The sequence below is a fragment of the Cavia porcellus genome, unplaced genomic scaffold, assembly GCF_034190915.1.
Source record: "Cavia porcellus strain 051 isolate PalLab524CR breed Dunkin Hartley unplaced genomic scaffold, mCavPor4.1 scaffold_20, whole genome shotgun sequence".
In the NCBI taxonomy this organism is placed as follows: Eukaryota; Metazoa; Chordata; class Mammalia; order Rodentia; family Caviidae; genus Cavia; species Cavia porcellus.
Window position 1 is genome coordinate 12665484 of NW_026947503.1, and position 72089 is coordinate 12737572.

The 72089-nt window shown below is 35.1% G+C and overlaps 1 protein-coding gene across 3 annotated transcripts; it reads left to right on the plus strand.

The window, feature by feature from the left end:
* Nucleotides 1–5441: 5441 nt before the first annotated feature.
* Tmx3 (thioredoxin related transmembrane protein 3) lies at nt 5442–47595 on the plus strand. Of its 3 annotated transcripts, XM_003466510.5 has the most exons (16): nt 5442–5706; nt 6548–6602; nt 8176–8215; nt 9521–9644; nt 16759–16804; nt 17998–18078; nt 21773–21872; nt 23158–23235; nt 28055–28121; nt 33357–33455; nt 36516–36573; nt 36756–36809; nt 38063–38119; nt 39903–40032; nt 41931–41999; nt 44185–47595. In XM_003466510.5, exons 1-16 carry the CDS (start codon nt 5457–5459, stop codon nt 44446–44448), a joined length of 1572 nt encoding a protein of 523 aa, XP_003466558.3. In that variant the 5' UTR covers nt 5442–5456; the 3' UTR covers nt 44449–47595. The 3 variants fall into 3 exon arrangements, with proteins under 3 accessions (XP_003466558.3, XP_063087563.1, XP_063087564.1); XM_063231493.1 differs by lacking the exon at nt 5442–5706 and having other exon boundaries at nt 6542–6602; nt 8176–8223; XM_063231494.1 differs by lacking the exons at nt 5442–5706; nt 16759–16804 and having other exon boundaries at nt 6542–6602; nt 8176–8223.
* The last annotated feature ends 24494 nt before the right edge of the window (nt 47596–72089 follow it).

The following is a 72089-nucleotide window of genomic DNA, read 5'->3' on the forward strand; positions in this document are numbered from 1 at the left end:
GCTTGTATTTCTTGGGAAAAAGCTGGTCATGATGCATCATCTTTTTGGATCTGGTTTGGTATTTTATTGAGAACATTTTCTACTTTTGTTCATGAGTAAAACTGTTCTGTATAATTTCCTTATACATGTCTACTTTGGTTTTAGTACCAAATTTATACTAGCCTCACTGAATTGAACTGATGAATATCTCTAATTTTTTTTCCTTTTCATGAAGTTTTTAAAAATAGTATGATGGTTAATTATATGCCTCTCCTTGGTTAAAGCATTACCAGATTACCAGAGTTAAAGGTTTACCAGATACTTTATAAATTATTTTTGGGTATATCTGTGTAGATTTTTCTGGAAAAATATAGCATTTGATTTAGGAATTGAGTAAAGCAGATGGCTTTGTCCAATGTGGGTGGAAATCTTCCACATTCATCTTGAATAGAACAAAAAGTGGCAGGAGAGTGAACTCTCTGCTTGAGCTCAGAATTCATTTTCTCTCACCATTCTGCCTGCACCTGGTTTTGGGGTGTTCAAACTCAGACTGACACTCAATTCTCAGGTATTGGGCTCAGACTGAATTACACCATCAGCTTTCCTGAGTGTCCACTTTGCAGACTGCAAACATCTTGGTCTTCATAACTATGCGGGTCAGTTCCAACCATAAATCTCTTCAAGGTTTACTCCTCTGAAAAATCAGTAAACTGTTTTTAAAATTTTTTTAAAGATAGGTGGCATATTTTAGACATTAAGCGTAATGATATATGGGAAATTTCAAACTTCTGACTCAGTGTTTATGGCTTTACAATGAAGTCTTTTTCATTCTTAAGTTATTTTCATTATGTATTAGGATTTTGACTTCAGACTTTCATACACACTTTCATAATATTATTTCTTTAACTTCTATATTTATAGAGTGAGATACAAAAATTTGAGTAGCACTGTAACACTGCAAAATACATTTTCATTAAAAAATCAACATGTATACAGCTTTATTCTAAGTTTTAAATGTTCTTCCAATAGCCTACATATGGAAAAGTACAGATTCTAAAAGTTCAGTATACTTCACAAAGGCAATACTTCTTTGTAAGTAGCATCCAGATTAAGAACTAAGACATTTACCTGTTCTACTAACTTTGAAAAATATTGCTTATTTTTACTGTATTTTGAGATTATGTCAATAAAATAATAAGTGAATAACTTTCCTGAGATTTAGCCTTATTTTGCATAACATTTACTATCAGGAGGGTTCATGTAAGTTCTTTAAGCAATAGATAATTGCTTTCATTGCTATAATGTATCCCACAATTATCCATTCTATTAGAAAGTTTAATTATTTGGATATTCACAATTACAAAAAGTTTGTCTACAGACATCCTTATACATGTCTTTTATTAAAGATGTGTGCCTTACTCTGTTTTTCATGCTATAACAAAATACTATAGACCGAGTAAATTATAAATGATACTTAGTTTTCACAGTTCTAGAGATTGAAAAGTTCCATATTTAAACACCAGGAGATTCTGTATCTTGTTCTCTTGCTCTCTACTTCCAAGATGTCACTTTCTTCCTGAAGCTTCACATGACAGAGGTAGAATATAAAAGGGAATAGGATGTTGCTTTCAGCCTTTTTTTATAAGGTCACTAAACCCATTCCTGAGAGCTTCACTACCATAATTCAATCATCCAAAAGTCAATCTCTCCACATTATTGTTAGTGGTTACGTCTCAACACAGGAACTTTTGGAGGGTATATATAGACATTAATTTTAAATGTTTATGGAAAAGTAACTGTACTTCCACGTCATTGTGACAAATCAAAACACATCATTTACAAGAGTATTAAAATATAAACTAGTGAATAATCTCACTACAAAATTTATAGGACCTATATACAAAAAACCATAAAGCATTACAGAAAATTGAAGATTTTAAGAAATGCATTTTAAGGTGAAACACTTGAAGACAAATTTTTTCTAAGAAATTCATCTAATAATCTAATACTGATAAAACTTCCAGTTTTTTTTAAATTGGCAGGCTTTTATTAAATTGATATGAAAATCCAGAAGAGTTGAAATTATTAAGCCAATTTTGAAAAGTAAGAAAAACTTTGGAAGGCAAACATAACATTATTTCCAGAATGAATATGAATTTATAATATTTTATTTTTCTTTCAGCTTCTAATACTAGGGAGACAGTGATTACTCATTGAGTCAGATTTCACTTGTGAGTCTAGACTTGAGTGGCACCCTTTACTTAGTAAGTTTTCAGTTCACCCTTCTTTATAGCTGAGTAATAGTCCATTGTATAAAAAGACCATGTTTTTAACCACTTCTTGGTTGACAGGCATTCAGGCTGCTTCCAAGATTTTGCTATCACAAATTCTGCTGCTATACACATGGGTGCACATATAACACTGTGATAGGATGTTTTTCATTCTTCTGGGAGAATACCCAGAAGAGGAATAGCTGCTGAAATGGGGCCGCTAATCCTGCATATCTGAGAAATCTCCACATTGATTTCCACAGTGATTGCAACATTCTGCACTACCAACAACAATGGAGATGGGTTCCTTTTTCCTCCACAGCCCTTTCAGCATTTGTTATTGGTTGATTTCTTTATAAAAGCCACTCTTTGGAGCGTGAGAATCTCATTGTTGTTTTAATACCCACACCACAGTCGTAATATTAGGCTACCTTGAAATTTCCTTCCCCAGAACAAACAGTCCATGCCCCACCTAATCTCAGTGTTTTGCAAAGTTATTGGACACGAGCAAAATGCAGACAAATTTTCTGTCAGCATTACACATGGGCTCAGCCAAACCTCTAATGTAGAGTCCTTGATACCAACTGAATCCTGAGTATGGCCTTTGCTACATGCATTCCTTTCAGCTTCCCGGTCTTCTAAGAATCACCTATCAGTTTGTACTTTTAGGATTCCAGTTTGTCCTGCCTGCATCTGCAAGCTTTTCCAAACTCTTCCTATAAACCAGTTCCACTGGCTCCTGAATCACAATGTTAGTAGTTACAGTAAAGGGCTGGGGATTTAGCTCACAGGCGTAAGTACTGCCTTGTAAGCATGTACTCATGACTATGAGTTTGATCCTTGTAACAAAAAAAAAAAAAAAGTAATCCCAGCAAACTAACTACTTGTACCAATTTTCTGTGTTTTCCTATTGCTGAGACACAATATTCAACACTCACAATTTAAAGGATGAATAGCTAAATTTTACTCACATATTTGGGAGACCTCATGGTTGTCTTGGTTACTTTTACCTTTCTCTTATTGCTGGGACAAAATCATCTGACACCCAAAATGAAAGAAGGAAATGTTTAGTTAGCTGTTTGTGGTAGTTTCAGTCCATAATCAGCTTGCTCCAAGGCAGGGTGGCACGGCACTGAGGCAACACTTAAGGCAGCAGCCAGAGCAAGAGGAGAAAGAGCTGCTTCTGTTCCCTTATATTGTACACAGTTCACCCCATCCCCTCCAAGCCAGGTTAGCCTTCACAAAATCTCTGTGCCATCCTCTTGCACAGGACGTGGATACTAAGTAAGAACCCTGCCTCCCTGCTAAGTCTGTTAGTTAAATTTCTAAACTTCTCAATTTGACACAGTATATTAGCCATAACAATGGTGGAAAGCTGTAGGAAGGGAATGCTACTTGATTCCTGGCAGCCAGGAAGCAGAGCAAAGTAACAGCACCAGAGTGGCAGGGGTAAAGGACCGGATATGGACCCAAAGGTCAAGCCTGCATGATCCACCCAGACACACTCAGAAGTGTGCTATCTCCTCAATGGTTTCCAAGTCAATCAGGTTGAGACAGTGAATCGTAACCACTACAATATTGTATTTGCCTAATACAAATTTGCCTAGTATGTGATAATCAGTCTGTTTTCTGTACAAAAAGCTTCAACAATTCATTTTTTTTTGTTTTGGATTATCACATTAATGCATTATTTTAATTGTCTTCAGATTGTCTAGGTCAGTGTTGTACAATAAAAATACAATGTTAGGCACATATGTAAAATCTTTAGTAGCTACACAGAAAAATGAAAGCCAGGTGAGAAAAGTTTAGTATCTTTTATTAACTCAATATTCCAAAATTATTCAATAGTCTACTAATATTGAGATAGTCTACATTTTCCAGTGTCTTTTAAAATCCAGCTTTACATTTATATTTCATTAGATTCTAAAACTTCAACAGAAGTCTTTGTCTAGATCTTTGTTTAGTCACATGTGGCTAATGGCTACAGTACTGGAAAATACAAGTCTCAGCAAAGTGATTGTTGCTCTCCATTTGCTAAATTTAAGCTGTAAAGCAAAGTGCAACGCCAATTAACTTTTTGTATAGGTTGTGGGAGACAGAGTTTTGATGAGTAGGAAGAATGAAGTAGCGTCCTTCAGTGCTATTAAGTCTACTTCATAAAATAGTCTATTGATAGAATATTCCCATCACCTTTATAGTTCTAGTTTGTCCATTACTTGTTTTTAAAACTTTAAATCTGCAAAGGCCTACCCTGCATACCATGTTGCTTGCATAAAAGGAGTCAAAGCTAGAACTTGGTCTCAAACCACTCGTAATTACAATCTTTTAGTCACTTGGAACACCACTGTTCAATGAGATTTTTCTTAGAACCTAGAGTAAATCGACTGATAAAAATCCTGTTTTTCTTCCTAATACGTTTTCAAAAACTGATTTAATAGTCTGGTATCTTATGTTCTACAAAAATTTCATCTAATCAGGGCCTTGTGGTGCACATGTGCAATCTCAGCACCCAAGAGACTGAAACAGTATTAGTCTCCCTCAAAAAACGAAAACAAAAATTCATTTAAATCAGATGCAGAAACTAAACAGGAACTATCACATAAAAATGTATTGCTTTTATAAATCATTGCCGCATACAGAAAAAGATGGCAATATAAATATTTTACAGTACCTTTTTTCTTTACTTCCCTAATCAAGAGATAGATGGGAAAAATAAAGCCTTTAACCTCAACTTCAGTTTTTCACTATTCAAGAGAAACAATTTTTAAAGCAGGACTTGGCAAAAATGCATTAACAACTGCCAGTAAAAGTCCCCATTTTGCAAATAGTTTCAAAGAGGAGTTCACACACATCTTGGAAATCCAGGCATGTCGCACAGCTGGGCAGCAATCCACATCCTTCCACTGCTACCGCACAACTGTCCAGGAGTTTCACCCCACAAACGCGCACGCGTGCTCACGGCAATCAGATGTGCAAGCAATAAAAAGCGCTAACAAAATTCAACTTCGAGGTTAAGCTTACCCCACCTACAGCACTAAGTTTAACAGTTAATTTTATGCTAACTTCCCAGAAAGTAATTTAAGCACACCGCTCTGCCCTCCCAGGAATCACACCCTACGCCGGAGGTTCCCACGCTCCTGAGGAAACCATGGAGGCAAATTTCAGGCAGGTAACACTGCGCATGCGCCGAAATCTTGCGCATGCGTCATGCTTCGTTCGCAGCGCATGCTCAGAGCGAGGGAGGCCGGCAGCATCCTCGGAGGGGTTAGGAGCCGGCCTGCCCCGCCCCCGGCCTCAGCGGCGAGCTTCCCTTCCGCGCAGCTCGAGCCGGCTTCCCTTTCCGGCGGGCTGGGAGTGCCGCTGTTTCTTTCTCTCCAGTGGACCGTTCTGCTAATGCAGCTCTTCATGGCGAGCGAGGCTGGCCCGTGGAGCCGGGCGGTCGCGCTCTGCGTTACAGGTCAGTAGTCGCAGAGCCGCTGTCCGCGCGCCCGCGGGATGGGAGCGCGGCGGGGTCGCGGCGGCCTCGGCGGCTTCCTCAGGCTGGCGGGGTCGCGCCGCCCACCCCAGACCCCTGGTTGAGCGGGCTCCTTCGGGGGCTTCCCTGGGAGGGAGGCCGGAAGCCTGGGGCCGGACGCGGCGGTCGGGACTTGCCTTGGCTGCCGAGTCCTGTCAGGTCTGGAGGATTTCCACCGCCGGGGCTGCGCGGGGGGTGTTGACGGACAGGTCCTGTCAAGGTCTGCCCGGGGGGTGAGCCTCTCTCGTCCCCCCTGTCCCCCTGCGGGCCCCGCTGCTCATTGTGGGCTCGCGCGTCACCCAGCCACCACTGAGAACGCGCTGTCAGGTACTGCTCTGGAACGTGTTGGAGGGTGAATCTCAACTTTCTCTCTTTCTTCTATTTGAGAAAGAAAATGGAATACTATTGTGCATGGCCTTTGGAATTTTTACTGAAGAGATAAATCCTGCTACAGGGGGGAAAAAAAGAACCCTGTAGAGAAAGGATTTATTTCTGTTTCAAAGCAGTAAAATAATGTAGAGAAAGCTTGAGTGAAGATGTGTACAAAAAGGAGCTGTTTATTAGATGTAGTCGCCCGCATAACACATGGCAGTTGCAGTATGATGGCTCATCGAAGAAACATTTATAAAATGAATGAACTGCTTATGTTTTTGTGTTACATTCTGGAATAGAAAGTGTTTTTGGTAAATTGTAAAAAAATCAAAGCATTTTATAGGTAATAGTAAGATTGAAATTACAAGTCACGATTTATTTATTTATTTTTTTGGTTTCTTTTTTTTTCCAGTTCTTTTACTTGATGTAGCTTTATGTAAAGGATTTGTAGAAGATTTAGATGAATCGTGAGTATTCATGTATTTGAAATATTTTAATTTTGTCCAATTCATATACTGTCTAAATATTTACATGAGAGTCTAATCTTTTAATAATATACAGACTATAATGGCCAGTACTTCTATAATGCTAATTTTGTTTCAGGAGTTGTTCTAGGGCATAGCAAACCTTTCAGAGATCCAGTGCCAAACTGCAAGCCAAAACACACTTATTTGTCACAAAGTTCCAACAGTGCAGTTAAACCTGAATACTGATGTTTTAGTTTAAAAAAACGCACACACACGCATGAACAATTTTTGTTAAAAGAAAAACACGGTAGTACTCATGCCATAAGTTCACCATCACTGTTCTAGGTGAGAGAGAGAAAATGAGGACATGCTCCAAAGAGTTTTACTGATAGTTGCAGGCTCAAAAACTTGGCACACTTTTCCATACTTTATCATTTTATCTTGTATTTGTTGTTTGTTTTACCTTAATCATTCAGAGTGGGTACTAGAATTGAGTATTGATCTTCATTGCATCACAGCATTAATCACAAGGCCTTGTGTATGGTAGCTGAGGAGTCTAGCTCCAGACCAAGATTCTGTGTCATATTCTGGGCAGTAAAGGTGTTTTCTCCAGTAGGGCGTCTGCGAGAACCCTTTTCCACCGGGATGTGAGTACATTGTAGTCTCTGAAGGGACTTGTAGTCAAGGACTCTGGCCTCCCAAGCTAATGTTTATGTACTCTTAGCTTAGTTGCCTCTTATTTAAATGAAAGCTGATTAGAGGACTTACCTGAAGCATCTCCCAGACACTTTTACAAAAATCTTGTTGAGGTTCTTAGCTCTGGGCACTCAAAGCCAGAGAAGCCTTTTTGTTCAGCATGCCTCAGCAGTGAGTTGAGTTTTCTCATCTACATTCCATCCACCTAATCTGGCTGGTACTTTTTCATGGGGGAAAACTGGACCACTGAAGAGCTGGTGCCTTTTTTGTCTTTTGTTGCAGTGTCACAGTAAATCAGTAAGGGCTTAAGTGTGACTTGTAGTTTAGCTTGCCCTAACTGACCACATGGACATCTGATTGTATGTTACAGTCTCTAGGCTGATCAAGTGCTGTTTTGAAAGTGACCCAGTCATGATAGTGGGACTTGAATTGGCTTGCAAATTGTTAACAGAAACTTTCTGATTCTGAAGAAAGTCATTCTTAAAAACCTAGTAACTTTCTGAATTTAGTGGTGACCTGTGAGGTGTGTCACTTCAGGCCTCCTGTTTTAGAGTGCGCTAACTTATGAGAAGGAGGAAGTAGTTTTGTTCTTAATAATGATTTTGTTAAGTGAATGCTCACCAGAAAGGCTCCTATGCTGGGGAGCGTTGCCAGCAGCATACCATACTTGTTAAATGTAGGAGTTGGATTTTTCTTAAGATACATTGAAGGGTAGGATAAAATTTATAGGTCACTGAGTAAAATTTTATGTGAAAATTTGTTGAAAGAATTGCTTCCATGGCCCTGTTTTTTAATCAGTTTATTATCTGTACCTATACTACACATTTTGAAAGTGGACACGAACGTAAAATCAGAGATTTGATTTTCTTGTTTTTAGGTTTAAAGACAATCGAAAAGATGACATTTGGCTTGTAGATGTGAGTATGTAAGTTTTATATATTAAGTATTTAAGTATTTTTTATTCTTTTCCACACAAAGTAGACAATATAATTAGTTATTTATCTATTGTGTTTTGTCAGGTATTACTGAGTTGTATATTGAAAGGAATAACCTTTAAGTGTTTGACAGGAAATTTTTGATGAAATTTGATGGTGGGGACGTTAAGAAAGGAAACTGTAACCCTTTTAATGAGATAAATTTGTGAATTATGGTGTAGGGATATATTATGGTGTGAGTTTGTTGTAGAATTCTCTTGTTTTTTCATATTTGCAAGAGGTTGATTATATTAGGATCATTAGTGGTCATGATCATTCTTTCATCATATAGTGAATAAAATTAAATTTTCCTTACCCTGTCCTCACTTTCAGTTTTGGAATGCACATAAACTGTATGATATTTGGAGTTTCCTTTCATATGCTTCATCAAAAAGTAGAGTAGCGGGGCTGGGGATTTAGCTCAGCGGCACAAGCACCTGCCTTGCAAGCAGGCAGTTGTGAGTTCGATCCCCAGTACCAATAAAAAAGGAAAAAGGAAAAAGACCAAAAAAAAGGTAGAGTAGCAAAAAATAAAATAAAATAAATGAGACAAGAATGGCACAGTCGATGATTAGTAAATGTAGCCAGTAGAGTATAAGTTCTCACTATTTAATTTTTCCTCCTTTGGTATACATTTGAACATTCCCAAAGCATCAAGTTGAAAAGTCTTATTTCATTAAACTATAATAAGCAGTTTGTTACAGCACATTAGTGGGGAACCTGAGTATCACCCACATTATTTAGATAACTTTCAGTACGAAGGAATACAGTTTTACCTTAATCAGCCTGACTTGCGCCTGTGCCAAAAAGTCATCCTAATATCTATCTTATCAGTGGACATAGTAAATGTCAGCCAAGTCATTTGTTGAACTGGAATTTTTGTATTAGGAATACATATTCATCGTTAATGTCTAAGAGGATGCATTTAGAGTGGTGTACGTCTATTTGGTGACTATATAGTCACTTGGAAGCAGAGGCACTTTGATTATAAATTTTATAAGTTTTAAGTTTGTAATCATTTAAAATAGTGTTAAGTTTTGAAGTATATGCTAGATGTTAACTTCTGTAATTTATGTTTATTTTATCTTGGGTTATACAACCAATTGAAACAATTTTTAAAGTTTTTGTCTGTAATAGGTTATTAGCAGGGTACTTAGTCAAAAGAGTTTTTAAATATTAAGATTAATGTTCATAATAACATGAAGACATCAGTGGTTTTGTTTATTTGTGTCTTTTTCTTTTGGATAGTTTTATGCCCCATGGTGTGGCCATTGTAAAAAACTGGAGCCAGTCTGGAATGAAGTTGGTCTTGAAATGAAAAGCATTGGTTCTCCAGTGAAAGTTGGAAAGATGGATGCTACTTCCTATTCCAGTAAGCCTTTACTTTATTATTTTATTATTCTCACAATGGAAATTTTGAATTATATGCAGCAGTATTCATGGAAGGAGGAAGAAATTTTTTTTTATTTTTCTGTGTAAAATAATCTTAATAGTTTAAGACTGTATATAAATAAGTAAATTAGCCATTGGGTGCTAAATATATAGTATGTGCTAATTGTAGGCCTAATATAACATATACACCGTCATTTTTTCCTACTTGAGCCCTCTTTGATGATCAGTTTACTTGAAACACCTATTAAAAGTTGACTGTTAAGCTGTTGATAATTGGTGGTGTATGCAAGTCAAACTAATGAAAAGTTGTTGTCCAAGTAAAATGACATGATAGAAGCGTAAATACGAACTTGAAAAGTGAGTTTAGTTAGAATAAATAGAAGTGAGGATCAGGAAGGTATGAAAGAATATTAGAACAAAATTCAGAGTTGAGAATAAGCTTAATGAGTATGTAATGTAATGAGAATGTAATGTGATCGAGATGGACAAACTGTAGTCCATAGGCCAAATTTGTCTGCCGTGAATATTTGTAGTAGCCACACTTGTTTACTGTTTTTCAGGCTGTTTCCCTGCTCCACTGTCAAAATTTACTAATTTGTTATTTAAAACTTTATTTCCCCCAAAACATAATATATTACAGAACAGGGTTGTGAACCACCTTAAATCATTTAGAAAAGGAAGAATTGTTTAGTGAAGAATAAGGCATTGTGGAAATTTGGAAAGAGCATAGCTTTGTACTGTGACTCTTTGTACTGCTGCTGCTCTTGACATGTGGCACTCGGGTTCTGAAGACCCGTAAGCTTTGGTTTCCATATTGGTAAATATCTATAATGCTGCTTTTATTGGTTTTTTGGAATGATGTGGCACATATGTTCAATTAGATTCCCTTTTCTCTTAATAAAGGAGTGTATAAATGTGTATTTCTTCTTAGGAAGTCAGCTTTATATTCTGGATTGTACTTTGGAGCAAGATAGATTTTTTTTTTTTTTTTTTAATTTCAAGTCTTTTATGTCCTACTCTTTTGGATTTGGGAAAGTACTTCTGTTCATTGTAGTTTCCATGATGGTAAGTGAAACTGATAATCTTTAATGTAATGAGGATTATATTAATATTTTAGATGCAAGTCCCCTAGCACAGTCTCTTACACATGTATAAAGTAAAAGCAGATACCAGATTGTTAAGAGCCTTCTAAGTTCAGCAAAGTGTTTTGCATTTTATCGGAAATAGTACATATTTTTGAGAAGGCAAATGATTTAATAAAATGTGTCTTGGTATTCACATAAGATACGACACTTTGTATGTGTCCTGGCCTAGAGTGCCAGAGTTCAGCTTCATGTGAAAGCAATGAAGCAAGTGAGAAAGTACTGTAAGTATTTTTTAAGGCTGAAGTCATTGTTGAGATAGATTGGCACTGTATTGCACACAAGGACAGTGGGACACTACCATAAAGCAGTGATGGCGAATCTTTTAGAGCTTTCAATGGTTCAAGCAGCTCAGTGTGGCATGCATGCCACAGATTCACCACTACCATAAAGTTTTTAGAGTAACTGCTGAACTGTACTACCGTTGTTACGTAGAAGAAAGTCAGTGCTCATTTTCAAATTATCAACTAGTTTGAATTGGTAGTCTTGGTTTGTTGATGTTTGGGAATTAGAAAAGTAGAGTGCGGACTGGTTATTTGAGCTGGAATTACTGCATGATAAATTAATTTTTGAAATGTTGAAAGAAGAAAAGATGAATGGCAGTGTTACAGAGAAAGAATAAAACGCATAAATTGACATTTCTGGACATAAACCTTAATAATGCTAAAGACATTGTTACTTTCACTGGTTCATGAAAGTAATTTCTGTGTCTAAACATATGTTGATTAGACATCCATATTATGTATGTATTCATTTATTCACTAAATTAATATGTGTTTACTAACTACTATTAGTGACATTATATACTGATCTCTAGGGATTAAAGAAATATCCAAAGAAATCTTGGTTGATAGAAGATGCTTACTGCCTAATAATGGGAAATGGTTCATAAACCAATGAGTACAACAACATCCTACAAATGACAAGTTATTATAATCACTTTAATTATTCAGAGTGGAGTAGTATTGTGTAGAGGAAAGAAGGAATATGAAGAAAGTAGTCATTGAGAAAATACATGCCTATAAATTAGGAAAAGTCTTAATGGTAAACTGTTCATGTGATGCTTCTGTGATAATTACATTAAGTCAAATTTATTATTGAATTTTTCCATATGCTGATATGTAAGTGTCACTGTGATCAGAAGAATAAAAGGCAGTATAAGGGCTGGTGATATAGCTGAGTTGTAGAGTGTTTGCATAGCTTGTGTAAAATCCTCGGTTCCATCTACAGCACAGCAAAAAAAAAAAAAAAAAAAAAAAGTTTTTCCAAGTAGCTTAGACCAGTGTTTTAAACACTATGGCTAAAAAACAATATTTTTAGATTTTTATTTTTAATTTTTAGTAACATTTTATTTTATGAAGGAACTTTATCAAACCTTTTTAGAGATTTGACTTTTACCTATAATGACTTACAGATTTTATTTCCTATGCATTTGGCATTGTGTTTGTTATAATAATTCAACAGAAAAATTTTTATGGCAGCTCTTATTTAGGAAACAAGTATAAATGCATCAGTGCACACACACCATATAAATTTGGGGAGGGGGAACTGATGTACTGGACCATCATCTGACAGGCATTGTAAGTGTTTGCACTTTACCTAATGTCTTCCTTGGATAGAGACTATTGCATTTCCACACCTTTGTCCTTGTCATCTTGTGGTCAGTCTGCATAGTGATAGGTTCCTGTAAATCTTGTGATTGTTTGAATAATCCAAGTATGGTCAACATTCAAATAGCAGATACTCGTTAAATGAGTGTACCTTAGACAAGGCTGTACCAGGCATTAACAACACATCAGTGAGCACAATAAGACAGAAATTCCTGCCCCCATGGAACTTGCATTGTTATCAGAGAGACAAATACTAGCCAAAAAACATAATTATTTTTCTTTTTTTTTTGTTTGTGATAGATGCATTATCCCCTGAGTTGGGGAAGAAAATAGTATTTTTCCTAGTATTTAAAAAAAGCTGATAAGTGTCCAAAGTCATTGTCTAGAGATTAAAAATAGATTCTTACAATGCTCAGTATTTTTTAAATATTTTGAATCAGCTCAAATATAGCCATTTTACTAAAATTTATAGTTAAACAGGTAAATTGAATTTTTTCCTCAAACTATCTCAATTTTCTATATCTTAATTATAGAGTACTAGAACTTGGCTGTTTCGTAGATACTACTTCCCTCCCTGTAGGTTGCTTCTGCTTCTTGTTTTGTAGTTTATAGCTTGACCACCTCTGTTAGGATTACTTGAATGCTGTCTGTTCAGAGTCTAAAAGCTTACATTGTCGTTGCCAAATGAAAATCTTTCAGATGGGTCATGAGATTTTTTAACGTGACAGATGACTTTGTTACATACTTGAGTGGAGAACCCACAAGGTAGAATATTATTCTTATGGCTAGGTAGTTTTGTAAAATTTTTGTTTGGAGTGAGAAAGTATTATTCAAAATGATCAAGTGTAGAGAAAGTGCCTTAAGATTCTTTGATGCAGCCTATTTGCCAGTCATGTAGTTGAGATTTATTCTCTATGTTACCAAAACTTTTGATGCAGTTTTAACTAATTGTACTGTAATTTAATAACATTAAAAAGTTGCATAAACACCATGCTTAATTCAAATGTGTATTTTAGTCTCTTTTTCCCTTCATAAATGAGTATTTAACATGTTTCTTATTCAAAAAAATTCTAATACAGTGATCTGTAATGATATGCTGATTTCTGTTGTGGAACTGCTGTGATTTATTTACGACCCAACCTAAATGCAGTATTGTTTTGTGGCACAGATATTTTACGTCTTCGGTGCATAAGTTTGCAGTGGGATTCAGCAGATAATGTTCTTATTTTGACTTCTTGTTTTTGATTATATTTACAAACTAGTTTTACTTTCTAAATCGTAAGCTATTTCTGATCAGTGACTGTACTTGAGGGTTTCTCAATCTTATATTATTGAAATTTTGAGCCAGATAGTTCTGGAGTCTTTCTGGGGAAGAACGAGAGGTATTTTTCTGTGCATTGAAAGCTTTTTAGCAGCCTCTCTGGGACCTACTGTCTAGATACCTCTTCTTCACACATATGCACCCCATATGCACATTGTGTGAACCAAAAATACTTCCATTTGACTGACAACCACTGCTTTATTTTCTCCTCTTTTCATGTTGGCCATAAAGTGATAGTCAACAAATAACAGTACTTTACAGCTTTACAGGCTTCAGAGATTAGATCTTTTTCCTTTTCCAACTTATAGATAAAGCAACAGAAAGTAAATAAAAGTGAGATGACTAATTTCACACACAGGAGTTAGAGACAGAATTAGGCCTACAATCCAGTATCACCATAGTTCATTTCCTCACCTGTTTCTACCATCAGGTTGTTTCAAGAGAAAACAAATGAAGTAGGGAGCTTCTTGTTTAACATGAATTTATGAGCATTTACAATTACAAAACTTGGAGTTACTCATAAACAAATTCTCCTACTTGTGAAGAAATTGATCTCAGTCTTTTATATAAATCATCTTATAATATGAAAAGTAAATTATAAAAATCTTAGACTTTTAATTTCAGTCTTGCTACTAAATTCTTAATTTCTCTCACATAGTTTACCAATTCTTGCTGAGTTTTATTTTTAATGTGAATTTTATATGATTGAATTTGCAACAGTTTTTCCTCCACACGAAACTGTTTGAGTTACAGTTGAGTGATATTAAAGCCATTTATAAGATGGTCTTACACACAGTGGTGTTTGTACTGTAGTGTTAACCATCCCTGTCCATTAATGTATCAGCACATAATTAACTGATTAAGAATAGGAAAAAAAAAAAAAAAAAACTACTGTATGTCCCTTATAAAGGAGCATTTAAGGATCTTTTTTATGCCAGACTCTTTTCTACACATTTTCTCATTTAAAAATTTCACCCATAGCTTTGCAATGTGAGAGAGATCCTCAGAAGGGGAAGCAGAATCAGAAACATGAAAAAGCTCATCTCATTTGCATAGATAGTAAATAAAGTAAGAAGTTAGAACCCTAGTGTGGGTCTTTATGCTCTTACACCTATAACTCAGCCTGCCTGCACTTTTTATTATACCATCATTCCCCTATAAGGAAAGATAAGGCTGATGACATTTTTAAGTCTCCTTGTAATTTTTTTTTTTTTTGTTGGAAGTATCAGTTAAATTCAAGTGTTCAGAGAAGACTTTCAGTAGATAATATTATAGATCTGCAAACGGAGTTCACTCCAGAGCAATCCACAGCACACTGTGAAATGCCACCACTATATTTTCCATTGTTTTTTTTTTTCATTTGTATGTGAATTGTAAAATAATTTCAGTTCCATCAGAGGCATTACTAGTAGAATATAATGGCCCTCCTGTGTGTGTGTGTGTGTGTGTGTGTGTGTGTTTGAGAAAAGATTTTACTATGCAGTTCAGGCTGGCCTTAAGCTTACTTTGTAGCCCAGGGTGGTCTTCTACTTGCAAAAATCCTCCTGCCTCAACCTCCCAAGTGCTGAGATTACAGGCATATGTCACCACACCCAGCTTGCCCTCTCAATTTTATTATTCTTTTTGGTTAAGCAGTCTTTAGTGGATTTCAACTGAAGATAATTAGGGCCTGTATTTACTTGCCTGTGTAATTTGGTGGTGACATGTGGGATTAAAATGAGTTTACTCACATAATTTCCCCAAAAGCATTTCTGAAGTTTTGTTTTGAAGAATACAATCTAGACAGCCACAATCATATTTAGAACATACATGACAGAATTAAGTTGCAAATTAAAACACAAGCGAATTGTGTAATTGCTATAGATTCACATGCATATATAGAAGCAGGAGCTAGATTTTCACAAATTGAACTTTTAGTATCCTTGCTGTTATGGTGTCTTGAATGAAAATTGGTGTTGGTCACTGTGCAGACCCTTCTAGTAACCTCTCTCCATATGTCTAAGGTAGAAAATTGAGAAAGCAAGATGGACAGATTTTGGAGATTATTTTTCACATATATACAGTGTCATTCTTGTGAATTGTTAACCAGTGGCAAGATGCTAAAAATTAATAAAGTTACTGAGGTAATTGTTTGCCACAACCCAAGATTAGGAGTAGTTTCCTTGCCCCAAGATGCTATATGTAAACATCTTGGAAGTGAAGAAAATTGGAGAGGGAGAAATTATGTGAGTAAATATACCATACATTTCACTAGTATACTTTTATAAATGTTTTATACTGTATCATGTTTGTTAACTGAAAATATTTATATTTTTCTTTCCTGCCCTGGTTGCCTTGAGTCTATAAAGTTCTATAGTATTGATGTGATAAATTATTTCCCTATTGACATTTTTTATATGCTACTTTTATCACCTGAAAACAATTTTGTAGCAAATATTTCTCATTTTAATGAATGTGAGAATTGCAGAATAATATGTGAGATAATTGCAACTATTTTAAAGTGCAGAAATTTGTAAAGTGTACATAGTTGCTTTTTGATCATACATTGCCTGTAGTATTTAAGTAATTGTGTAAATACCGTTTATGTTTCTACCATTAAAATATACTATAGTTCTCAAATGTTCAGGAAGCAATAAAGAAAAAGATAAGACTTGACTTTTTTGCAGAGATGGATGAGGTCAGGGAAGAAATAATTGTCCTGGAAATGAAGTCAAATGAGAAGTACTTTATGTACTGGTATTTTTTCCCCCTACCAAAGTATCTTTTAAAATTAATTCACAGTAAATTTTTAACTATTCTGTTGACACTTATTTTTTTCCTAGTATTTTTTGTAGCCCCTTATTTGTATTATTATTTTTTATGAAAATACGTGGGTTTTTTTTTCTGTTTAGGTTTTTTTAAAACTTAAAAACAACATTTCTACATGGGTTTGTATAAATTTTTAATGAAAGGCTCATTTGTTACCTAGTTTCTCATTTTTTAAAAAAAAATTTAGAATTATTTATTCTTTTTCTTGTCAAGGCATTGCTTCAGAGTTTGGAGTTCGAGGTTACCCAACAATTAAGCTGTAAGTTGAGAGCCATATGTTTGTATGTGTATTTTTATAGTTCATTCTGCTTACATTTACATTTTATTTCTTACCTCTCTTTTTTTTTTGAGTGTCAGATAATTGAGTTCAGCCATTTTTTTTTTTTTTTAGGTGATGTATGTCATCCAACGAGAGGATTATACCTTTGTACTTTACTACATTTTAAGTAGATATATTGTTGATGGTTAATTCAGTAATGTGTTTTGAGTCTACTGTGGCTTGCATTGTGCAGGACAAAACTATAGTCATGGATTATGATAGCTCTCTTAATCTTATTTAAGCTCGAGTATGTGTTCTGCTTTGTCATTGTCAAATTCTGTCTCCTAACAGACTTTAACTTTTGTACAATTTGCTCCATTAGAGATAAGAGAACTACAATTAATGGATGTTAATCTAATCTGTAGTTGTCGAGTAAGTCTTACAGAGTATATGCAAATCAGAAGAACTAGTAAAATGATTCTAAAGGATTTTTTTAATCATTGTAAACTTACTGAATTTCCTCATGATGATCATTATCCTTATTTTGGTAATATATGGAGTTGAGAAATTGCTTTGAACATAGTTTGTATGATAAAAGTAATTTTTAATATTTTAAATTCTTGAATTTCAAAATTTGAGTAATTTAAATTTATTGTTTTTTTGATTTTGTGTTAGACCCTACCTTCCTCTACTTCCTCTGATTGTTTTATGAAAATTCTTTTTTACCTTTCTCTTTAACAAAAGTTATTTTGTTATGCTTCCTGATTTTTCATTTTTGTAATATTGGTTAATTAAACACATACCTCATTGGCAGGGCAAGATTGTCATTGGCAAGAGAATTGTCTAGGCTTTCAGAAGAGTTATTTTTATCAATTTGTTATGCTGGATATTAGAGCATCTGTTGAGTAATTATAATATTGTTTTGAAGCGCTATAGATTATTCGCTTTTTAAAAGTATAGATGCAATGTAGCTATCAAATGCAACATAGTTTTTTCTGTAATTCTAATAGAAAACAGCTTTTTTCTATATATTGTGACTTGCTGATCCTGTGAAGCCAATTGCCTATATCTTACATGGGTATACTACTTCTGAAACTGCTCTGTGTTTTCTGTTTTATGTACTGTAAATTTATGGCATTATAGAATATCAAATACTAAAGCACAAAATAATTCTCTTTTTTTTCCTTTTCAAGATTAAAGGGGGATTTGGCATATAATTACAGAGGCCCACGAACTAAAGATGATATTATTGAGTTTGCTCATAGAGTATCTGGGTAAGTTTCTATCATTAGAAACCTTTACTATATGATATAAATATTTGAAAATTCAGTCTTTTAAAAATAATTTTGGAGGCAAGGTCTCACTGTTTAGTGCAGACTGGCTTTGAATTCAGTTGGTAGCCCAAGACTGGCTTTTGACTCATAGTCGTCTTGCTTCAGTCTTTTGAGTGCAGGCATTAGAGGCATTTATCACCTCACCCTGTGGAACATTAGATATATTTTTATACAGCATATTTGAATGCACGTGTTTTTTTTTTTTTTTTTTTTTTTTTGTCTTTTTCGTTTTTATCAGTACCAGGGATCAAACTCACGACTGCCTGCTTGCAAGGCAGGCGCTTATGCTGCTGAGCTAAATCCCCAGCCCGAATGCACGTGTTTTATGGACTTAATGTACTTGTTTATGAGGAAGAAAATAGGAGTATGTGGTACAATGTAAAGATATTTTAGAGGCTGTTTTGTATACTTATTATTCTCATATTTAAATTCACGTATGTATAAAAGAATTTTCTCCAGTGAATTATTTATTGAGTTGTTTGAGACGGAGTCTTGTTATGCAGTTTAGGCTGGCCTTGAAATGACTATGTAATCCAGCAGGCTGGCCTTAAACTTGAGACAGTTCTCTTGCGTTAGCCTCCTGAGTTCTGGGATTACAGACATATGCTACCATGGTGGCTCCTTCAGTGAATTTCAATACCTTTTCAAATGTTTGATTATTTATATTATTTGTTCTTAATCATAGGAGTCACCATTCCATTGGTGCCTGAAACCATGAATGGTTCCAAGACCTGTATATAATGTTCTTTTCTGTATACCTAGGAAAACTTATAATTTATGAATTAAGCACAGTAAAGGAATAATAGTAATTATATATCGGGTTCTGTCCTAGATCCCCGATCTTCCAAACAAATGTATGGTGGAGGTTAAATAAAAAGAGACAAATTGTATGATTTTTAGAGCTCCAGGAGGGTCAAAACCCTTTAATTAAGCTCGAGGCTTTGAGGGTAAAGACAAAGGATTCTCTGGGTCAGTCAACTTATGTTAGGACCAAGGACACAGGGCAGAGAAACTGAGGAAAGAGCAGGCAATGAGCAGGACCTTGGGAGTCACTTCAAGGACATATCCAAGTCATGAATCAAGCCAATTAGTAGCACTGTCTTATCATGAAGACATGGTAGAAGTAAGACTGTAGGGTAATCTTTGCAGCTGCAGTCTCTACCTAGTTAATTGGGATGGAGCCAGAGTGTCCACAGCTGTGGCCTTATCTTGCCCTTTGAGGTATCTCTGGCCTCACAGACCACTACAGGCCTCAGCCAGGACCAATGATTCATAGAGGTGCGCTTACTATGAATCAGTTCCCGTTGCCAGGCAAGGGGCCTAGGCCTAGGACAGACTCACAGATAAACATAGAAAGCCAATTAGTAAAATTTAAATCCTGCGCAGACCTGCTTCGTAGTGGTCTCCAACAATTATACAACATTTATACTAATAGACTATAATAAAAGTTATGTGAATGGTATGTTTTTTTCTTTCTCAAAATATCTTCTAATACTTACATGAAACAATCCATGGCTTGTCTATAATATCCAAGTTTCCAGTACCCCTACTCTTGTAGGTGTAGTCCCATTACTAGAAATAATAAGAGCTACTTAAATACTAGCATTGCTGTGTCTGCACAGTGGATCTGCTAACTGAGAAGGCTACTAAGTGCCTAATAAGCAGGTAGCTGGCACAGCTTACATAGCTGGACAGTGGAATGATTCACATTCCTGGGCCACAGGACTGAGATGCATGTGATTTTATCACATTACTCAGAACTGTGCAGAATGTAAAACAAATAAACTATTCTGGAATTTTCCATGTAATATTTTTGGACTATGGTTGATGTGGGTAATTAAAACGATGGAAAACGGAACTATGGAAAGGAGCGCTTTCATGAATCTTAATTTTTATTATAATTTTGTTTCTGTAGTGCCTAGTTAATATAAATTTATATTCCTTATTCGTGGATTTTGGAGTTTTAAAAGAACCACTAAAATATCATTGTGATAGGCTTGGGTTTTTTTCCAAGCCTGTGAAGCTGGAGAATGCATTTTAGATATAGGTGAAATACTTTTTTTTTAACATATCATCACATGCTTGTGTTACCAGCTGTGAAATATTCTTCCATTTTTTGCCAAGTGGATAACATAGTTAAAACCTGAATTGAATTAAACATTTTTGAGGTTTTACTGATCAGGAACAAATTTCTTCCACAAGCTTTTTCTGTTAGTTTGAATGTGATTGTATTTAAATCTGTATCTTAACTTAGGGATAAAGAAAATCAGTGTTTATAATTATTTAACATGATTATATGAAACTTCTTGAAGAAAATATTTATCATGTTAGATTAATTCATAATGTCTTTGAAATATAGGCACTTTCTTAAAATCTTGATGAAATATTGATAGTCTTATATAAAAACCTTAAAATTAAAACAGAGTTGGGCATGGTAGCACATGCCTGAACTCCCAGCAGGAGGATCATGAAGTTTGAGGCCAACCATGACTACATAATTCAAGACCAGCGTAAATTACACAGTGAGATTATCTCCAAAAAAAAAAAAGAAAAGAAAGGAAAAAAATGTTAAAATATGGTGGATTTGTTGTGTGGCATGATACTATGTCACTGAGAAAATTCATGGAATTAGGATTAGTCTTCATAAAGTTTGTGATTGTTACTATCATAATTTTTACTGTTTTTTCTCACTGATGGCATGTTTCATTTTCCTTGTTTTGAGAATAAATAAATCTATGAGAAGAGTGCTAGTAGGAAATACTTTAGTCCTCATGATTGATATTAGTCTTTATGTTTTGGCAGTACTGAATGAATTTTAGTTCACATGTAGGGGTTCGCCTGATATATTTATATTTGGGGTGACTTACAAATGAAATTTCAAGAGTCAGTTCTGGAGTTGCATCACTTGCTAGTTAATTACTAAGTGTTAAAATAGAGGAAAGTGGAGAGTGATGCAATGCATTCTGAGAATTGGAGCATTAGAACATGTTTTCTATTGCAAAATACGTCTTTACAAATTTTGTGGGAGGGAAATATGATATATATCATATTTAAAAGACAGATGAGATTTTAAAGAACCTTCTATGAGATTCTTGCGTATTGTCATGACTGTCATTTTCTAATTTTTCCCCAAGATAATTAATGGCATATTTTGAAACTTGTTTTAACCTCCATAAGATACTTTAAAACTACATAACATTTAAATTGACTATATATTACATCAATGTTCCTAAGTACTGTATACTCCTGGGATAGTATGTTACAGTGTTTTTGTGTGAATGTTCTTTTGAAAGGGAGAAAATAATTCTCATGTGGATTATTTTGTTTTTAACTGAGGATGGTAAGTGGGTAATGGTTATGTTTTTACCTGTCAAAATATTAGTGAGGATGATCCTCCCTAAAGAGATGCATTTGCAACTTATTTTGTAACTGATAGATTAAATTGTAGATCTTAGGTAAATTATTAATATGTGTTTTAATAATTGCAGGCTGGAGTTGCATTAGGTTTATGTGGATTTATTAATAAATTTAAAATGCAATTGATGCATTACTAAAACTTGTGTCATGATTGGCAGTCACATAATTGGCAGTCACATAATTGGAATAGTTCATACATGGTTGTCTTTTCTAACAGGGCTTTGATTCGGCCACTTCCTAGCCAGCAAATGTTTGAACATGTACGGAAGAGGCATCGTGTATTTTTTGTTTACGTAGGTGGAGAATCACCATTGAAGGTATGAAAGCATTTCTTATTCTAGAAAACAAATAGTATTATAAATTTATTTTCTGTAAAGCCATGACTTTACTAAAATTTCAGAACTTATGCTTTTAACTAGAAATATCTTAGGTTGCTCTGTTTTTTATAAAATAAAAATTTGAATATTTTTAATAATAAAATCTTTATTGTCCATGGGCTGTCTGGTATTTGCTGTCATGAAACAGAAGTCAGCAAAACAAAGTGGCTAGATGTTTAATGTTTCCTATTACTCAGTTACTTAAATTCCGTATTACTTCTTGTCATTTTAATCTCTACAGCTATAAGTGGCACTGTGAATATTAACTTTTTAAAAGCAGACAACCATTAACAAATTCATTTTATGTGGGCACGTGTAAACACTCATTTTTCCTGTAATCATCATCCTCATTGATATTGATCATTAATATAACTTTAAATTAATAAATATTAACCTTGTTTAGTCATCTGTATTTGGAGCACAGTAAATTTTTTTTTTAATTTAAAGAAAGACAAATTAAAATAGAAAACGGGCAGAAATAGTACATACTTTCAAAGAAGAGAAATAGAAAGTAATAAATCACTAGCTGATGTATACCTATTGTCCCCCTATAAATAGTTGTTCAGGGTACACAAGTAGAACATACAAATGGGATTTCAACCAGGGAGACTGCAAACAGTTCTGTTCAACTATCCAACAAAAACTAAGTATTATGGCTATCAGTCCTATACACTTAGACATGTACGCATTTATCCATATATTATGCTCAGACCTAACACATCTTATTAGATTAAAATCCTTCAAACAAAGATTAATAATATTGCTGGATTTCACATCATAACACTCCGGAATCAGGATTGGGTACTGCAGTGCCACTTTCTTTCAAAGTTTTTGTTCATTTCATCATGTGTCATCAGATCAGTGTTCATAAACTGTTTATAGGATTTACGTAAGCTTGAGTCTTAACATGTATTTCTATCCATTCTATATTAGAGGGAGAAACATAACAAAGCAGAACAGAACTAAACTTTTTCCTATAGACACATAAAACTAAAAAGACATATAAGGAGTTCTACCATGGTCACTAAGAGCACAGTAAAATTTAATTGCAGTGGTCTTTTGCCTCAGAAAACAGTTTCTGTGATTTGCTTAATTTCATCTTTTCATCAAAAAGGGTACATGGTAATAAATTACGTTATTGCTTACTCCACAAGTTAGATCCGTTTAATGAGAAATAAATTTTCATATTTAATGTTTTTAAACGACCTTTTTTGTATCATCACAGGAGAAATACATAGATGCTGCTTCAGAATTGATTGTATATACATACTTCTTTTCTGCCTTAGAAGAAGTTATTCCTGAGGTAATATTTAAAATTGGGTTTTAGTGTATGATTACATTTTTTAAAGTCACTAGTTTTTTTAATCAGATTTATTTTGTTGTGATATAAGGAAAGAGTAAACATGTTAACTGACTACTTCTGACATCAGACTGCTTATAAGTAAGCAAACATCACCAAATTTATGGTATTGAGAGAGTATGAATGTGCAATTGTGGTATTTTCCCTTTAAAACAGTAGCACTGCTGAAAAATGTTATCTCAAACACACAAGTTGTTTTTTAACAACTTGTGTGTTTGAGATAACAACTGTGGATGGACATAGGTGTATGTACATGGGTTTGTGTGTTGCAGGTGAGGTCTTTGATTGGACCTGTAGGTTGAGATAAAGGCATTCTGAGCAGATCTTTTAAACACGATCTCATACATGCAATGAAGAAAAAAATAAAAGTGGTGTCCTGATAATTGGAACATGCAGGAGGGAGAGCTACTGTATACTGGTTGGTCAAGAATATGTGAACTGGGAACTTATATGACAGGAAGTAGCCATGCAAAGATGTATCAAAATGGGGAACAGACAACACAAATGCCCAAGATGAGAACATGCTTGGAATATTTGAGAAAGAGTATAATACCTGATATGACTATAGTGCAGTCAGAGAGAGATCAGTTAAGTTCTGCAATAATCTGCGTGTTTGAGTTTGGCAATTAATAAAAGAATTGGGGAGAAGTTAAAAGATTGTTGCGTCTAGAAGATATTGTTAGATTTTGATGCAATAGAGATAGAGAAAAATGGATGAACTGAGAATGACTTCTAATTTAATGGTCTGAACATCTGGGAGGTCAATGGTGTTATTAATAAGCATAGAGAATATTGTGGAAGGAACTAGTTGAGGAAAAAGAGAATAATCAAAAACTTTGAAATGTTCACTTTGCTTTGGCAAGGCTTACTAGGCAACCAAGTATATGTTTCAAATAAGCATATGGATATAGTAGTCTGCAGTCAAGACTTCTTAAGTAAACTTAGACATGAGTTGCAACTTTTTAAGCAAATGAAGAGACCCCAGAATTTGAACACAGAAAAAAATAATACAAAGGAAGTAGGAAAACAAAATGAGAAGGAAGCCAAAATAAAAATATTACAGAAAGAAATGAGAAAAAATATAATAAAAAAAAAGAACAAATAGTTCTTTTTTTTATCCCATGTTTATGAAGTATTCAAGGTAAGGAAGAGAAAAATAATAGTGACGTTTGTCCAGATGGAGACTGGTGGTGCTTTTGAATTGAGCAACAGTGATCATTATCTCATGATGTCACCTGAAAAACAGTGGTTGGGCAAAAGAAAAAGTAGAGACCACAAATATAAAGATTTTTCTTTAGAAATGGGACCTGAAAAATGTAATAATAACTCAGAAGAAATCAAGGGAGCTTTTTTAAATTTTTTAATTAGTATGAGTTATAAAAGTGGAATTTTTTTCGTAGAAGTTAAGTCCTGTTATACATATGTTCCTAGTTTTTTTTTAATTAAGTTTATTGATACATTTTAGGTATACACAGTATTCACATTCATCCTAGGAAATTTGTACCTGCATATGATGTACCTTGATTCTTTTTTTTCCCATTTTCTTGCTCTCCAATCCCTCTTCCTTTACAAAAGCTTTGTTTCCATGTTTTCCTACTCAGTTTTTCTTCCTTCCTTTTCCCCTTCTTGATTCTGCTTCCCATTTGAACATTTTTTTCCTGTTTCCAGTATCTTTACATGTTGATCCTTATTTACATATTTTCTCATACTAGCAAAACAATGCAGTTTTTAACCCACATGTCCAACCAATTTCACTTAGTATGGTCTCAAGTACATCGACTTATGTAGAAATGTCTCAAGTTTATCCTTCTTTAGGTCTGAATAGTACTCCATTGTGAAAAAACTCCACATCTTTTTATACATTCCTTGATTGATGTGTTGTTTCCAAGATTTGCTATTACAAATGTGCAGTTATAAATAAGAGTGTGTATATATCACCATGATATGATGCTTTTAATTCTTTTGGAAAGATACAAAGAAGGGGAGTAGCTAGGTCAGATAGATCCTCTAGTTTCAGTTTTAGTTTTAGTTTGTTTTAGTTTTAGCTTGTTTTTTGTTTGTTTGTTTCTCTAATTTTAGTGTTTCGAGAGTCTATACTTATTTCTACAGTTATACCAACCTACACTCCCACCAACAGTGAAGAGTGAGTTCCTTTTTCCCCATAGCCCTGCTAGGCTGATTGGTTGATTTTTGGTAACAACAGTTCTTTCTGGAATGAGAGGGACTGTCAGCCATTGTTTCCGTTTGCATCTCTCAAATGACCTGTAGTATTGAACATGTTTTTATAGATTTATTTGCTGTTTCTACTTCTTTATTTGAGAAGTATGTATTCATTTCAGATGCCCATTTTTTGGACTGGATCTTTAAATTTTGGAGTTCTGATTTTTTTGTGTTCTTTTTATACTAGATTTTTTTTTTTTTTTTTTTTTTTTTTTAGTGCTAGCTATTAATCTTGTCTGCAGAACAGCTGAAAGTTCCATGTTCTTGGGTAGGAAGAACCAATATAATGAAAATGGCCATACTTCCAAAATTGTTACACAGATTTAATACAATCCCAATCAAAATTCCAACAGCATATCTCACAGAACTAGAGAAAAAAAAATCCTAAAATTCATTTGGAACCTAAAATAGCAAAAACGATTTTGAGTAACAAAGGCAAGGCAGAGGACATTACCCACCCTGACTTGAACCTGTACTACAAATCAGCTGTATTAAAAACAGTATGGTCGTGGCCAAAAAAAAAAAAAAAAAAAAAAAAAGACTAGGGAATGGTGCTGAAACTTGGCTTTGCACATTGCTGAAGATTAAGAGTAGACTCATGTCTCTCACCAAGCACTAAGCTAAAATCGATATGGATCACACGTCTGAATAATAAAGCAGAAACACTAAATCTGCTGGAAGATAGATCTCTTGAAGTCATTGACTAAGCAAACTTTATGGACAAAACCCTGACTGCACAGAAACAATCACAAAGAATCAACAACTGGGAGTGCATCTTATTAAAAAGCTTTTGCACAATAAGGGAAACCATCAACAGAGTGAAAGGATTCCTAAATTTTTGGTATTTAAACATATTATGACTATAAGTATAATTAGAAAATATGCTTTTGTTTTTATATAAATATGCTTTATGTTGCTCTATAAATTTTACTCTGAAATGATGTTAAACTCCTTTAGAAACCTCAGACAGTTTTTAGTTTTTGTTCATCCTAAACTAATTTTGATTTACTTGGTTTGGTCTAAGAGAAGTTATTTTGCAGAATATCTTATGTGTGTATTTGCCTCACACACATAAGAAATGGGCTGGAAAGAAATGGGAAAAATGGGCTGGAAGCTAGTCCTTATTTCCTATCACATTCTCAGATAGGTGCCTTAAGAAGTTATAGACCTCTGTTAGGAAATGCCAACATGTACCTAAGGCATAAAGTGGACTACGTGCAGAACTTTCTAATACTGTGTCTCCCATAAACAATGTTCTACATTTTACTATTAGAGGTGAGACTGTGTTGGGCTAACACTCATCTGCAAAGCCTTGACGGCAGTTTTACTTGGAGTACACCTAAAATTTGCTCAGGTTGGAGTGGTGACACTGTCGTAATCCTTATATAGCAATGAGGTGTCTTGATTATTAATCTTTTGTTATTCAGAGATTCATTTGCTTTGCAACTAGTGTTATGAACAGTTCAGTAGGTTTAGTAAGAGGGTACAAGAGTGAATTGCAATGGTTTCCAACTTCAAAATATGTTTGACAATGATTGGGGAAGAATGACATATAGACAAATAACTAATGTAAGAAGTTTAAAGGAACACAAGAGAGGAGAGAGAAAAGGAAAGATTGTGAATATTGTAAAGCTATGTGGCTTCACATTTCTAGACTATTTTAAGAGTGTTTAGGAAGGAGTGCTCAACGATATCTTTGAAATAGACATATTGAATGCTGAAAAATATTTCCCACATGTCTTTGTGATTGAGTTGACAAGAGTCGTGAATGGGACATGCTTGATCATAGAGGCTTACCTCAGAGTTTTTAGACTGCTTCCACATGATTCTTTATCATTTTTTAGTAGTAATGCAATATAATAACTTTGTATTTTTTCTAGGTACTGAGATGTTTGCTTCTCTTTATTTGTTATTTTCATTATTCTCATGTCCATGTGATAATTTTTAGTGGCTTAACTCAAGTGACTTGTCTTCTGATCTGAAATTAATTTTACTCTTAAAACAAGTATAACATGACTGTAAGAAACAGGTACTTTCTGAATGAATCCCTCATTACTAATGACCCTTGTTTAAAAGGAAGTTTATAATTCAAATAGTACTGTCCCTTTTTTTATAAAATAAAATGCAGTTCTGTGAGGTAAATAAATTTAATGTCCTTGTTGCACAGAGAAGGAAGCAGACTTCCCTAGGTAAAGTACTTGGCTCTTTATCTCAGAGCCCAAGGGGTAGGATAGGTCACCTCCAGAAAGGCCAGTTCGTACATGAGCTTTCTGCTCTCCCTCCACAGTGCCTTCATCCTCTGCCTCCCACGATGCTGTCTTTGGGTCTCTTAGCAGCTCTAAAAGTAGTCCATGGTTTTGGCCGTGGCAAATAGGACATTGTGCCAGGGAATGTATAACACATTGAGATCCAGTGTTTCAGATTTGTAAGGCTTTTCTTTTGTTGTTGTTGTGTATGTTTTGGATATCTTTCAGTACTTTTAAAGTCATAGCTACCAATTAAAGCTTTTTATGATAAAATTTAAATTGCTGGTGTTTTACAGTATGTGACGCTTAAAGAGATGCCTGCTGTGCTTGTTTTCAAAGATGAAACTTACTTTGTTTATGATGGTAAGTCCCACAGTTTTAATTCCTGTAAAACATTTTTAAAATTAATATCTGTATCTATTACAGGAAGTATTGATAAGAGATTTTGTAAGTGCTTCTACTGCTTACAGTTCTCTTCTCTTGAATAACTCAGACTTTTTTTTAACCATGCAGTTTTAGTTTTTTCAGCTATTTCATTCTTAGTTTTTCTTTTTCTGTCAGATTATGTACCTTTTTGAGATGTAATCTGTATGTTAGCTAATTCATTATTTTAAATATTTAGAATTAATTCTAAAAAACATTTGATATTTCAGATACCCAAAATGATGAGTAAAACACCTTGAATAGTGTGAGCTGTATGTTTTCTTCCTAGCTACATCTCTTTCTCCCTGTCAGAATGAGTTCATTGAAGCAAATACTTGTTTTAAAATTTTTGATTCTGATAGCAAATGTGTATCATAAAGAGAGTAACAGTAAAAGCCTGTATGTGTGTCACAAAGATTGAGCAGTCATCAAGGTCTTAACCTCATTTGCTTCTCCCCTTTTTTGATATATTTTTTAAGCAAATTTCAGTTTTTATCTCTTTCAGTATGTGCTTCATTGTACCTCTTTAAAAATGTGAATTTTAGTTTTTAGATAACCATGACCTATTTTTACAGCTAAGATAATTAATAATTCCCTAACATCTTCAAATACTCACTCTACTGGTTCCCAGACTAACCCAGGGGAGTGCAGCAAAGTCATAGGGATACCAGGAAATAATTTAATTTTCAAAAGAAACAGTGGAACTTGACACCTGTTGGATACCACACTGCCACTCAAAGTGGGGTGTGAGTGAATGCAAAGTCTCACCTTGCATTATTCGTCATAATAACATCTGGAGTGACAGGTTAGTAAGCTGTCTCATATTTTATTATGAGAAAGTTTCTCATTCTCACTACCCAGTGATACGGGTTATTGTTTCTGTGTTGGAGAGTACAGATGGGGAGCATCCCATTCACTGCTGGAATATTCTGAGAGCAGTTCTTTTTCTCCTTGAATTCCGTATAACAAAAAGGAAGCAGGAACTAGCTAGAGACGTTAACTTTGGATTATTTAAATAAATGAACAGGAGAACATTTAGTTGCTTCATTTTAGTAAGAACTTTTTATTATTTTAGTAAAAGGAGCACTTTATTATTAAATATAAAAAATAATCATTTCTAATCTTTTTGGTCTTTAAATATTTGAACCAAAGTTAATTTCATGATACATATTAGTAACTACATTTTATATTTTCATTATATAGCAGGTGTACTATGTATTTTACATTGTCATTTTATCCTCACAGTAATCTGTGGAAGAAATAATAAGACAGATAAATGCTCTCAAGTTTTATAAAGGAGATAACTGAAAATGTTAGAGGAGTCATGAATAACAGAATGGCAGGTTTACTTATTTGTTCATTCAGCCATTCATTCGTGCAGTGTTTGTTGAATGCATTCGACATCAGGCTCAAAAAATATCTCAGAAGTATCTTTTATCCATAAAAGTAAAGAAAACAATCCATCTACTCTGTTGTATCCATCTGATCTTTGGTTACCATACTCATGATAAGCACTTAGAATATATTATTTGTCATTAAAATGATCCTGTAAGGTCTATATTTTTACTATTTTATAAGAAAAAAAGATATTTCTTTCAAGTTAAAATGCTTAGTCATTGGTAATCTCTTACTGTGAGTTTCATAACTGAAAAGAGCCACTTCGTTTCTTTTTTTAGGTATAACTAATCACATCTGTTTAATTTAAATGCTTTCTTTGATCCTGCCTATCAAAGCACCCCCTCATGTCTTTATGTTTCACATGTGTTCTCTAGTGCCTGAGACGGAACTAAAACCATCAGATTCTTTAGTTAGTTACCTTAAGGGCCAACTTTTCTAATATGCAGTAGGCAGTATTTAGAACCTGCTTAAAGTTTGCACACACCAGAAGCTTTATTTTAAATGTTTAACACTTAAGTTGTTAATAATTTTGGAAGTACATGGGTAAAAGTGTTGGGTGATAAGAGTAGGTTGAACTCAAGACCTCACTCTTGCCAGGCAGGCGCTTAAGCCACTGAGCTAAATATGCAGCCTGATAGTGTTAGTGTATTTTCTGCTGAGTTTAAAGTTTGTTATTTTGTGTAATCTTTAGAGGAGCTGCTTTTGACATAGTGCAAATATTGTGATCACATAATCAATTTAATCTAGTTTTAGGTTTATTTTTCAAATTTAAAAGTCAAACTGCATAAATAGTTTCAGATTTGCATTACATACTTTATAGGCTTGATAAGTTGAAAGTGTTTTGTTTAGCATTCCAAGTCACCAAAAAATCATGTCTTTGAAAAAATTAGATATGTTGAGTATGTGGACCAACACCCCAGAATGACTGAAATCACTATGTACTATAAACATGTACTAATAAGAAAGGAAGAGATCATTGTAATCCAGTCTTTAACCAACGTTTACTTTACATTGGCTTCTTTTTCATGCAGCTCAATAAATTTTTCAAATTACTTTAGCATTATATTTCTAATTAAGACACTTCTTTTGTATATTTTCTGTGTGCTTAGCAGACAAAAGTTCTGATTTTGCAAAAAGCTAGTATACTCTAGCCTGGATACAATATAAGGACAGAAAGAGGTTTTCTGCCACTCGCTGCCTTTGAGCCAGCCAATTTTGGACTGAAACCACTAAGCATTGTGAGATAAATAATCTTTTCTTCCTGATATTTGGGAATTGGGTATTTTATCACATCAGAAGAAAGTAGCTGAGACACACATTTAGAATAAACAGCATTTTCATATCAAGTGTGTACTTGCTTACAAAACAAATTGGACATCTCACTGGTCTTGCTCTTTTGTCAGCTTCTTACTGTATTGTACAGCGTGCACTTAGCAAAAAAAAAATAAGGTGTCAATAAAATAAAGTGAACATGCATTGAGTGTTTAGAATAGACATCAACATTTTCGTATCAGCTCTGAACTTGCTTAGAAAACCTAAAAGATAGCATCAGAGATAAATAACCTTATGATCTACAGTGTAAATACAAATAAAAGTCTACCGTGGAAATAATCTTTTCTTTAAGTGTCACATCCAAGGCAGTTTTCACCCATGAAAACTGCATGAGAATGAGAATTACATACACTGACAGAACATATGTTTTGTTTTTCTGTCCTTTTTTTTTTTTTTTTTTTTTTTTTTTCTTTTTGCGTACAGCTTACATCTTTTTGGTTTTCCTGTTGTCATAGTAGGTCTTCATGATGCGGAGCTTGCCTGTTCACCTGTGACCTTACTGGTGTGCTGTACAATATTTTTGCATAGTTCTCTAGGCAGAAGTATTTTGCTTTTCCTCTGTTGTGAATTATCTGTTATGTGTTCTTGTCCAAACCCTTTTAAGAAAATTTCTCCATGGTATTTTACACTTGTTATTTTCTATGTAAACCATCAAAGTACTCTCGCCACTCAAGTTTAGGTTCAAATAAAACGCAACCATTAGCCAATGCTTTTGTGTTTTGAATGACATGATACTTGGTGCTAACTCATCAATAGCATCTACTCTACCTTTGGTTTTGTTATAAAAAGTTACGATCTCGGGCTTCAGTTTTGTCAAAGTTTGTCTCTGAATTTTTCCTTCATGATGCAATGTTGACTTCAGCAGTAGCAGTTTGTGTTCTTTAGAAATTTCTGCTTTATTATTGTGTATGGTTCCTACACTGGTAAACCAGTTGTGAGATGTTCCATTCTCACCAGTTTGGGAGATGGGAGCAGCAAGTCTGTTCACGTCATTTGAGGCATTACTATATGAATAGGGATCTAGTGGCTGAGTTCCAGGGTAATATTTCTAAATTGAAAGTGCATGTCTTTGCATCAAGCAGGCATCTATTTTTACAATGTACTTTGAAGACTTTTTTGTCATATACTCCTGAAAGCTGCAGTAACCAGATTTTTCATGAGCCATTGTCCTGAATCGTGCTACTTCTACAAGAAAAATGAAAGGAAAAATTTTTAAGAAACAAATGCTAAATTCAACAAATTCAGCAATGAGCATTTCATGGGTAAAATTCACCTGTTGCTGCTTTGGAGCCTTTGTACACCTCTTGTTGTTTATCTGCCACATAAGTGAATACAAAGATGGGTTTCTGGTTTTCCCAGGGTTAGTTACTGTGACCCAGCCCAGATTCCATTATGGCAAATTAGACGTTTGCAGAGCAGAAGAATGGTATGAATGTGTTTTCCTCTGCACCCTGTGATGCTTAGGGATATATATGCAATGCACAAAACATTATGCAGGCAAAAAAATCTGAATTTGACATGTTTGCACAGATGTACACATGTTGCCATTGATCGTACCAAGTAGGTGAACACAATGAATGCTTTGTATCCCTTAGGTGCAACTACTGAGTTGCGCACTGGTACAGTTATGAGAAACTACATAGTTTTGTTAGAAAATTATTGGTTGGTTTATGATATCCCATAATAATGCATCTTAATTACTTAAATTTCTAAAAATAAAATGTTTTATTTTTAGGATTTAAGATTATTATCCTACATAAGAGTTTGTGGTAATCATATTCCCCATTACATTGCTTTGAAGCCTTATAATGTTTGCATTCATTAGTTGGAATGATTTTATCCTGGTTTATTTGATAATAGGAACAGCTATTTTGAAGAAAACAAGACATTAGCCAGTGCTGATTTAATATCATCTTACTGTGAAGTCCTACCATGCTTTTGCTCTTCTGTTTCCATTGGTTCTATCATATTGTATCTTACTGGGTTTTATTATATGTGATAGTATATACAAATTTTCTATCTAAAATGAGATAACATAATAGCCATTGTTCGTTCTCTGTTGTTTTGTTCTGAATGCCCTGTAATACTTTGATTCTCTTGAATGATTTTATACTATTTTGTTATGTTTGATACTCATATTGTATATGAGGTTATGCTCAACTATTTCAAAGAAAGAATGGTATTTACTGTTATTTATGGTAGTTACTATTAATTACAGGTTGTCTTGTGGTGAAATACTGTGTTGCTTACATTGTTCTGTTCTGCTCTGCTTTGTTATGTCCTCTTTTGTCTTAATCTCTTTAAAATAAAAACAATAAAATAAAAGATTATTATCCTATATTTGGCATATTATACATTTTGCCACATTAATGTTTTAAAGTCCCATCTCATATTTGAGATGATAAACATAGTAATCTTACAATTTTAATTCACTTTGTTTTTAAGAATATGAAGATGGTGATCTCTCAGCATGGATCAGTAGGGAAAGGTTTCAGAATTACCTTACTATGGATGGCTTCCTCTTGTATGAACTTGGAGACACAGGTAACTTCACAGAATTTTTGTTAAGATTACTTAAATCTGTTTCTTTTCAAAATGATTTTAAACTCTTATTTCATTATAAAGGAGACCTGAATTATAGTTGTCAGTGATAATAATAGAGAACGCTATTACCAGAAACATACCTCTGTATATGAGTCAAAGTCTCGCTGAAGACATAATTTACTAATTGAGCTGATGATGACAAGAAAGGCAGGGAGCTTCAGTAATAAGAGAATGAGAGAACGTCCACATCCACCAAGAGGCCATACACTGGTGGCAGATTTTGTAATAGAAGTTGTAATGCAACTTCTTAGCTCAGAAGGCCTGTTCGTACTTGTGAGGGGAAAATGAATTAATTGGTAGTTTCTTAAAGTTATATGATGAAAAATGCTAGAGAAAGCAAATACATATATGAATATACATATGAAAGTGGGAGAAGTTAATTACATGATTTCATTGATGTAAATTGGCATAGTTAAAGTCACTGGGAATGAATCTATGGTATATGTGTCACAGCGGGCGCAAATAGCCTTCTCTGTCCACATGCAGCAGCAACCAAGCATCAGGTAACAGTTGTTCTATCCAAACTAAAACTTCCCTATTCTGTTTAACTGCAATTTTGACACTTAGATAAATAAGTAAATTTTGGGTTATAGTTTGAACACTCAATCTCTGCAAGATTGGCTACCAAAGAAATTTTATAAATTTATAGCAGAATCCTGATTATTGTTGCCATGTTTATTTCCCATTATAGTGTTATTGTAAATACAGTAAATGTATAGTGTTAGAGAAGAAAGAACACTATATAAGACTAGTGCTTTATGAAAAATTATGGACATAAGTTTTATTCTTCATGATTCTCTGCTTTCAAAATGAAATCATATACAGATTAGAAATATTCCTGCATAGGGGCCAGGGATTTAGCTCTGCGGCATAAGTATCTGCCTTGCAAGGTCCTGAGTTTGATCCCCAGTACCAAAAAAAAAAGCAAACATAGAAATATTCCTGCATATTTTCCTGTTACTAAGAACTCTGTCTTAGATTTGCATTTGTTCTGGTTCAGGAGCCAGCTTTTGACATTTTGTATCTGATGAGCTGTATCTTAGTTCACTGGTGGAAGTTGACATGGTACTAGCAAGGATTTCAGAATTATTTTCTGATTATTTGAAAAAAGAAAAGAAAAATGTAAAGATATACAAGTTTTTTCCTTCAGTACATAATCATGTTAGATAGCACAACCTCAATGTAATTGAAATAGTTAATTTAGGCTACATTCAATTTCTTTTCCCAGATTAATTTGAAATCAGAAGTTTGCTGTTGCAGTGTTCCTTTTGTGTCTGACATAATTGCTCTTGTTGCCATTACCCTTGGCTGTGCCCCTGCTCATTGTCAGCCTATGCCCGCATGCAGGTCTCCCAGCTGTGTGTGGCTTCACACGGAGTAACTTAGCAGCAGCTTTGTGACTGTAGATCCTTGCATACAGTGACATACATTTGCATACATATTGTTTCAGTATCCATCCTCATTTTTCTTTGATCTCTCCCCTATATTTTCCCTTCTCCAGCCACACTGACCCATCACATCGTTTAAGACAGCTATACCACTTGTACCAAAGCACCTTTATATATTTAACTTTGCGCGAATGATGTTTTAAATTCATTTTTATCTGTTAAATGCAGACCAAATGATGTTTCCTTTTCTTACAAATCTTAACTAACCCCATCAGACTATATTACCTTACTCTACTTACTCTTTTATAGCCAGGTATTCCTTTCTTTTTCTTTCTTTTTTTTTTTTTATTATTAGTACATGTTTAGAGTACATGCAATTTCCAGTTTTCAGGAGTGGGTATGTGTGCATAATATAACTTGCTTCTTTTTTTTAATCCTCTTCCCCTTCCCTTCCTCCTCCCTCATCCTCCTCTAAAAACCTTCTTCCCCATGTTTTTTTTTTTCTTTCTGAACTCTTACTAGTTTTAACTTAACATGTGTCTAGTATAAATGTCTTTCTCCCCCGCTAGACTGCACATTCCCCAGTGCAGAGCTGGATCTACATTAGCTTATCACTTTGTAACTGGCCCAGTGTGCAGCATATTATTTGATACTCAGTAACTGTTAAATTAATATGTGAAAAACTGTCTGTTTCTTAGAATCCTGCAGTGGCCATTCTGGAAAAATACAAAACAATACAAGCCAAACTCATGAGTTGTTTGAAAATTAAAGAAGTGCATAATTAAATCCAAACCGATTAGTGAATATTATAAGAAGGGAAAAAAATCATTGTAAGCTTTTTTCCCACTAGAGGATTAAAAGTAGAGTCAAAATTGTGCAGAATTTAGAAATATATTAAGAAGCAGGATAGAATTTGAGGAAGCAGCATTAAATATGGTGTGCTATTGAAATGCAGTTGACTTAAACCTACATTTTTGTATCTTCTCTGAGCCAGATGGTATCATATTTTTGTGCATATAACTTCATTTAGCTTTCTCCATTTTTGTATGAAGTAGGTTAATCATTTCCTAAAATAACCTGAGGTTAAGTTACGTGGCTGATAAGTGATGGTGCTTTGTTACTGTACTCCCTAGTTTTGGTTTAGTTCCTATAATATAGTGTGCATAATCTAATTTTCTGACCCCACATAAGTGTTCTGCTTATTCCATCATGTTGCCTCCAAACATCATATCAGAAGTACATATGATTTATATTTTCTTTAGGATAAAGAAGACGTGAGTCAGTTTAATTCTTACTACTTAGGGTTTTAATGTTGACAAAATACTTATCTTAGTTAATTTGTTCATTGTTTGAAAAAATAAATTATTATAATTTGCCATTGTTTATATATCAGAGATGAAAAATGGAAGGAAATATCAGTTGATTTGCAGATGACCAATTCACAGATTGACTCTATAAAAATACACTATAATATATTGATTTAAATAAATGTAAATGAGGATAGCTGGTAATGAATTCTAGAAACCTTTTAAATCCCTGTTTGCAGCAAAAGTGATAACTGAAAAATTTATATAATGAGGTTATTGAATATAGATGTCATTCTTAATTTCAGGAAAGCTTGTGGCTATCGCAGTTATTGATGAGAAAAATACATCCATTGAACATACCAGGTATAGTTTGCCTTGAAATAATTTCAAGCTTCAAATATTTTTCAATTCAGACTTTATGTGATTTTAAATAAACTTGATATGGTATCTTTTCCTACAGCACTTAGATAAGATAGCATATGTTACAACTGAATAATTCTATTTTTTTTTTGAGTTAAGAATTGAAATATCTGTTTATTTTGAAGATTAAAGTCAATTATTCAAGAAGTTGCTAAGGATTACAGAGACCACTTCCACAGGTATGTGCTTGCATTCTGGAAGGGTCTTTTATTTCTTTTTAATTATATTTTGTAATAAAACAAAAGTAGTATAAGTCATGCTGCTGAAAATCTGAGAATCTCTCATCTGAAAATCTGAAGTTCAAAATGCTGTAAAATCTAAAACTTTTTGAGCTCTGACATGACTCAAATAGAACTTCCAGGGCTGGGGGTTTAGCTCAGCGGCATAAGCGCCTGCCTTACAAGCAGGCAGTCATGAGTTCGATCCCTGGTACGGATAAAAACGAAATAGAACTTCCACACCTGATTCATATGATGAGTACTAATCAAAACACAAACATACTTAAAATATTGCATAAAATTACTGTCCTGCTATGTGTATGAGGTGTTTATAAAACATGAATGTGTCCCATGTTTAGAATTGGATCCTCTCCCCAAGATATCTCATTATATTTATACATAATTTTTAAAAATCTGAAGCACATTTGGTCTGAATCATTTCAGATAAGGGATATTCAGTATGTGTTTCTTTCATGCTCTGAAAGGCAAATCCAGGAAATGAAGTACATATTAAGTGTGTTATACTCTATCGTGAATTGTCTGAGTCTTGACGTTCACTGATGGTCTTACCAGTTTGAGAAAAAAACACATTGTTTTATATATAACTTGTATCATTCCTGCTTCTTGACAGGATTCCAGGTAAGTTTTGTGAGAAAAATTTATTTACAAAATTGAGATTAAGTTAAATGAGGATCTGAATTCAGTATTCAAATGTTTGTAACAAGAACTCAAAGGAATAACAATATAAAAGTGGCATCAGAAATAAATACTTCTGCTGTGTGCTAAAGCATTCTTTTACTGACTGCCATGAAAGACAGTCATATTGGTATGTTAATATGGTTTAATTATTACCTTGTTCCAAATCTTCTAAGGCAAACTCAGTGCAGTTATCATGGTACACAGTAGATGGCATCTTGAGTAAAACTGTTTTATAATAAATGGATAGTTGTTCTTAGGCATGTTCCTATTGTAAAAGCTTTTATTTCTCTGTTACAAATATGTATAAATGAAGTAAAATTTGTTAATACTTCACATGCGTATTTGTATCTGTTAAAGCCAGTAGAATTGACACTTTTGTCTACTGTTGTATGTAATTTACTTGTTAAGTACTTATGAACTTACCAAGCCCTGAAGTTCAATTTGTTGTATTGTTTACCTTTCTTAAAACTTACTGTTGTGCTCTTCCTTCCTCTGACTCCACCATGATTTATTAGAGATTTTCAGTTTGGCCACATGGATGGAAATGATTACATAAATACTTTACTGATGGAGTAAGTAAAATCCTGATTGCTTTTTCTATCAACTCGTAGCTATTTCTGAGAGATGAACAATGAGGATTGAATAGTTGAGAAAGAACAAATAGTTGATATATTGTGTGGCAGACATTTTCTTACTAAATATTTTTCTTTAGTTTTGGGTATACTTGAAGCTTACTCAATTTTAATATTGTTCTATATTAAGAATTCTCTCCTGATTCAATGGGTTAATACATAGTACTCTGAAAACACATCATGTAAAAACTTGCCATTTTTGTAGTTTGTACTCAGTTCATGCTCCCCCCCCCCAAGTGGGTAATTATAACTGTTAAATAGAAAATTTTCAGGGCTGAAAAATCAGTTGTTAATTTAGAAAAATATATTTTAACAGACAAAACATCTCTTTTGAAAGATAAAATCAGGGTATGTGAAGCCTCAAAATTTTGTTGAATTTATGATAAAAAGTCAATATTACCTCTTTCATTCTAGAAAGAATTTTACAGTATACGGAGGTACTATATCTGGTATATAACAATGAAAGGAAATATTTAGCCCTTATTTATTGCTGCTGTTTGTTTCTTACGGTACTGAGGATTAAACCCACTGTCTTTCTGAATTACATCCCCAGAAGTTTTGTAATTTTTGAGACAGTTTCTTTAAGTTGCTAAATTGCCCACAGTAGGCTCAAATTTGTTATCTTCCTACCCCAGTCTCTCTGCTGAGATTACAGACTACGGTAGTAGAAACAAAGTAGAAAAACCATTACATCATTCCTCTCCATTGCCTTGGAATTACATTGTTTATATGTATAAAGTAGGTGTGTGACCTATGCCGAGAAGTCGATATTTATACAGCCTTATAACAAAGTCACTGTATAATGAAAATATATCCTTAATAGAAATTTTAAAGTATATATGATAGGGACCTTGATTACCATTTCTTATATCTTTCCTTGTCAGTATACTGATTCTGTAAAGTCACATTTATAAGAAGCCCAATCCATTTTGGTCCAATAAGCAACTCTATAATTTAAGATGATATTCAAAATGTATAGTGATAGATGAACTTTGATTTGGTAGTATTACTATAATTTGAGTGATGATACTGTTTTTAATAATTGGAGTAAATTATGGTGAGATACACTTTATCTAAATTATTAAGCTAGAGGGAGTTCTAATATCCTAAAATGCAATATATTTTGGTTATTTTGGGGGAGGTGGGTACAGGGAATTTTTGGTGCATGTTTTAAGCATACTTGAAAGTATTCTTGTATTTTGCTGTTATTGGGAACAGTATCCAAAGAGTATATGGAGAGTTTACAGTACTATTTATTGAACTTTTGCAGTGAACACAGTATTATAATGGATACTTACATGGAATTTCAAATGCACATTTATATTGAGATATATTGCCCTTTTTATAAATGAAAAATTGTTATATATAGGAAGCTAACCTAACTTACCTTATACCACCCTGCAACATTTAGGAGCAAACCCCACATTTAAACAAAAGAAACATAACTCTAGCAACCATATTCTTTCCTGGAGGTGGGATTCTATATGATTAACAGTGATGATATTTAAAGATTTGTGACAAGAAATAATATTGCCTAAAATTTAGTATCTCATTACATTGTACTTTCTATCCTTAAGTTCATGATTATGTAGCTATCTTATTTGGCTACATAGTAGAATAATTAATTTAATTTCACTAGTTTTACAATTAGTATGAAATAAGTGACAGAATTTTGCTGTCTGTGTTTAATACATATTTGCTTTCTTTGTTTTTATGTTTTTAGTGAATTGACAGTCCCAACTGTGGTTGTACTGAATACTTCAAACCAGCAATATTATTTGCTGGACAGACAAATTAATAATGCCAAAGACATGGTCCAGTTCATTAATAACATTTTGGATGGCACAGTAGAAGTGAGTAGTTCATTTACATTTCAGAAGCATAATGGGAAGAACAAAAGAGAACCTAGCTCCTTCTTGATTCTCAAAGCAGTAGTCATCACCCCCTCTCTGTCATAGATACTCATCTTCTCCCAGACTCAGAAGGTTCTTCTGAAGCAGAAGGAGTTACTGAACGGCATTTATGATTGATACAGTGATTGTGGAGGTGGTACTGTGTTTGGAGTTGAGTAGGAATAAGAAACTTGCATTGTGTGGACTGATCTCCATAGTGAACTTTCCAAGCACTTAACGCATTTCTAGGTTTATAAGGCATTGGACTGAGGTGTCGGGATTGGATTTCTAAGAAAATGTGCAAACAAGACATACACTTGAGAATTAGGGACCAAAGAATTCCAAACATTCGGGAAATGTTACTAGACGAAAAGATTGTTTTACAGTAAAAGACACATTACTGTTAATTGCCCTCAAAATATTCTTCATTCCTTCCTTTAAACATACTTATCCCACTTTGTGACACTTTCTTGTCACTTCTAAAGCACTTCTGGAAGTTGTTTTTTGTGTATCTTTAGTTGAACTGTCCTAACTATCTCAGTCTCCTGAATTGATTGAGAATGTTTACTTGTTGTGGTCATTTTCCCTGTTAAGAAAGTCAGAAGACACACTGCCAAACTCAGTGAATAAGGTGAATGAGCATGGCTTTCCCTTGGACAGGAAATACCAGCAACATTCATTGTATTTGAAATCACACCTCAAAAAGGTACCCACATAAAGGACTTCCAGGAGTGCTTCAGAAAGTTGCAAAAATGATGACATATGTCTGTCTGAAGGAAGAGGGTAGTATTTCCAAGAGCATTAATGGCAGTTTAAACACTCATTCTGTATTTTGATGTTTTATGAAATTAATGAACAAATAGCAATAATTTTCTATTTGTTTTCCCTGTAAACTTGACCAGGGTTTTTCAAATTTGGTTGCAAATATATAAAAGAATCATGCTATTTCTTCAAGTCACAACTAAGTTGGGTGAATGGCACCTGCCTTAATTCAGCAAAATGAAATATAATTTAAAAAGAAAACAAGAGTCTCTCAAAGTTTATGTTTTGTGTGGGGGGTGGTACTTGGGATTGGATGTACTGAGCTACATACTTTCCCAGCTTTCTTCTGGTTGTTTTTTTTTTTTTTTTTAAGACAAGCTTTCCCTGAGTTGCCCAAACAAGGCTCAAATCCTCCTTCCTCAGCCTCACAGATTGTTAATGGCTGGTCCATGAGACTGGTTCTCATTTATACAAACTTTATTTGCAAGAGTGAATCTGAGATTAAGATCAAGAAATCTGATAGTCTTAATCACATAATGACAATTTTATATTTGTGGAAATAATGTGTTGATTTCAGTTGGAATACCTGTATAATGGAGAACTCTTTTGTTAGTTACTGGAATCATACTCAGAGTTCTAAAAACAAAGACATTGTTTTGGTCTGTATAAATTGGGGATTGAAGCCTTAAATGAAGTCTGAGTTGGGTGATTTTCATGGGGAGTTTTCATCTCTGCCTCTTGATGACCATCATCTGGTAGACTGTACTATATGGTAGCAAAAGGTGTACCCTGCAGCACTGCTGGTTTAGCAATCCCAGTTAAGTTCACAAATTCTGCAGGCCTCAACTCAGGGTGGGTCAGTTCTTCCAGGCTGTTTGGATTGTGAGTAGGAGAGAAGGAATTCTTCATCAGAGGAGAATCAGGATGTGTTAACAGAAGAAGGCAGAAGAAATATGGGACATGAAAAAAATAATGTTACGAATTTTTCGATCCTTAATACTTGGTAGCCAACCTTTTTACCCCCATTAATAAAATTCTATGATCCAGCAAAATGAAATGATGGTACTTAACAATTTCTTTTTCTTATTAAATTAAAGGCCCAGGGAGGTGATAGCATTTTGCAGAGATTGAAAAGAATAATATTTGATGCTAAGTCTACTGTTGTGGTAAGTTGTGACAGTTTAATATCATTGGTAATTAAGAATGTATGGGATTCCTTTGTTGTAATGATGGTAAAATCTAGATCAGTGGTATCGAACCTTTCAGAAATCAAGTGCCAAACTACAACTCAAAAAACAAGTTATATCAACACCACCTAAATACTGAGATTTTAGTTTAGAAAAAGCAACTCTACATTAACGTCTTTCATCTTAAAAGAACACATAACACACATGCCATTGGTTCACCATGAATGATCTAGACTTTCAAAGGATTAGGTCAAAGTATGTCTTTAATTTCAAAGCTGTGAACTAATCACCCTAAAGAAAACATTCAAGGTGGAAGTTGTTTATTTCTATATGGTTGATGAATTATTGAAATACAGAATTGCTTAACTTGATAGTATTACTTAAAATATAGCTTTGTTTCTGTGGTCTCTGTGTGTAAAATTATTAATACTGTAATTTGATGAAAGTACAGATAATGAGAAAATTTTAATACCATGAGTTGGGTCATTTTTGTATAGGACAGAGGTACAAAATACAACTATTCTTTTTATCCCTTTCCCACCTCTCATATCTCCTCTAAATTTCCTTTTCCCCATTTTTGTTCTTGTTGATATCATTAATCTTGTCTCATGTTTAATGCACAATCCTTATGTTCATTTAGGCTGTTAGGTTCCTGTACTTGGCTTATCTGTATTCTACTTGTTTTGCCTTCCCTTCTCTCTCGCTGTCATGCCTATGTTCTCTTGGAGCCTGTACCATTTGCAAGAAATGAATCTTCTTGTCTCCTTCTGTCCATCCTTTATTGTGCTTTTTTGTACTTTGCCTTACCAAATGAAAGATATATGATATTTAAGCATGTGCGTCTGATTTATTTCACTCAACATTATATTTTCTATGTATATTATCTTTTTCCTACAAATGTCTCCAGTTTGTCCTGCATTATAGCCAGTTAGCATTGCGTTATGTATAGATACCACATTTTCTTTATCCAGTCATCTTTTGATGTATACATGAAGATTGTTTCCAGAATTTAGCAATTGTAAATCATACTGCTATAAATATTGATAGGCATGTATCACTGTGCTGTGTTCTTTAGCTTTTGGGTAACATACCTAGGAGAGAGATAGCTGGGTCATACAGAATTTTTAATTTTAGAATTGGAACTATATTCTAAGAAATTATTCTTAGCCTTCCAGCTTCAGGTTGGAAGGCTAAGAATTGACAGTAGAGGCAGGCTTAAATTTGTTTAAGCGTTTAACTTAGTTCCAGTTATTTGTCATGAGCTACCCATCAACATTTCTGTTTCTGATGACTGAAAGCAATCATGAAAATACAGCTAGTTTTCTTAACTGATGAGAAGTAAATAATAACTTTTGGTTTATCCTGTGTAAGGATTCTTTCAATTTAATAGTACTATTTCTTTGTGCTTCTGTTGCCAACAATGTGGATTAGACCTGTACCACAAGTCATGTCTACTTGCTGCTCTCCTGTTACCTGGTTTCCATACTTCTTCTTACCAAGGCTGTAATTGATTCTGTATGCCATTACATGGTTAAAGTTACTACAGTTACCAGCTTTGCTCACTCTCCCTTGCTTTTTCCCGTGATGCACACCTGAATACTCTATCCATCGACAAACATTTTTCATTGTTTTTGAGTTTTGAATTACAATTCTGGAACTAATTGCTAGCACTTACATTTTATCTTCTTCCACCTCTTGCTTGCTCATTCCTGAATTTCCACCATTGTTCCATGAAGCCAAAATGTTTTCTCCCCTGAACGTATTTATATTGTTCTCAGAAGTTACAGGCACAATCTTATTCAATGAAATTGAAAATACTTTTACTTACTTAGGAGCTGAGAGAATCGTAAAAATGATTGAAATAAATGGACTTTACTAGTAAGTAAAAAATGTTATGTGAAGATAATATGTATATATGACTAAGCTTTCTCCATGAATGAATTCTATACTTCTACAAACAGATCAAAACTGTTGGGCACACAGTAACCATTTTTAACTCTCACAGTGACTTTACCATGGTAGAGCTCATACACTGACATTTATTCAGTGGTACTAAAAAAATTAGCAAGATGAATGGTAAATTTGTAGTGATTTTAAATTTATTGTGTGCTTTTACTATCGAAATTACTTTGAGAGTAACTGAATTTTAATTATTGTTCCACAGTCCATATTCAAGAGCTCCCCCCTTATGGGCTGCTTTCTTTTTGGTTTGCCATTGGGTGTCATCAGTATCATGTGCTATGGAATCTACACGGCTGACACAGATGGAGGTTACATAGAAGAGCGATACGAAATAGTGTCTAAAAGTGAAATGGAAGGTCAAGAACAAATAGAAGAGAGCAAAGAGCAGCAAGAGCCAAGTAGGGGAGGATCTTTAGTACCTACTGTGCAAGAGCCCAAGGATGTATTAGAAAAGAAGACAAACTGAGACTTTACAAGCATAAAATATCTGATAGGGTTTCAAATTCATTAAAGAGTATATTTATTGAATTTAAGAGACTTAATTATCTTTACAGAAGAGAATATGTTATTTGTATTTTGCTAATATCAACTGCATGGATTAGAGTAGTCTTTCCATAAATGTGGCGATGTTTGGAGCAGAGAGATGAACAGTTTGTATAAAGCAAACAAAACCAAATAACCCCATAAGGGTTTCCCTTATTGGTGTTATTACAACAGATTATTTCTATTTGCATGTTTCTCTATCTGAATATTCTGTGGTAAAGTTACTATTTTGAGGTAAAATATTTAAATTGGCGAGTCAGGTAGAAGATAATGTTTGATACAGAAAAATATACTTCCACTTACTACCTTCCATTCTTATATATTTTGGCTAATACTTATATGGAAAAAAATCTTTAAACGTCAGGCACTTTAAGGCAAGCTTGTAACTTTTTTCCATGTATCAAATTATGAACTAAAAATACTGTATTATGGTTTTATATAGCATAATGACTTTATTTTATTAGTTATTTTTAAAACAGAGAAAAAGGTTACTTTTTAACTTTATACTCAGTTGCATTACTATAAAGTTTTCATATGGGCCTATATAGTTGGGGAAAATTTTTGTGATTGACCTTCGTGAAGTGATAGGACGTACTGGGAGCAGTGGCTTCCGCTCTTTCTCTGAAGCACTCTTTTAACAGGCATCTTATCCATCATTGCAAGATGGAAACATCTCTGTTAACCCTACCTTGCTTTAGCCAAAGCAGCCTCGTTTGTTTTTGGGTTTTTTTTTTTTTTTTGGGGGGGGGTTGGTTTGTTTGTTCATTTTAAATGTTGAAATTTCTTAAATTTCCCTCGATGAAAGAAAGCATCTGCATTTTGAGAAAAGTAGTACGCATCATATTTTTGTCTATGGTATATAAACTTGATAATGATTAAGTCCAAAATTTATATGTATATACATGTGAAGTTTATCATCATACATCTGCTAACAAGATACGTGCTAATGCTGTGGCATGTCTGTGCTCCTAGTGAGTGATGAATGATTTTATCAGCACAGCAAGTGGCAAAAATCACATCCATCAGAAGAAAAGTTTGTTGTATTTATTTGGGATTATTATTTTTTCTTAACTTCATATTAGCAAAGTTTAGACTTTATTTGATAACTATTATTTGAGTAGCTATTCCTTGAGTAACTTAGTTACTCATTGTAAAGAATTTTATTAAGTATTTAAAAATGTTTAATCATTTTAAAAAATGTAATTTATGGTCCTGACACTGAAGTTATTTAGGGCTTTGTTGCCCAGGGCAGCTTTTGTTTTTTTCTGATGCCATACTAATCAGGACAATCCTGAAACTATTATATCTTAAGTGCTAAAGAATTACTAGTAATTATTTTATCATGTCCATGTATTCTTTTCTTATTTAATAATTAAATATGCATTCTTAATATTTGACCTCTCACCATTATTAGCTTTAAATAATGAAACAAATAAGCACAGGAGAAATTCAACAGAAAGAAATGTTCTCAGATGCAAACTATAAGGTAAATGTGGTTAATTTAACAGGTACATTTCTCTCCAAAAGACAATGAGGATTTGGGAAAAAGATAAATATGGTATTAATGTTCTAGATGGTGAAGATTGTCTTATAGTGGGAAAAAGCTTGGATAAATACCGGTTTTTCATTTAAGACTCATTTAAGACTTCATTTTTCCTTGCAAAGGAAAAAAATCTCAAGTATCAAAAGATTAACAGGCACGTACTGAGAAGAGATAAACTCAGAACAGAAAAGAGGTTATTCACAAAGTATTACAGAAAATAGTTACAGAAAATGTGGTCGATTTGTTTCTCTTCATGTTTGTCACTATCAATTTCTCGTCTGCATATTGTCTTATCATAACCTATAAAGAAGATTTCAGTGGGTAAAAAAGCGAAACTTGGTGTGTTACGTAAACAAAAACCCAGGAGTCATCCTTTGTATTCTTTGATACAGTTCAAAATAAATGAATCCTTTAGTTCTCTCTTAACCTTGTTGCCTCATACTTTGTTTGTACTTTTAAAGTATGTTCCTTAGGAAAATAAAATGTATAGATGGTTTATAAATAAATTTTATTTTGTTTTGTATTAAAATTTTGCTTTTTAATTATATTTTACATTTTTTTTTACATTGTCAGATTGCTCATCATACACATTTTTACAGTTCAATGTTATGCTTTTCCTTTCAATGTCCTGTCAGAGCTTTACTCTGAATGCTGTTTTTATTTCGGTATATTACTTCAAAATAAAGGCAGAGATCCTCTTAATAATTTAATGTTTTGGAAGAACATTATTGTAAGGTAGTGATGAAGCTTATGATCAATATTGGGATATTCCATTAAAATAGAGCTACAGTTTATTTTTTAGTTGCATCAAAATTCTTTAGTTACTAAAACTCAGAATTCTAGATCCTTAATTGTTGCTGAATCTGGTGTTCAGACAATATTTAAGGTTATTTCACAGATAAAAGTATGTTTTTATGAGTTATGCTTTGTACCACCTATTGGCTTACAGTCTTCTATTTTTTTGTGTGTGTCAGTATTTTTCTGGCTCTCAAACTTGTTTGAGGCATTTTGACATGGAATTTTCAAATTTTTCAAATGTAGTATGTTGTGGTATCTGGTTTGGAAATAACATTAAGATGCCAAATGTTTAGACGTTGAAGTAATGATCTGTGTTAGTAGTTAACTCACCTGTATTGTTTCTGTTGATTGGATTTTATTAATGATACTTCTTGGATTTCGGGACTATTTTGTTATTTTAAAAGATAATTTAAATAATTTCATAATTGATTAATATGACATGGTAGAATAAAAATAAAATTCAGTTGTTATTATGCATAAATTACTCAAATCAGTGAGGAATATTGAGACTATGGATTGATTGAATTAGATTTGTCATTTTTATTTTTAGAAATACATATTTTTTTCCAAATGTGTCTGAGTCCAAGCCTGGGCAAAACATAATTTTCTACTTTGGGATAATGTATAAAGGTTTTTAAAAGACTGTATTACTTGTGAAATTCTTGATACCCTGCCTTGGGGCATCAATTGTAAAACTTTTCTAAAATAAAGTGATGGAAAATGTAACAATTATATGTTACCTTTGGTATGTATGTTTCAGTGGTTGACTATATGAATAAGTACTCTGTAAGCAAAGACAACAACTAAGTAATCTATGAAATTGTTTCTTTCTTCCATTAAACTTGTCAGCTATTTATAATTAACCAGAATTCTAGAGTTTAAGTAGACTTGCGAGATTCTAATTTCCTTATAAATTAAGAATGAGATAAGTTTGGAGGATTTTATACTTATAAAATCTGCTAAATACTTCTGAAAAGGTACTTCACTTTTTTATAGAGTTTAAAGTTAGCAGAACTCTGTTTGAATCCATAAACTGTTAAATATGATTCTAGACAAACGCAGCCTTGACTCCTCACCTGACTGTCAGTGAAGTGATAGATTGAAAGCCTTGAATTAGGACTGGAGGCATAACTGTGGTAGGGCACTTCTGCAAGCCCTGGGCTTTTGAGCCAGCCCTGCCATAAAAAAACAAAAAACAAAAAAAAAACCAAAAAAACTTTTTTTAAGAATAGATCAAATGGTAATAGTATAGAATGAAGACATTAAATTTATTCTATACTGAGATGACATGTCTTAAAGGAAATAACTGATACAAGAATAATAGTCTGAGGAAAAAAAAAAAAAAAAAACCTCAAATTTAGAACCTTGTGCTGATGTGCTGGTTAGTGAAAGGGTTTTGGCCCAGGCTGGACACTAGCTGGTTAAGCCTAAGAGCTCCTATCTCCCCACCCCTAGGAATCTACTTCTGGTGCCAAACAAAGACCGATGGACTACCTGTGCATCCGTAATGCCCCCTTGGGTTCCACCCCAAGCCGAGGCTACTTATGTGCCTCATTCCAAGTCGGAGAGATCGCCTGCCAGGGTGGAGATGCCGGGGTGGAGATGCCGTGCTCTGCGGGGGCTCGGGGGTGTCTCTTCCCACATTCTCAAAATAAAAGTCATTTATATTTCATACTTAGCTTTTCAGCTGCCGCTGGTCCCCCGCAGTTCTATCAGTTAGCATGAGCCTCTTCTGACATGTATCTTAAAGCATGTTCAGCTGTTTACAAACCCGAGGAGCGAATCAGAGGCTCACTATCTCTGTAAGTGGCTGTGTGGCTCAGTGTGGGTAAAGGTGGTTACGTCACTGCCCAGGGGAAACTTGTTCCATTTACCTGTGTGAAGTTGGATAGGCCACTTTAACCTCTTTCTGAAGTTATCTATGGTTGAAGGAAAATAATTCTGTAAGGCATATTTGAGTCAACTGGCATATTCACAATGTAAATATTACTTGACATCAGATTTAATTGATTTCATTTCAAATTAATATGGTTTAACCACACAAAAAAAGCCATGTCTTTTATAAATTGCTTAGCTACTTTTGGCCAATATGTTTTAATACTTGTAGAGAAATAGTACACATTACTTAATGTTGAAATTATAAATATTTAGACATTTCTGAAAATTCTCCAGTTTTAGTGAAAATGAATAAACAAGATGTAAGTGTCCAGTGGAATTACTGATTAATGTATGTGAATAGTTAGATATATCTATATTTTAGGCAGGTTCAGGACAATGAGTAGAGATTAGAAAATTATTTTCCTGTAACTACTGGCTTACAGTTATACCTCAGCCCTCTCTAACCCATTTCCTTTACATTACAATAGTATTTACTGAAAAAGTGGTCATTATTTTCTTGTGTTTGTGTTTTCAGCAAATGTATCTTCTTTGCATTATTTATATTACAGTGGTAAAAGACAAGAATGCCCCAGTCAGAAATTTTTAAACTACTGTACATTAAGTGGTAGTCAGTTTTTACTTAAAATAATTGACAAATATTCTGTTTTTCTGTTTCTTGGTTTCCTTTCTCATACGGCCTATTGTTCAACATAGAAGTATTGTTGTATCTTTGAGACAGATGATTGGTGGCTATGACAACAGAACATACCCACCTTTCTTCAACTAATGAAGAGGTTAGATTACCTCTCTATGTCTGTGATGGCAGCACCAAAGATGAAGATAATAGGGAAATCTGTGGCTTTTCACAGAAAGAAAGAACCCAACAAAAGGAATCCTTGAGTCAGTGAACTGCTGAATTCCCACACTGAAAACATTTAAACATTAACCATATGGCCTGGTACTGTTTCCTCTCAGACTATTCTGTCAGTATAAGCACTAAAGCCACTCTATACAAGTGATAGCAAACCTTTCAGAGATAAGCACCCAAACCACAATTGAAAGCCCACTTACTACTGCAAAGTGCTAACTGCAGTTAAACCTAACTACAGTCACGGTCTTTTGTCTTAAAAATAACACATGTGCCTTAGGTTCACTACCACTGCTGTATGCTCATGTGCGCAACAATCACTTCTCTTTGTAACAGAAAAGTCCAAAAAGGTTTTTAGTTCACTCATATATTGAATTTTAGTTGTGTGGGTAGTCAGTCCAGTGAAACTCAAGAAGTTATGGTAGAAACAATATTTCTAAAGATTTTCACATGATTCTTTTTTTTAGTTTTTGTCTTCATAAGTGACTGTAGTCAGTGATTTGTTAACAGTGGTTTTCATCCATCAGGATTATTTGATAAACCACAGTTTCTGAATGTGTATGATACTCTCATTGGAAATTCTTTTCCTAACCAAAGAACCCAGTCGTAGCATTAGTTAAAATCGTAAGCTTCTCCACACATAGAAATAATCTTTGGAAGTAATACATCTGTGTTAAATTTCTCTGTTTCTTTTCTGGGGAAAGGGGGATCTTTATAAGCACTTCTGTACTGACATTGTGAGGTTTTAAGATAATGACTTCTGCAAACAATACATTGTGATCATCAATCAAATTGAGAAATGACTTAAAATTTGAAAGTTTTATAAAGACATGTAAAACAACACCTTCCCCCCCCAACCAGGAGTAATTTTTGAAAGACTGAATAAATTTTAAAATTCACCTTAAACTTGGACATATATTAATTCACATTTTTAGTGTAGGTTAATCCACATTTTCTGTAGACTAATTTGGTAACTTTCTACAATTGCCATATAAACTTATGCCCAAATTATCCCACATATCTGATATAACTGAAACTTGAAATGATAGAATTACTATTAAAACACTGCACAATATTTAACTTGTATTACAGACTTTTTGTTTCATGTTTGAGACAGAATCTCACCATGTAGTCCAAGGTGGCTTTGAACTCACTGTGTAGCCTAGGCTGGCCTCAAACTTGATCTTTTTTCAGTCTTCCAAGTGTTGGAATTACAGGTGTTTACCACCATACTCAGTATATTAAAGACTTTTAACTGTTGCACAGTATTTTGCAAATGAAAATATTTTGAGTGTACTTATTTTGGTTATGGTGCTAGCGCTGCCATGCAAGTTTCTTGATTTTGGAGGGAAAACATGGGTTTCTATTATATTATTTAAATTCACTACATAACACATTTGGATGGACTACTGTTTAGTAGAGACTTGACCTATACTGTATAAGTAATACTCATATGTAGTTGACATTGATTGCTTATATGAAAATGAATAGTGTTAACATTTGAAAATATTTTTTAAAAATTTTGCTTAGGCCTCACATTGGATTACCTACCACACTTAGTACTATCTATACAGTTGCTGATAGCTTAACCTCAAATGCTAAATTGCAAACCTTCAAATTTATGAATTTTTCTCAAGACTTTAAAATTATCAGTAAAATAGTAGTAGAAAGTATAGTCTATCAGTAATTTTCATAGGAAACAACTAAAAGAGTATTTGGGGAATGTCTTTTCCCCAAGTAATACTACTTCATTTCACAGAAATTTTATGTTTCTGTCCTCTTACACTGGGTTTCTCTCTTTATAGAGAGCCACAGTTTATGAAATTATGAGGACTTATTCAGATGGATTATGGAGAAAAATCATTGAGGCTTAAAACTGTTGACTTTTTAAATGTTCTAGTATGAAGTATGATTAAAAAAACTTTGGAGGTTGAGACTGAATCGTTTCATTCTGAACACTTAGACTTTCTAGTTCATCTCATGGGTTGAGTACAAAATGGGATGCAGCAATGTCATTTCCCCATTTCCTTCACAGCAGTAAAGTTGGGAATGTTCAACTGTTGCTGCAATCACTGTTTGTGTTTATACAGAGGTGAAGGTTTTCTGTTGGTAGAGAAAATGTAGGATATCTGAGTGTGTTGGACACTTCCTGTGACCTGAAAGACCTGTTCAAGAAAGAGATGAAAAGGAAAGCAGGAAGGACGTGTCCTGATTGACTGAGAGGTGTCTGCCTGGTAACAGCAGTACAACATGACTAAGAGGTACCATTTTCCCTTTTTGCTTACGAACAAAATTTCATCCTCCAAACTCGTATTATAGAATGGTAGAAACTCAGTGGCATAAGTCCGTATCATTAGCACATTTGTTAACCACTCCACAGAAATTAACTTCCTAGTGTCTAGTCCTTTCTATTCCTTGTGATGGTTTACTTTTTGTAAGCACTTTTTTTAACATAGTATATATTTTCAACTTACTCACTGATCTCTAAAATATACAAAGATACTTTAAATGTTAGTTTAAATGTTGATAAACTTTATCTGTTTTGCTTTTCTCAAGGCTATATACTTGCATTCATTTAATATTTCTTGAATGAGTGTTTCAATCTATTGTTCTTAAGAATCTTATCATCAGTATATTAGAGTTAAGGTTTCTAATTTAAAAAATAAAAATACATTTTATTCTAACAAGTTTTTTAATGTGTAACAGAAATATCTAAATACTGATTGCATGATAAAGATGCAGTAGCACGCAGAAATACCAAAATGACACCTAGGATTTGGAAGCGGATTTATTTACATCAATGGACACTGATTGGGATCATTCCCAGAATATCAGGCTCTGATTTCTAGTGGTCTTGGGCTTATATGGGATAAACAAGCAGGAAGTACAGAATGGCTTCTCAGTTGGGGATTGGTTTATACAAGGTGTATCATAGTGACCAGCTCTGCATCACAATAACCACCTGAGAGATAGAAGCAACTGAAACTGAACAGAACTATTACCCAGGCAACAAAGAACCTGAAGTATACTGGCTGGGGGGAGCAGATTTTCAGTTACATTTCTCCCCTCTTTTAGTCTCCCTGACAAATCTTTACTGAGCATATTACATGTGATCCTCTGATACTAGGCCCAACTAGACGTAGGCAGCAACCCTAGGGTAGGCTCTAGCCAACACCCCCAAGATTATCTTATTACAGTGTTTTTCCTTAGTCGTGTTTAGGAATAGATATAATTTGGGGCTGGGGATTTAGCTCAGCAGCATAAGCACCTGCCTTGCAAGCAGGCGGTTGTGAGTTCGATCCCTGGTACCGATATAAAAAAAAAAAAAAAAAAAAAAAAAAAAAAGGAATAGATATAATTTAAGCCTGTCTTTTGTGAAGCATTACTCTGTTAAGGGAGTGAAGGAGTTAATCTGACCTAGGAGAGTGTCCTATGTGTTTTTGATTGCTCATGAAATCTTAGTAAAAAAGAAATATCTTAGTCAAGTGTTTGCAAAAAACACAACTAACAGGAGGTGGAGAAGCAAGGGCTAGGGTAAGCAACCTGAAATTGACACAAAAATAAGGAGAATACATATGGAGCAATACTGTGAATGATGTCATCATTCAGTCATGCGTGAATTGGTCAGTAAATGTTTCACTTCAGAGTGAGCCTTGGGAGAGTTGTCCAAGTAAATGTCAGCAGATATAAGGCTAGACTTCCGAAACTTTCAGAGGTACCTGGATTATATATGTGGATTATTATGTACCTGGATTATATATGTGGGCACGAATGTCTACAGGTATAGCTGGTCTTTTTAGTTACAAGCTATTTATGTAGAGTTATGTTTTATTTTTGTGTAATCTCTCTATATATCTTTAAATGGGGAGAATTCACTATAATGCATGATGTCAGGGCCAGTGACACTGATGCTGAAGTCTGAGGTGGTTGCAGAGGTACAGGTGGCAGTGCTATAGCTTGCGCTTGCAGAACAAACAGTGGGGGCAGGTCTGGCTCTGATCTTCTGGAAACATCATGTAAAGTTTTTCTGTCTGCATTTGATGGCTTAGTCAATCAGATCCCCAGGGGAGTTTAGGCCTCCAGACCCAAATGTTTTGGTGGCAGGTTTCCAAACATCAACAGAAGCAATTTCCCATGCAGATCATCCCTGCAGGACCCTTTTGGCCAAAATAGTTTTATTGAAGGTGACCAAAACATATTTAGCCTGTCAGACTTAGGAAACAGAATGTCTTGGTTATTTTTCTCTCATTGCTGAGACAAAATACCCAATACCAAAATGAAGGAAGTAAAGGTTTATTTAGCTCACTTTTTGTACAGGTTCCAGTCCATAATCAGCTGACTCCAAGGCACCATGGCATGGCACTGGGGCAACACTTCAAGGAAACAGCCAGAGCAAAAAAAATAAAACAAACCTCTTCTCCTGGCTAATATTGTATACAGGCCACCTCTACCCCTCCAGGGTGGGTGTAGCACTCACAAAATCTTACCCTCCTTTGCACAGGATGAGGATATTTACAAAGAACCCTGGCTCCTTGCTGAGTCTTTCAGTTAAACTTATAAACTGCTCAAATTGACACAATGTATCAACCATAACAATCTACCCCTTGTCAATTTGGCAACCAGACATATTTCTTTAAATCAGCCTCCAGATACAAATGCATGCTTATTCTTAACATTTTGCAATTTCACAATCCTTAAGAACCAGCATTAAATCTATCAATATTATATTACACTAGAAACATAACATTCTGTCTTGGTCCCCCAAGACTCATACACATCCCTTTAATGCAAAAGGCAATCAGTCCATTTGCAAGAGTTGCCAGAGTCCTAACAGTTTCAATACTGCTGAAAAGTTCAAGACCCAAGTCTCCAAGATGGAAGACAAACTCTTAGCTGCATACCTCTGTACAAATGAAAACAAAGTTAGACATTGCCAACATGCCAAAGCACAAGATAAACATTCCCATTCCAAAAGTTACAAACAGGAGGGTACAAAGGATTGAGACAAAAGCAAGTTCAGAATCCAGCAGAACTAAGTCCTCTACTTCCATGTGCACCATTCGAAGCAATATATGTCAAATTGTGAGCTCCAAAAGGCTTATGTGATTTGATTGCTATGACACTTCTGGTGGTTACCAATTGCATGGCTTCTCTGTTGGGCTGGCTTTGCTCCCTCAAGGCAACTTTCCTTAGATGATGCATGCTCCTGGCTTTTCCAAACTACTAGGGTCTCCACTGCACCTTTGGATTCACATTCACAGCTTTACACACTGACTTCCCAGGGGCAAGTGTAATTAATGAGAAGTGCTTTTTAAAGGGGAAATAAGTTTTTCAACCTCTGAAAGGTTGAGCCCAGGTCAGTTGCAAAAGGGGACTGACTGACAGTAGCCAATTGAAAACACAAGGCATATTTTTTGTCCAGGCAGGTGTACCAACATGGTATGAGTGTCAGAAGAATGAGGTAACATGTATGGAGGGCAATTGTGATGACACTAGCCTCTTGGAGATCTTGAATTGGCTTTACATGCAGTATAATACATGCAATACATGCATTACATGCAATACATACATTTCACTGTGCTGGTGGCTTGGTCAGATCTGTTGTTAGAGACTTCCTCTAAATGGTGGAAGAGTTCTTAACCCTTCGCAATTTAGTACAGGTGAGTTGGCCTTTCACTTAGGATATTCCAAGTTGAAGGGGCTTGTGGGAGCAACTTGCAGAAGAAGGCAGCTTTTAAATCTTGAACCATCCAAAAGGGTATGTGGGTTGGGAACTGTGATAACTCGGACCCCGGTATAAAATCCAAGGAAGCAAGAGACTGAAATTTGGGTAGCAAAGGCTTTATTTAGGCCAGGCTTGGCGACGAGTCTCCAGGAGCCAATTTGGAGACTGCGCACCAGAGACTGAAGGAAGGGCTTTAAAAAGAGGCCGGAGGAAAAGGTGGGGGGGGGGGTGCAAAAGATACCCACAGAGCCGTTAAACTGTTCACCCAAATCTGGAAACTGTAAAAAGCTGTCCACTTAGTTCTGACAAACTTGGGAGCCTTTGGCACCTTTCAAGTTACTCCCATCCTGCAGATAAGCATTATCTTGGAATAGCACATCTGCAACAACATTTGGAGAAGAAAGTAGAAAGTTAATTATCTCAGGACAGCTCCTTAACACTAACAGGTGGGAAGGGGTTGAAAGTTACAAGAAGCTGAAACTTAAGTTTTTACAAGGATTTGGAACTTAACCTTTTGGTGCATTAGGGTTAAGCCACAACATTTTCCTGTAATTTCTTTGAAGCTAAGGCACATTTTATGACAGACCACCAACGGGTCGGGAAGGGGTCACCAGAAACCCAAAGTCTTTATGGTCTTTCAGGAAATTGAAACAGCCTAGATAGATAGGTATGGGAAAGGGGAGGCAGTACAGCACAACGCTTTACAGAACAGAAAATATGGCAAGATTACATTCCTTGGGGAGAGCAAGGTCAGATAAGGGTTGTGCTAACAAGCAAGTCTCCCTGCATACAAGCAAGTTACTTCAAACAAGTTTAAATCAGGGAAACATACTGGTTTTCCTCAGCAGAGAATGGGGAAGCCTAGGAGTAATTAACAACTCCTGTTAGCTTATCTTAGCACCATATCTGTTATTTGTAGAGGGCAACAATGGTTAACATATCAATTAGGTAAGGTTTTACAATTCTTTACAGAGAAGAGCATTGATTAACATATCAATTAGGTCATCCAGAAGGAAAAGAAAAACACGTACACAGTAGGCCTCGTTACAGGCTTTGCTATAATCCACATATAATGAAGCTATTTTTTCCTAGAGTACAACAGGAACCTCAGAGTGCAAATTGATGGCTGCATTGTTGACAGCACAGAGGTCTTGGCCCAATGATTAGTAGTCTATCAGGATATGTGACTAGATGCCTTTTATGCTTCCTATGACTTCTGACAGCAATTGGGCCTTTGTGGTAAAGCAGCATGGTTAATGACTAGGACCAGAGGCGAGTCATTAGTCCATACCTCTGAGAGGAGAATTTTCAGAAATTCAGATGAAAGTTATATGTCTCAGGATGATGCAAGCATTATCTTCCTCTTAGATAATAGTCAGAGTTGAAAGTTCAAGCTTAAATGAGAGGATGGCTGACTGGTTTGGTGTAAAGGAGTAAGTAGCTTATAACTTAAAGAGGAGGTATCTTTCCAGAAGCAGTATGGGGATTGGCTAATACAGGAATTCATGTTTTGTGAGATGTCCTGTCAGGCTGTAAGTTTGTGCCTGGCAGAAGGAGTGGAAGAAAAGAATACCAGTTGGTAAGTTTTTGACAAAGTGAAGTTTTGAAGGCAGAGAATTCTGTTCCATTGTCCACCAGAAAACTTATAGATTTGCCCCCAATTTTACAATGACAATAGGCTCGGAAGAGTCCAATTTGATAGAGCTCAGTTGGCCTGTATATTCAAGTCTGACAGGGTGCAATTCATTTATCAGGGCTGGCAGTTCAATTTTCCCTCAGACAAATTTGAAGCTCAGAATTATTGACAGTCATCTTGGGTGGGCATTAGATAATACCACCTGATCAGGATAAGCATAGCCCAGTAGCAGGGTTTCAGAGGGAGGGCCTCTATAGGCCAATGCAGGCAATGGTATCGCAAACCATTGCAGTTGGCTAGTAATAGACAGGGTGGAGTGCTGAGTGAAGCTTTGGTGTTGGCAACAATTGCAATGGCTGACAAGTGTACCAGGGCAGAATTCTAAGCAAGAATGGAGCTCATTTCCCTTTTATTTTTTTTCCTTTGAGATGCAGGAAATGGCTTGATTACATTTTCAACTTGGATAAAGTCCCATTTTCTGCAATCAGGGACTGTGGGTTTTGATTATTTAATTCCTGTCTCTGATTTTCTATGTGTTTGTTCCATCTCTTTGAATGGCAGTACAACAGACAAAGTGTGGGTGCCCCTCAAAGGAAGAAACCATTAAATGCCCATCTGGCCATGCCTCTTGCAAGGTTTAAGGCACCACTTAGCTAAGGAGGGTGGAGGCCTCCATTGTGCCATGGCACAATGTTGATTGAAACAGAAGTGAAGGTGAGGGCTCAATCAGCCACCGTGACCAGTGCTTTCTATTTCTATATAGATGGAGCAACCTGTTGCTTATGCTGTCCCATTTCACTCACCCACATCAGTCAGCGGGCATTCAAAAGTTAAACATTCTAACCATCTCCCTTTCCTTAAAGATGGCTTTAACCAGAGGTGATCCAGCTCTTCTAATTGAATAGAGCAGGGCTGACTGACAAGCTGGGATAACCCCATAGGTCTTACTGGAATCAGGCAGGCAGGCAGAAAACAAATGGACAGTCAGATTGTGTCCTCTTTCCTTTGGGGTTTAATATGAACTGCTTCAATGGGGAGCCAGGAATACTCCTCCACTCCTTTGAGGGGACTTGATAAATCTTGAGGTTGTACCTGTCCAAGGACCTGGAGAGGTCCTTGCTCCATCCATGAGGGTCATGACCCATGATCAAAAAGGTTGGCATGCTCGGTCTTCCTGGCTAATGCACCAGATGCTATGACAAACAGAAACATCACAATGACACCCAGAATTTAGAGGCAGATTTATTTTACATGGATGGGCACTGATTGGGGTGTCTTATGGGATCTGGCCCTGATCTCTAGTGCTCTAGACTAATGTGAGATAAACAAGCAGAAAGTACAGAGGCAGAATTGCTTGTCAGTTGAAGATTGGTTTATATGATGGGCATCACAGTGACCAGCTGTTTATCCTCCCCCCTTTTAAAAATAATTTATTTTAAAGAGGAAAACAGATAATAAACATGCATTTCAAAATAGGATAGTAGGACAGTTAAAACATTTGATACATTGCATATTGGTATCTTTTCGTAGTTATACAGAGTACAAAATGTCAGCATGATATTTTGACTAAACAGTATTAGCACAAAGCATTCTTTTCAAGGAGCAAACAGAAGCTAACTGTGTAACTACCTTTACTATCTTGTATATACATATTTTTTCTTTTACTCATTCTTCCTTTCCCCTGTCACAGTTTGTCTTTTCTTTTGAAGTTTTTTCCCAATTTACAATATCTACTGTATATTTTTTTTTATTTTAAAGAGAAGAGAGAACAAACAGAAAAAGCAAGACACAAACAAACTTAAAAATAACAACAAAATCAAAATGACAGTACAAGAGCAAAAATACAACAATGGCTATATAAGTTTTCAAAACAAAATGATAGTAATTTAACAATGGTTGTTAAATATGCTGTATATTGTTATCTTCAAAATATTTTCTCAGGTTACCAGAAACAGGAATAAAACAAATCAGTAAACAAGACAAAACATTGGATTTCAAAAATAAAGCAGAAGGAAACCCCCCCGCATAGTTGCCAAAATGTATATTGCCATCTTCCAAATAAATGCCCAAACCACCAGCCTCAGGCCTGCAAAGTCAATCAAACAGCATAAGCATCAAGCTATTCCTTTCACCTTAGTTACTATCAGCTCACCCTGAGTCCTTTGAATCATCCAGTTGCTTACCAGGTTGGTGCTTGCTCTTCAGGTTCCCTAGCCCAGGCTATGACTGGTCTATGGGAAGGCATGCTTTGTCTTCTTGCTGAGTATACTCCTCCTGATCCCCATGGTGGAACCCAGTTCACAGAAAGGTATACTTTGCTCTCTTGCTGAGTAGTCTCCTCCTGTCATGGTTTATGTCTGTGTCCACCAGGCCTCATGAATTTGCATTGTGTATTTGTGATTGGTTCATTGTCTAGTGCTTGGATTGATAGTGTCAGTGCTCCACCCACATAGGGGTGGAGCCAGGATGTGATGTAATGGCAGGAAGAAGGTGTGTCTTGCTCTTTGCTGGTTCCTGTTTGCTATTTGCAGCCACCATGAACTGCGGCCCAGCCATGTCCGCCTGCCTTGGAGCCAACTAAGTGTGGACTGAAACTTTCAAAAACTGTAAGAAATAAACCTTTCCTTTCCCAACTTGGGCTTCTGGTATTTTGTCTCAGCGATGAGTGAAAAGTAACTAAGACACCTCCTGATCCCCCTGGCAGAGCCTAATTCACAGAAGAGCATGCTTGATCTTCTTGGTTAACCAGCTGTTCCTAAGACACAGAAACTACTGGAACTGGAACAGGAGCTATTATCTAGGTAACAAAGTAACTGAAGTATAGTGGCTGAGGGGTACATTTTCTGTTATAAAGGAAATATAAAAGTCATAAGCTTTAAAAATATTTTGGCGTGATAGGGAAGACTTTTTACTTTATCTTGAGATCTAAAATATTAAATATATATGTAATCATTGAAAATAAGAATATATTTCATATTAAATACTATGAAGACATTTACATTATCCAGTCTTCCTACATCCCTCTAAGACTTTAAAGAAATAATGATTTCATTTTTCAAATGCCACTCTGAGCTTTTTAGTCTTTTTAGTAATTATGAATTTTATGTCAAGGATTCTTAATCAGTGGTGCTCATCAGAATAAGAGCATCTCAGATGATTTGTAAAAATGCATAGGAAGTTTAAAAAGTCTGTGTACTTAGTCTTTAGATTTTGGCTTGAAACTTGAACAGGAAAAAAAAAAAAACTTCTCCCATTGATTGTAAGGTTTGCTCTAAATTATGAGCCCATGGTTTAAATGATTACTAGGGAGAGCAAAATTATCAGTGTCTTTTGAGAGAAGTGTGTTTTGTGATTTTCTTCTGAGCACTTTGAGGTCAGAGCCAGTACAAGAAAGTGAAATACTTCAGCAACTGCATCCTGACATGTCAATTTTGGCCAGGTGAACAAACAGGCAAGTACCACTCTAGAGCTTCAGGAAAGCAATTTTAATGCCTGAAAACAAGAAAGTAGATTTTTCCCAGCTAGGGTTACTTAACTGTCTTTTTATTGTTCATCGTTCCTCTAGAGATGAGCAGCACATCAGCTGAGTTCAATCAGCCTTTTCCATGGGGGTCACACATGTTGGAGCAACACTGTGAGGTGTCTTTGTTACCAAACTCTTACATTCTGCGTTAGTCTTCTTGAATCATTTGTATAGAAAATGACATCTAAAATATAAACATATTCACAGTTTTTTCAATGTAAAATGTATTCTTATATGAATAGCATAGCACCACCTCTGAAATTTAAATTGGACATTGTGATCAAAATCATTTATTCCTCTTAGTTGGATTGAACATATTCAGCTTATAAAAGAAGAAAACAGAAATGAAATAAGATTACCAGCTTCTAATGGGATTCCACTATTTTAAAGTTAGAGGGAAAGGTGCTGTGTTTTTGGCCCCAGATATCCTGTTTTTAGTAAATTTAACCCTTGTTATCCTTAGGAATTAGTTCCAGGACTCCCAACAATACCAAAATCCATGAGTGCTCAAATTCCTTATAGAAAATGGTACAATATGTGTATAAAACTTATCTACACCCTCCTGTATACCTTATATCTAGCTTACCTATATAGACACCTAATGCAATGTAAATGCTATGCAAATACATTAGATGCCATACTTGTATTGCTTAGGGAACAACAAGGACAAAAGTCTGTGTATGTTCCAGTACAGATGCATTTGTTTTTCTTAGATGGGTTTAATCCACTGACATGCATACTGTGAATACAGAGGGCAACTTTAATGAAAATATAACTAAGCATTTGCATGCGTAGGGAGACAAACTGGTAAAGCAATTGTGACTGAATATTTACAATATCTGTTCACCCTTGATCTCAGCACTTAAGTACCTCTCTCCTGGAGTCCTAAATCCTAAATCACTCCTGCAATTTTTATGCAGCTCTGAAGAGTTTCAGAATAAATTTGGTGGATAATTAAATATAATAAGCAATGCTATTTTTCCATATCTTGACATATGTACCCAGATTTATTTTAATATTAAATGTGATCAAATTATACATATGAATACATTGGGTAAAATATATTGTTGGTGGAACTTTGGGTGGATTTGGAAAGCTGCCGTATTCAACCGAGATGAAAAAAGACTTTATGTGATATGAAAAGCTTGATATTAAAGATGCATATTAAAGATCTGAGCAACATTGACTCATCAAGACTTTATAAAAGGTTTTGAAATAAACATAAATGAATAAATTGTATTTGGAACTCATGGGGGCAGACTGAAACTTTTATCCCCTTCATTCTATTGTTTTCAGCAAGGTATCTAAATGATGTCTGGCTCTTCCTGTTTAGTATATGTCAAAATATTATTAATCTTAACACAAAATTCAGCTTAATTCATAGACCAACATTTCTTTGAATCATGCTCTGACTTCTGCAAACATTAATTTCTCCCTTTATCTTGGTGTCAAAGTACATTGAATAAATATGTTTGGCCGTAAAATTACATTATTAATGAATTAAATCAATTTATATATCCATTGAAAGCCAAATGACATTTGCAAAAGTTGAAATTAAACCTTGAGACCATATATTAAATGAAATAAATTTTATGCCTATGTGTAAATATCACATTGTCTCTCTGGTGCGAGAAACTGAAAGTGTAAATAAGAACCAAGAAGTGTGCTATATACTGTGAAATAGGAAGAAACCATTCAAAAGGGAAGGAGAAATGAAGAGGGAGAAAAAGTGAGAAAAAAGATACAGTGTAAACAAATCTTTGGAAATAAGGAGGGATGAAGGATTGAATGGAGCATAGAGGAATGGGGGAAAAAAAGACAAACTAAGATATATCATGTACAGGTTCAAATTCCTGTATAATGAATGTGATCATTCCGTATATCTAAACCGTACCAATAAATTTAATAGAATAATAAAATGTAATTGTATTACCTAGGCTCAATGTTAAATAACAGTTTGAATCAATGAATGATATGGTAATACAAAATTTTCAATAAATCTAAATGCATTAATAAATACACATATCACACATTCTCCACAAAAGTAATGTAGAGGCCACCATCTTCACTGGTAGTTGTTTAAGAATAAATGCACACACAAAATATCATATTTTTCCATATGTCCCTTAGAACAAGGTGACATTTCTACTACTTATGTCCATAAAAACAGAAAACAGGAAATCACTCCATAGCATAGTTCTGGGTTGGTAACAGGAAGGCTGACACTGGGTATGGGTGGCCACATCCAAAGGGTGGGTAACCTGGATGGCATAAAAGGAACAGAGACTTGGTTCTCTGTTTGCCGCTTCCCTTCCACCTTTCTTCCCTTCCCTGGACTGTTTCTCTTCTGTGATGCCCCTCTGTCATGCCACCCTACTTTGCAGCCAGCCAGTTATGAACTTAAATCTCTAAAAAAGTGTGAGCTGAAATAAATCTTTGCTCTTTTAACTTTGAGTGTTGAATATTTTGTCTCAGCAATGAAAAATCACCTAATACAACTTTGTTTTCTTAAAGAGTTTAAAGAGTTAGATTTGCCAAGATTCAGCAGTAAATTTATTGTGCCCTGGAATTCTTTGCTATAGGCTTTTTAATATTGTCTAATCCTGGAATTTGGGATTTTTAAAGTTTGTATCGTTTTTGATATTTTCTTTAGATTTCCCAAATCATTGGAGAAGAGGTTTTCAAAGTACTTACTAATAATGTGGATTTTCCTGGTGCCCATTCTGGTTTCACCTTTTTAAAATTTCTAATTGCTTTGATATGGCTCTTTCTTGGGCTCCTTTAAAAATTAAATTTGATTTACAGTTTGTCTATTTTGTATATCCCTTTCATGAACCATCTCTTTGACTCATTGAAGTTTTAAAATTTTTTGTCTCTTTTTAATAAATTTCCACTCTAATTTTTACAATTTCCTTTGTTTTACTAGCTTTGTATCTAGTTTGTCTTGTTTTTCTAGGACCTGGAAGTACATAATTGGGTTGTTTACTTGAGCTCATTTTCTGATATGGACACTCACAGCTCTATAGCTTTTTTCTTAGGAATACTTTCATAGTGTCCCAAAGATTCTGGTATGCTATACTAGTATTACTATTGGATTCTAGAAAGTGTTTAAATTTTTCATTGATTTCTTCTATGACCTACTGAGTGTTCAAGAATGTTATTGTTAATCTCTATACATTTGCATATTTTCTGTGGTTTCTTTTGTCATTCATTTTTAGTTTCATTGCACTATAACTGATAATAAAGCAAGGAAAATATATTTGCTTTGCATTTTTTAAATATGCTTTATGTGCTAATATTTGCTCTATTTGGGGGAAAGTTACATATGCTTCTGAGGAGAATGTGTATTCTGTTATTATTGGGCTTAACATCATAAAAATCTATTAGGTTCATTGTGTTCAGAGATGTGATTCAGTTTTACTATTTATTTGGGGGGTTGTTTGATCTATTTGTGGTAGTGGAGTATTTAGGTCTCTGGATGTGATTGTGTTGATGTTTGTCTGATATCTTAAGTAATGTTTATTTTATGAAATAGGATATGACAGTGTTTGGTGTGTATGTATTTACATGTGACATATGTTCCTGGTGAATTGTTCTTCTAACTAATGTATAGTGATCTTCCTTGGATCTTCTGATCAATTTTTGTTTGAAGTCAAAAGTAGGACAGCTTTCAGGCCCATGTTGCATATTGTTTTACATTCTTTGATTTTTAATCTACGAATTACTTTTTGGAATAAATGTGTCTCTTATGTACTGAGTGCCATTATGTTTTGTTTCTTGATTCAGTCTGCCTGCCTGTGTCATTTGATTGGGTAGAAGAAACCATTTACATTGAGAGTTATTACTGAAAGGTATTTATTTATCCTATAATTAGGTTACTTTCCTATTCCTGATTTTTTGTTCTTTCTCTTTTGCTAACTAAGCACCCTGATTGGTGCTGAGTCTCTTAGGTAACATTGGCTTGACTATTTCTGTCTAGGGCATCGGTGAGAACGTTTTGGAATGCCCCTTTGCCTCTTTTCCTTTTGCCTCCATCTCTTGATCTTCTTTTCATTTGAGCAAAATTTATACCCCTACCTTTTATAATCTTTATTTTTCTCTTTATAGTTTAGATTTCTCATATAAAAAATCATGTAATATTTAATTTTGCTTGTCTAATTTATTCCATTTAATGTTATGGTGTCAGGGTGCATCTACTTTCCCACAAATGAATCAAATGTGTCTACTTGATGGCAAGTTAGTACTCCATTATCTATAAATACTACCTTTTCTTTATTCATTCTTTTTTTTATTTAAGGACAGAAGCCCTATCATTTATATTAAGTGCAACAGATTTCACCATACATTTCTCATGTACATTAAAAATTGTTCTAAAATTTCACTCTTTTATGATTGACTGTCTTACACTATAATATACTTTTAATTACAGATAGACTGGAATATGGTGGGTTGAGGGAAGGAGAAATAAAAAGGGAAAGGAAGGGTGGCAATCAGAAGAAAAAGAAAATCATAATTTGAGGAAAAAAGGAGGTCAATCTCTGTGGCTCTATTTTTATACCTTGAGTAGGGGGCTGCTATAAAGTGGTTTGAGAACATATTTGTGGGAGTGGGAAAAGGGGTGCAGAGAGGGGAGCTGTAATTAGAGACAGAGGGAAGCCTTGAGCAAGCTGGATCCTGTGAATATGCTGATATTTAGCTTATGCTTTTATGCTCTATATAATTCTGATACAAGTTGCCCTGTCTTGTTCACCAAAAGTTCTATTTATATTAAATTACTACTTAGTTTTTATTGTCTTTTTACATTTAGAGACACTTAACAGGGCTCCAGTTGGGCATGATGTATTTTGTCTTATAGCTAACTAGAGTCTCTGTGACTCTTTCTCCAGGTGTTCTTCTTTGCTATCAGCAAAGAAATCCGTGTGTAATCTCTATAGCATCCAGAGTTTTTGAGCACTCAGGAATTTCCCTATTGGCATTAAGCAGTTGGTGATGAGCAAACTATAAGAAGGACACAGTATTCCCCAGTAGTTTGTAGGTGAAGGGTTTGGGCTGGCACTGTGTCTCTCTGGATACAGCCCAAGGCTCTCCACCTCTGAGTTTGTGGCATGTACGATTCCGAGCTGTTACTCTGGGCTCTCAACAGCTTTTCACTGGGGGCCGGTAGGGTTCCTTGCCAGAAACAGGTGGTGGTCACTGGGCAAAATCTCATGCTGACAGAAAACTTTCAGTGCTTAGGAAAGTAACAAGGGAGTGCCCAGAGTGGTGATGCTGTATCTTTCTCCTCCTTGTCTTTCTGGTTAGAATCTGCTGCTTTCCATCTGCAAGTTCTGTGTTGCCTAGGGCTCACAGGGCTCAGCTGTTCTCTTCTGCAGTTTTGCAGTTTCCACTGCTGACACAGAACTGTGGGTGTTGGGTGAGATATCATAGGGATTTAGGCTCCTTGGTCTTTGGGTGGTTGCTGAAGGGGAAGGATTGCCTGTATTAGTACTGCTTTTCTTCCCCCCACTTTTCCCTGGTTGCAGTCCATGGCTCTCTGAATCTGTAAGTGCAAATGTTTCCCAAACTGTGTTCCCTCTTCCAAATGGGAAGGAGACTATGTAAGAAGCCTATCCCAGAATTCCAGCAGCTGCAACAGTGGGATCCTTCCCTTGGGTGTGAAACACTCCCAAATGCCAATATTATAAGGAGTATTATGGACCATCAGTGGTCCTGCATCCATTTCCCAACCATCTTGGTACGGTATTTAATTTAGAGGATTGCTTCTTCAGGTTTATTCCCTCCATCTGGCTGTCTCCCCTCCATTTCAGAATACCTGCTTGATTCCCAGTTTCAGAATCCTTATTCAGTGACCCTCTCTCATGCACTTCCATAATAGTTGGCCATGACCACTGTAATGTTCTTACAGGTTTTCCTATTGGACGGTACTTGGCAGCAACATTCACTATGTTTTGTAACAACCTGTAAAGATACCCATAAAAAAGGACTTCCATGATTGTTTCAGAAAATGGCAAGAATAATGGGGCAAGTGTGTTTGAAGTGGAAGGGAGTATTTCAAAGAGGATTAATGACATTTTAAACTATACTATGTATTTTTATTTAATCATTTACTATATATTTCATCCACATCTCATATATATATATATAAATATTTATCCATATGTAATAAATATGCTGTATTATGTATATATGTATATCTCAAAACTAAAGAACAAATAGTGCTATTATAGTCTTGTTGTTACAGTCTTTCTTTGTGCCTACCTTAACTGTCACAGTGTTCTTACTTGTACTAATAACTGCCTTTTTTTATTTCCCTTCACTTTGTCCTCTTCACCATTCTTGCCTAATGGGGTGATGCCTGAATGGTTCTGCTTTAATTGTATTGTGTTCCACCAATCACAGAATATTTGACTGCTCAGAGGAACCTTAGGGGACATCTTATATTCAGATACATGCTTCACCCCTGGCTCAGGGAGATGCCAATTTCTTTTTGATAGTTTGCTATCAAACTATAGCAAATCATGTAACCCCTTCTCTTTTTGTTGATTCAGTGTCACGAGGAGCGTCATACTGTCACGTAGGCTATAGAGGATTGTTCTCTTAGACTCACACTTCTCCACAAGCACAGCCTAAGCTTGTACTGATAAGAAAGAAGTTTGTTAATGATTACAAGTGATAGTTATGAAAAGTGTCCTCATTTTCATCCCTTGAGTCTTAGATTAAGGAATCCTTACTGTAAAAGAAACAGCACTTCACACTGGATCCTAGTATGCCATATCCTAGCGTATTTTGTCCAAAGCTCACAAGTTGTTTTTCCAACAAGCCTTACTGGGCCTCATCTAGCCTAAGAGATATAACTGTGTCTTCAGAATGCCATTACTCCATTGTGTCAAGCCAGTTACTTTAGGTGTGTGTGTGGGGACCATGGTAAGGCCAATAAATCACATGACAGACCAACTCTTATTTTTCGTGTGCTATGAATTGAGTTCCATAGTCAGAAAAGGTGTTGGATGGAACATTCTGCAAATCTGCAGTAATAGTTTTGGCAGAGGAATTGCAGGCAGAAAAAATGAGACTACATTGAAAATGTCTATAACAATTTGCTTTATAAGTATAACTCTGTGATAAAAAATATTTCAATATAAACTGCCAGCATTCAGAACAGTAGCTGATTCCTCCAAGGAATAGTGTAATATCAAAGGTATTTTTTGGTCTTTTCTATAGACTGATGGAATTCACACCATTAACCACAACTGGAATGGGCCTTAATGAAGGAAAGCCCATGACCAAATGCATAATTCCATACTGGTCACCTGTTGTTTTGGTTGGTAAGAGCAATGCACATACTGTTATGCTCAAAATGGATTCTATTATTTATCTAATTGTTGTTATACTTCCTTAAGTCATCCTTTGCTTAGCCTTCTAATGAAAAATCTCTCTTTGAGAATATTGGAGAAATCTGACCTTATTCCTCTTCTTTAGACCTCCTTGGCACAATTTTTCTAGTCATTTTCCTTCATTGTGATGAAAAACCCTGTATACTATTCTAAGTTGTTCATAATTTACATCCGGAATGATTCCAGGCAAAATGGACAAGCCCACATTTCTTGAATTTCTGCTCACTGGAGTGTTTTCCTTCCATCATTTTCCTCCTTGGGCTGTAGCTGCATAACAATCCATACACCACAGTCACCCATGTTATTTCTCTGCTGGATAACTTGTCATCAAGTTTCCATGCTGAGAAGGAAGATAATGCAGCAGAAGTAGAGGTCCAAAGCATCTAGGATTCCTCTTTATGCAACATTCTTGTTCCCTCAAAGCCCACTCATGCTCCATCCCATATGTGTCACTGCATTTCAGTGACAGAGTGTTAGTGTGTCTGTCCAAATTTATGGTCTTCTGGGTTAGCTAACATCTAGTTAATGATAAAAAGATAAGTTCACATGGCAAGTTGGTAGGCCAGGTTAAAGGATTCAGTACAGTAGGAGCAAGCTGAAAACTGTTTTTCAGAAGATGAAGATGTCAATAGATGGTGATATAGACTTGTTCCAAAATCCTAAGAGTTTTCACTCCCATTCACTGGTCAGCTTGCCAAAAATTCTAAAGCATGTCTCTGTTAATCACTTCTGAAAATCTGAAAAACACCATAGTATCTGCCAGATTATGCTGCAAGTAGAAGCCTACGCTGTTTTCAGGCCTTCTTTTGATATAAGATCCACTCAACCCCAGCAAGTGTGGGCATCTCTTGAAATCAAGTTGCAGGAAAATTCATAAATGAGGTGATGTGGGGAGCAGCTGAGCTGGATATCAATCACATGTGCAGGGGGAGAGCTAGGGCAGCTCCAACAACTTGGAATTCCCAAAGGGAGCAAGATGAACAAGTTGTTCCAACCTCAAGAATACAGGGCACCTCAAGAATACAGGTGAATCAGGTAAACAAATGGTTAGGCAGAGGGCTTTGACCTGACATCAACCTGCCGAGTGTATAAATAAACACACTGCAGTTGTTGGCCAGTTGTCTTTCTTCTGCCAGCTAAGGAGGCTCTACCTGATGTGAGTTTCTGCATTTTGGCTCTCATCCTCGTTTCTTCATCCTACAATGTCCTCCCTCTGGAAAATTGAAGAGCTCTGCTGAGTGAGGCAAGGTATGTGTTGACTCTGCCACTCAAAGAAATGCATTAAACATTGGTTTCTTAATGTTAGATGCTAGAGGTCACAAGTTAACCTTCATAATTGTATCTTTATATGCTCCAGACCATTGGACCATTTAATCAAGATGAAATCCATCTACATTCTCAGGGGTTTTATTTCCTACCTTCAGCCACACAGTGTTTAAGGTAGTTAATATTTTCTGCTCACAAGTTAATCTGTATTGTGGACAACGTCCCTCCCCCTTATATGCTGTTATTTAGATTTCTAAAATCCTCAGTACCTCAAGATGTGATTATATTTGGCGACGGCCCTTTAAAGATATACTAAAGTTAGAATGAAGTCAACATGAGACCTAACACAAAATGACTAGCATCTTTGTAGCAGAAGAAATGAACACAAATATTTATAAAGAGAATACAATGTTCTGAAGACGCAGGGGGAAGGTGGGATGTACGAGGCAAGAGAAGTTTTACAAGGATCCAACTCTCCCAAAATCTTGGTCTTGAACTTTCAGCACCACGCATTGTGAGAAAATAAATTTCTGTTGCTTAAGTCACCCCATCTTTGGATTTTCTTATGGCAGCACTAAAAACTTAAACAGTCACATAGTAATGTCAGTGTCATATGACACTGTTACATTCTGAGAGAATAAAGATTTTCTTAGGCTACATTTTAGCAGAGGACTAGAAAACTGATAAATTCCTGAAGGAAGACAGTGAAGAAATATTGCTTGCTTTTCCAGTGTAAAACAAATATTTGCTTATGGTCTTTAGAAACAAATATAAAACAGTAGTCTTAACTTTTCACTTAAATATCCATATTTATTAATGTTTATCCTGATGCTGTCAAGAGATCCCAAAGCAGAGTGGATTAATCATTATTTATTTTACATCAAACAACAATTTCATGGTTGCTTTGTGCTGAGCTAGATTCTTATCCCTGTGGCAACGTAGTGAAAGAGTCATATGCACAACTTGTATTACTGGCAAGAAACCTGAAAAAGGAATCTAGATGCTGTATGTGCTGTTCAGCCTTTCCTAAAAGGAAGGAGAAAACATGTTTCTTCAGAAGGTATTCAGAGCTCTTATTCTAACCCTCTGGAATGTAGGGAAAGACACCTCCCTTCTATCCACAACCACAACTCAGTAATTTATTAAATTTCAAAGGCCCCAATAACTCTTGAAACCAAGACGATCACCTCCAGGAATTAAAGCTCTCTGAAACACTACGTAACTGTTTAAACATATCTCTTATGGTTTACTTCTCTATTCGAAGTCCCAAGTTTCAGTACAATTTACACAGGATGCTTTGCCAGTAAAATGCAGCATTGAAATACTTTCCTTAATGTGCCACCAGAGGTCAGCAACTTTTTTCTGCAACGGGCCAGACAATAAATAATATAGTCTGAAAGCCACACATGGATTGCGTCCATATACTTTATTTCCTTTAACTATTCAATAATTTAAGCACTTTTCTTAACTCAAGGCCTCCTTAGAAGCAGGCTACAAGCTAAGTTCTCCTTGCAAGATTGCCTGACGTGGAAATAAAACATACTCATGAGACTGTAGCTCCATACTAGAGGATATGCTAATAGTGTAGCAAAGAAACCACATCTAGAATAGGAGCTGCAACTGGAGTTGGTATTGAAATTTTCAATACTCTGCTTTCACTCTCCAAGATCCATCTGTTTTCCATGCAGGTGAAATAAGCGAGAAAAATAGAATCACCATTCCTGTGTCTTGCAAGGCCTCGGTAGTGGCAATAATCTCTGGAGTTCTTTCAGAAATGTGGTGTTGGTTTGAATTTCTATTTCCACTGGGATAGGCGGTTTCAGTGTCTTCCAGCTTGTGCCCGGTCATCGCCCTCACTCACTCTGGGGTTAGGTAACATGGAATTAATTATACAAGCTGGGGTGTACATGCATATGCTTAATTATCCATTCAGGCCCTAGGAAAGTATTCTCAGGTTGAGCACACTGTGAGGTGCTTAAACCAAGACAACGTGGACAGTTCAACCTTAGTAATTTCTCACACTGGTGACCAGAACAAGTACATCAGTTTGGAGACAATGTCTACAAATACTTCATATCTAAATATTTTTCTTTACCCAACCTGTCACCATTGTAGATAGCTGTGAAACACCTTCCCTGAGGGAAAAGCAGGTGATTTACTGGGATATATTATTTTGTATTGCTGTGTAGCACTGACTCTCTCAATGGATCCTGCTCTATTCGTTTGAATGCTATCCTAGGATACTATTTTTTTCTATTTCTTAGAGTCTACTTCAGTGGATCAATTACTTTGTAATGCCTGACCTATGGAGGAAAGAGTCGCATGAATCTTCAGAGATGCTGAGTCCACCAGCACGATTGTTTTTTATTTTTTCAGAGCTGTGATAAAGATTTATCTCTTCAACCTTTCTAGGACAAGCATTACAAAACAAATTCACACTAATATTCTAATATTTTTAAACCTTCTTTATGGACAGCTTTATTGAAACATAATTCATGGACCATAAAAATTCATGATTTTAAAGTTGCACAGCTTTTGATTGTGTTTGTGTATTTGCTTAGTTTATGCCACTATTATCACTATCTGTTTTGGGATATTTTTATAACATCAGAAAGAAACTTGATCCCATTAGTAACCACTTCCTATTACCCCAACCTCATTTGCCACAGCATCACCAGGTCTAGTTTACCGCTAACCTACTTTCTGTATGAAGGTTCTAATTTCTTCAAGTCATTGCCAACACTCACTTAGCCACCTTATGATTTAGCAACTAATTTTCTTAGTAGTGAATAATATTGAGTATTTTCTTATGTAATTGTTTACCACTTGTATATTTCCTTTAGATGAATATCTCTTGAAATACTTCAATAATTTTTAAAGATTGAGCTACGTGTCTTTTAATTATTGGGTTTGACTAACCACTTACATGTTCT

Bases quoted from the DNA above. Each gene is read 5' to 3' on its own strand.
- Tmx3 (XM_003466510.5), top strand. From the start codon at position 5,457: ATGCTTCGTTCGCAGCGCATGCTCAGAGCGAGGGAGGCCGGCAGCATC. The intron at 6,603-8,175 runs GTGAGTATTCAT...TCTTGTTTTTAG, and splicing joins GTAGAAGATTTAGATGAATC to GTTTAAAGACAATCGAAAAG. The intron at 33,456-36,515 runs GTAACTTCACAG...TCTTAATTTCAG, and splicing joins GTATGAACTTGGAGACACAG to GAAAGCTTGTGGCTATCGCA.